This window comes from Haliotis rufescens, unplaced genomic scaffold, assembly GCF_023055435.1.
Source record: "Haliotis rufescens isolate VD_foot unplaced genomic scaffold, xgHalRufe1.0.p SCAF_11, whole genome shotgun sequence".
In the NCBI taxonomy this organism is placed as follows: domain Eukaryota; kingdom Metazoa; phylum Mollusca; class Gastropoda; order Lepetellida; family Haliotidae; genus Haliotis; species Haliotis rufescens.
In genome coordinates, this window is record NW_025963791.1 from 37,830,272 (window position 1) to 37,902,360 (window position 72,089).

Below are 72,089 nucleotides of genomic sequence, written 5' to 3' on the forward strand. Positions count from 1 at the left end.
TAGATCGTTTATCATTATATTGAAGAGGGTGGATTATGAAATATTATGTCCGTCGTTATATACATGCTTCACTAATAGTGTTCACTCACTTTATTCTTATTAATTTTGATTAAACACTTTATATTAAACATTTTGACACGTGAACTCATATCACTAACATTCACCTTAAGTTACGTGAACATGGTTCATATCAGCTAATTAGTAAACGCCTGTCTCTAGCAATGCGTGACTGCTTATCTGCCGTAATCCGGCTAATGCGGATTAGATTTAATTAGACTTACTTAATCCATATAATCTGCCGGCAAAGTGAGAAGCCACTAAGTCTACGCAGGGAACAGCTAAGCTTAAATTTCTGGGCCGCACCCTAATCAAACCCTCTGATCCAAAACCTAATAAACCAAAATATCAGACCCAAAAACCAAGCTCTAGCTCGTAAACACCCCTTACTTACCCCAATATCTCAAAGAATAACAAACTACCTAAATGAACACCAAATTAAAAATCTTAAACAAAACTGCAAACAATCAAATATCTTCACCCCTAAACTTAAAATACCCAAAATAGACACAACACTAGCTAGCCAAATAATTAAACAAACCGACCCAAACATAGCTAAAACCACCACACTAGCATACATACACGAAAATTGGCCAAATTGGTGTCACATTTACACGGACGGATCTTCAGATCCGACCTCCAAACACACAGGTTTCGGAGTCCATACCACACAACCAACTAAAACTACACAATCCTTCCGACTCCCAAACAACCAATCAATATTCACGGCAGAACTAATGGGCATGGCCTCAGCCCTCCATAGTCAAGAATCCAAAAACCACAAAAAAATCCTAATACTTACCGACTCCCAAAGTGGACTGCAAGCCCTCCAAAACAAAAATACCAAAAACCGACCTAAATTAATAAATCTAATACTTAAAAGCTCCAACGACCTAACTAAGGCAGGCAAACAAATAACTTTCTTGTGGATACCCGCCCACGTAGGAATATACGGTAATGAAAACGCCGATAAGGCAGCTAAACTATCCCTCAAAATCCCAGAAATAAGCTTAAAATTACCCATCTCAAAATCAGAAATTAAAAGTGTAAATAAGCAAAAAATCACCAAAAAATGGCATAACCTATATCTAAACTCAAATAGCCAAATCAAAAAAGTACTCAGCAAACCACTAACCAAACCAAAAATTCACCATCCATCCAAAAAAATCGACAGAGTAATCACTAAACTCCAAACAGGACACACCAACCTAAATAACCACCTAAAAAAAATAAAAAAACATACTACAGGTAACTGCCCACACTGCAAACAACTAGAAACCCCAGAACACGCACTCATCCACTGCACACACTACCTAACACATCGAACCGCATTACAAACCACCCTCAATCTAAACCAGGCTCTCACTCTAGAAGCAATACTAAACCCACAAAATAAACTAGAAAACTTCAAGGCCTTAGGCGTATTCTTAATCAAAACGGAACTAATAAAACGCATCTAAAAACACTATAATCCACCAAATCAAAATTACATAAACACACAAAAATCCACCATACCCAGCTCCCTTAGTTCTCCTCCCCTACCCCATCGACATCTATTCCAAATCTCAAAATTCCCAAATTCTATATAAGCAACCCCTAAAGCCCCCTCTTGGGTTGCACACACCACTTTCGCCCCTTTCGGAAACACATTAAATGGCCTGGCCGGGCCCGTGTGCGAAATACGCACCAGTCGGAAAGCGCACGTTAAATCTCCAAAGTAAGTAAGTAAGTAAGAGAACAAGAACAAGGGTTCTTGTTCTCGGCGTAGATCCAGGGGTATTTCGCCTGTTGGTGCCTGTAGTGATATGACAATCAAATCATTGCATCTGGTTATTGCGGTACAGACGTAACAGCTTGCTTTAAAGATGCAAATGCAGAAATTGAATACCGGGGTTAAAACAGTTTTCATCACTACCACTTCCTGTGTGCTCGTGACGTGGTAACTCTCTCGTTAAACGTTTTATAGTGACATTTTCGAACATAACACATCAGACATACTCATTGACTGACTACATCGCCACCACGTCATCATGTCGAAGCTGGAACGGGTCCGTTCGGGGATAGCGAACTATGACTACATCAGATTTGCTATTTGTGATATCAATGGAAGAAGTCGTGGCCATGTAGTACCAAGCCGCAACGCTGCTAAGTATTTGGAAGGAGGGCTTGACACATTTGAGGGTAAGCTGTATGTATGGAATCATTTTCGCATGCGTGTCTATACATGCCGAATGCCAATGCAACTTCGACAGAGAAAACCCTTCTATACATGGAAGAGACTTTCACCTTTTCACAGAGGTATTAGTGATATAAGATTATAGCACTTACATTGCGACGTGCTTGCATGCATGCATGTGGGTGTCCTTGTGTACGTGTGCGCGTGTGTGTGTGTTTGGATGTGTGTGTGTGTGTGTGTGTGTGTGTGTGTGTGTGTGTGTGTAGCTGCTTGTAACAGTCCGCACTAATGCCAGTTTTATAGTACTGGCCCACAGAGATACTGGTTTAACAAAACTACCCTACTCGGACTTACTATACTGTCTATCCACCAGACCACAAGGGCGCTCTTACACGTGCTATGAATAAAATACAATTACAGCTAGTTCAGTTGAACCTGATGTAGTGCAAGTATATGCGGTTTTAAGTTTGAGAGGGGCGGTCGGGTAACCTCGTGATTAAAGCGTTCGCTCATCACTCCGATCATTTAAGGTGAATTGAAGGTGAACTACATACATATTCATATCTAGGAAGTTGAAAGTGCATTATACACAGATTAAAGCGTATGATGATCCCCAAATGTTTTTTATGTACAAACTGTTTACACGTTCTATCAGTGAGTTTCATTTTCTCTTGGAATGTCCTTATTTTCAGTCGAGTAGAGAAATATTGTTGCCGCCCTATTACTATACTGATCCTTCCATTGAACCCTGCAGTTAATAAAAGTGTATCTTGGGATATTGGGATATTGCACTAGGTTAGGGATACTACACTATATTCACTGTGAACATATTACGACATGTACTGGCGTAATGTCTTACCGTAAAAAGATAATGGGATTACAACTTGTTATAATAGTTTAAAATATTAAGCATTAAAAGTTTTAATCAGACTACATTTAAATATAATTTGTTATGTACGAAACTTGACCATCACTGAAAAAATGAAATCCGATATGAGTTCTCTATTTAGACTTGTACCATGTGTTCCCGTGGTTTTGATTAACAATTGACTTGCCTTTGCATGTGTTTGACCCGGTGAGGCAGGGTACGCTCACCATTTCGCGAAACCTGGTATCATCACTATTTGATAGTGATTCATAAACACATGCTTATGATGTAGTCGGAATCGTACAGTGGACTCTGCTTTTAACTGTGTAATAAAAAGTTATACCGGTAAGCTATAGCGAAGCTATAAACAATAAGCCAAGGACAAAGGCAAAGGACTAAAGTGTACTGCATAAGACAACACTTAGGGATAAAAGGTTAATATTTGTAGATACTGATCAGGTCAACCGTCACCCGATAATGCGAAGGAATAAACATTGCATTTGGCGAGCTAAATACGAAGTGTTTATTCCTAAAAAAGATATCCCCAAACACACAAACGTGATAACCTCTTTGTCATAAATGTCATTCCCGATGGTTAATTCTGCCTCGATCGCCGAATGATTTGCTTATAAACACTGAACGTGGTCTCTACATGACCTTTGAAATTTGTTTCTCTATCCCAAACGGATATCGTTTTTATCCGCTGGCTTTATCCTGCGGAGAAACGTACCCATTATATGATAGGTGAGGTGAGTTGAAGTGGGGTTTAACGTCGAATCCCAGATTATTGCACTTATATAGCGACGTGCATGCACGTGTCTGTGGCTGCTTGTACTTGTCAAGCCTTATGCCGATTTATAGTGCTAGCACACTGAGATACCATGCCGCAGTTTAACATGGATACAAACTCAGACACAGTACACTGACATTATATGATATATTGAACTATGATAATTGAATTATGTGCAACAAAGTGGGCTAACGTCCTTACGGATCACATTACACATTACATTAGAACATCTGGTGTATGCCATAAGTATACAGATTCTATCTATCTGGTTGTATTGTTATAGCTGTTTATGTATTCGTATTAACAGATGCCTACCTACTTTGAACAACATAAGGATTTGATGATAAAACTTTTAGGACCTGTGACGTGTTTAGCTAAATATCTGTGTTTAGATCTTACTAGAAACAAAATAAGGCAAGCAGAATCTATTACCCTTAACCATTTCACTTAACCATGAAGGCCAGACAAACTACCATACCGTCCACGAAAGTGATTACAACTGTGAAACAAACGTAGCTATAATCTTAAACATTTCCGTTTCGATGTGCCACAACAGAAGGTACATGTATTTGTTTTCTGAATCTTAGTGCGTAAATACTAGCTAAGTGAGCTAAATCGATGCAGAACATTAGTTCAGTGAAGTCAACAGTGAAGGTAACTGTTAATCATAGTACATCTTCTTTCAGGTTTGCTGATGTTCGGCCATGAAACTGAAGTGGTTGCTTTACCGCATAAGAAAGGTTATCACTATGGAAACATGACCCTTGTGCCCGACCTTGATACATTTAGACCGATTCCGTGGGGAGGAGATGGCAAAGCCAAGGTCGCTGAAATTTTGTGTGAATCCCAATGGAAGACCGACAACTCTCCCCAGGAAGCCTGTCCTAGGTACGTTCTGAGGCAACAGATCAAACGTCTAGATGAACTCGGCCTAGATTTATATTCTGGATTTGAAATAGAATATTTTCTGCTCCATGCTGATACAATGAAACCAATATTTGATGGAAAGGCCATCATGTGTCACAGAAATCAAAACAAAAATGGGCCACTGCTGTTCAAGTTTGACGGAGATTTGTTCAAAGCAGGCGTTGATATGGATAAAATCCATTCTGAATACGCGTCAGGTATGTTTGAAGCTGTGATGAAACCGCAATATGGCATAGAAGGAGCTGATTTAACATTCAAGCTAAAACAAGGCCTACTGGAGATGGCTGATTTGAATGGCCTGAAGGCCACTTTTATGTCCAAGCTAGATCTGGAGGAAACTGGATGTGGGGCCCATTACAACTTTTCATTGCTCTCCAAAGATACAGGGGAAAATACCTTCTATGACCAAAAGGCCAGTGATGGGTTATCAACAACTGCAAAACAGTGGATTGCAGGGATCCTGAAACACAGCAAGGCACTGACTGCGTTGACTTCACCCACAATCAACTGCTACAGGAGACTTCACCAGCCTTGGTCTCCAGGAAGTATCTTCTGGGGTATTGAAGACCGCGAGGCCTCTCTCCGTGTGAAGAACCACGGACCTTCAGGAACCTACCTAGAGAACAGGATGCCGAGCGGAAGAAGCAACCCGTACATTGTCATGGCGGCCACAATTGCTGCCGGATTGGATGGGGTCAAGAACAAGCTGGTATGCCCACCTACGGCGAGTTTGAAAGAGGGCAAAGCTCTTCCCTATACCCTCGACGAGGCTTTAAAGGATCTCGAAGCTGATACAGACCTGGTGAAAGCATTGGGAGAGGAGTTTGTTAGCTGGTTTGTCAAGTGCAAAGAGTTAGATTTGAAGAGGTTTGCCGGACTGGTGGATGACATGGAGAGAATGGCGCTAGAAAAGAAAATCTACTTTTGAACGTTTTCATGGAGAATGAGTCTTTCCTAAAGCTGGGCATAACTTGCTAATACCTACTCCAGATCCAGCTAGTTATCATAATTATTTACAATCTACACTCCAGACTTCATAATATAGTGACACTAACAGAATGAGTTTCTCTCATAGCATAACCTCATGTGCTAATATTTATCTACTTTTGAACTTTTCTGTGAAGAAAGACTCTTTCTCAAAACATATGTCAATTTGGCAATACTGAAGATCCAGCGAGTTATCATATTCATAATCTGCACTCAAGGCCATGATGAAAAAAATGACATTTTAGTAAAGGGACACTAACAGTATTAGGTATGAAGTGTTTGGCAATTTTACACACGAGGAAGAAACTTTATGGATGTCAAGTTCATTATTATGAGGAACAACGCTTCAGAGCATATACTTGATCATGATGTAGCAAGTGTAATGCACAATACGAAGACCGAGACAAACAGAGGGAAAATGAAAACTTGCACTTAAAATTCGTTTAATTAAAAGTTGATATTTTAACGTCTATATTTGTAACACCCCCAAAGAATCTTAAAAGCGCTAACGCGGATGGCATGGTTTCATTAAAGGGGCACTGATCTAACGCAATTCCCCGGGACTGGTTGTTGCCTTTGTTATTGTTTTTTCCCAGTGAGTACCCGGATGTATAGCAGAAATCTAGACTAGTTCGCAACCTCTGCTGCGCCATTCGTAAGCGCATTAGTCACTTTTATGGGAAGTAATAAGGGCGTATGGTCACATTGATCAACAAAATGAAATACAGTTTTCGAGATAATAAGGAAATGTAGGTATCTTTGTGGGTAGCATCGGTAATGGTGACGAAGTTTTGATAAGTCACTTGCTTGGTAATTTTGCGATTTTCGTTTACACTATTTTGACTTGCAACACAAAGTAAATATTTCACCTGAGCATTGCTTTTTTTATAGTGTGTATATTTTTTTTTTTAATGTCAAATGTGTAACAAATTTATTAAACGTCTAAATATTCAGTTATTTTAAAAAGTGACTGAAAAACATTTCCATCTGTATTATTATGATAACGAATGTTACGTTGAAAAGTACATTTCTATGTTGTTTGGCTTCTAATCCTACGTAATAATCTGTTGTGATGTTTGTAGGCCCTTTTGATCGTCTTAATCAACCTGGGCAGATTTTTTAGTCAAAATGACTGAAATATTTACACATTTTATAAATTGCCTGAGAGAATCACATTTTACAAATTGACGGTAATATATACACGCTTACAAAGGAAAAGACCTGTGAAAACAACGTCTATCACGCATTGAAGAATGTCGCAACCAAGACGTAGAGAAACAAGAACGAATCCGTTCAAATGAAGGAAAACAAAATGCAAATTTCATAAATACAACCTACCAAATTTATGTGTATTAGATTGCCTGTAGATTATGTTAAAATTCACATGGATCACAGAAATTGGTGTACATCTATTACTTAACAAGTCACTATTTGGACTTACAAGACACGTGTTATGGCCAGTATCAGCGCGTTGTTTGATATGTCCAGCCACTGGGCTGCTACTTAAACATGAGGTAGTTCTGGATGATGGTGAAGTTTATTCTTTGTTTTTATCAGATGATGGGAGGGAAGGTGGAAATAAGAGACCTGCCTCCATGAGAGTTCATGTAGAATCATGAGGAGGGCAGGTGAGAAAGGAAGTTAAAGAAGTGGACCAATCAGAAGAAAGGTAGCCTCTGACAGGTGTCATAAGAATGCCCGAGGGCAGGTGAGAAAGGAAGTTTAAAGAAGTAGACCAAAGGGCTAATCAGAAGAAAGGTAGCCTCTGACAGGTGTCATAAGAATGCATGAACGCAGGTGAGAAAGGAAGTTTAAAGAAGTGGACCAAAGGGCCAATCAGAAGAAAGGTAGCATCTTACAGGTGTCAAAAGAAGTCAATATGCTACACAATGATATGAAGTGGTGGACATATCTAAAATATATAGGGAACGTCTAGGTGAAGCTGGAGAAATCACAGAGGCTGTAAATGGGTATCCAGGTTGATGCTAGTTGGCTGACATTCAACTGCCATATATATAATGAATCGCTAGGGGATACGAAGGGCACTACTTATGTGGCTAACTTAGTCAGAGTTAGCACCACCACCTGGCTACATGCACTCCCCTATTGGGAAAAGGCGACCTCGCTATTCAATAGTGGCAGTGTATAATTACATGCTCACACCCAGACACTTTGTACTACAACAAACTTTCATCCACTTCAGCTTTGTGAGGGTTCATCCTACTTGCCGAAGTAGTGGCTATGGAGTTGACGGTCCTGTGCCAGGGATAGAACTGGTTGGTCCTGTTGGTACTGGTGTGGATGGTGTAGCTGCGGGTGACCAACTTGCAAGCGGCGGGGTGATTGGTGGCAGTGCCCACACTGGGGATAGTGCTGACACTGGAGAAGGAGACTGCAGTAGTAGTAGTAGTAGTTTTTGCTTCCCACGTATGTTGACGTTACGCACCAATGCAACGTCATCAACCTTGCTTGTAGCTCTTCATGCCTAATAGGTTTTGCACTGTTTAGTCTGAGCCCATACAGTGTTTGCAGCACATGATGTGATGAGTTGCCCATTACAATGAGCAGACACAGTTTGTATGGACTCTGGCTTCTTACTGTTGAGAGCTTTGGTTAGAGTCCTCAGTTTGCTCCAGAATTGGGCCTCTTAGACGTTAAAAGCTGGTGACCCATATTAATCCCGTGACTTCCACAATCTAAACAGAAAACTGATGATTGTTATGGAGGAGGGGGCTTGTGGAGATGGAGAATTCCTGAGACTTCGATCTTTGATAACAAGTCGCAAAGTCTACAACTGCAATCTGCAATAGACTAGTTTATTTCCTGGCGAGCTGTGTAAAAGCGCTATATGAGCGTCTCGCCAGGCATCACATTGCCAAATACAATGTCCAACTGCTCTAATGCAGAATCAAGGGGTGCATCAGCAGGGAAGCCACTGAGAATATCTGCAGCAGAACCCTTGAATGGGTGACAGTAGCAGTGACGATAGCCAAGGTGTTTTTGGAGGGGCAACAATCCGTTGGTTATCCACTGGAGGTGGAGGCACGTGCGGCCGAAGCAAAGTTTCTCCAGACCCAACATCAGCTACATATGTGGTCTGAGGTGGATGTGGAATGGCGTTACCTGCTAGACGGGAGAGTATACAAGTGCGAACTGAGGGATCAAGCTGATGGATGAAAACAACAACCTGATCAACCTGTAATCTAAAATCACTGTCTGGTTGAGCCATGAAGATGTTTTATAATATAAAAGTATGATTAACCTCCACAATGGCAACAAGGATCCTAAAGGTTGTGACCCAACAAGTATACTATGAACTGAGGGCAATATGGAAGGCGATCGCAACGTATTGTATTATGATACAACGTGCAGGGCTCCTACAAAATAAAGGATACAAGATGGACTATGTTTTGATATTGTCAACGCGCCTGTCGACGGGGAATTAGCTCTTGCGGGAACAAAGGACAAAATCGACATCACTGTCCAGGAACGCTTTATGCACAACATGTAAACAATAAACTACAATTGCACTATGAGCGGAATACCTGCTCTGACAACACAAACACAGCGATGAGCGGACCTTCCAGCTCAGGCGTACAAGAGGTGAGCGGACGTTTCCTACGAGCGGCACATCCTGCTCGAGGTCGTCCCTACACCAGCACTCGGAATACCAAGCTTGACTAACACCGTAGTAACAGTGTAATGGTAGCACATATATAGTAATGAACAACAATGGAAAGACAATGACGTTGCTCTGGACATGGGACTTCTGGGGGTGAACAATTAAGGCAAAAAATGTCATACTATAAATAACAGTAATTAACGGGAAGTGATAAAGTAGCCCAGGTTGGCTGTCAGTCAATATACAATGAAATGTTGGTGAGGATTAACAACGGGGATTAGCGCCTAAAACTTAATGACAATTAAGTTATGGAGACATGGCTACAGGGTAATTTGCCTTTGGTCAAATGTACTTCAGACAATGGTAGTCATAAATCAGTCGCTATGACAATATGAATATACTTACAACTGAGGGGAACTAACAACTACCCAAGGCAAGCAACAAAGTTCAATAGCAACGCAAGTAGCTGAACACAAGGGTCAGGATTGGGTCACCTGATGAACAACAACTGCATGTACTGAGGTCAGGTAAAATGAAACACAAGCCAGATGATGCCAATGAAAATGAAATCATCCAGGAAGCAAAAGGTTATAGGGTGAGCCTAACCTGGCGACAACTATAGAGTCATCCAAGATACAAGTAGTAACTGCAAGTACTGCAGCTCAGACACCTTTTAGAAATGCGCCAAGATGCAGCAATAACTGATTTGTACATACAGAAAGTAAATGTAACAGTAGATACTGACTGAACTCCACTGTCACATGTGTAACTGATGTGGGGAAACTGTACAGACATCTCCCATCACAGCGGTACTGTTACTTGAGATGATAGATATGAGATATGCAATTGAGGGAGATATTAGGTTGGTTGGTTGGTTGGTTTGTTGTTTAACGCCGCACTCAGCAATATTCCAGCTATATGACGGCGGTCTGTAAATAATCGAGTCTGGACCAGACAATCCAATGATTGATATCATGAGCATCTACTCACCCAATTGAGATCGATGACATGCATCAACCAAGTCAGCGAGCCTGACCACCCGATCCCGTTAATCGCCTTTTACGACAAGCATAGTCACCTTTTACGGCAAGCGTGGGTTGATATATTAGGATATCAGTATACGTCACTGATGGTGTTGATATATTGCAAGCAGATAAAGATCAGGTATGACTGATGAGAGTGATGCAAACTATAACGGGATATGGTATATGATGAAATGAAGAAACAAACATGGTAAACATATTTTGATGAAGAGAGATACATCCACAATGAAGGACGACAGGAACAGCACGGAAAAAGAAGTACTGAGGAGAGAGTTTGGTACCTCTTTAGGTTAAATGTTAGATAATTTGAAAGATTAATTTGCAATCAAAGTCAAATAATTACCAGCTACACTTAATATTAAACTGGAATTGTGATCAGTGGTGAAATTTTGAAAAGAAATAAACTCCATTTAATATTTGCAGAATAAAATTGTTTTCAGTGAGATGAATATAAATCTATACTATATATACAAAATAAATACTGTAGACATAGAAATGTGGTAGAATTAGCATTTTTACTGTAATACTTATCAATAATGTAATCAATATGATTATAAAGTTCAAAGAAACGTAAACATGGTAAACATGTAATATATATCACAGAATAATATTGCAAATGAGTTATTGCACATATGACTATATATTATGCATAAATAGAAATATACAATATTGAATGTGGATCACAGATGATGTCTGATGTTCAGTTTGTTAATAATTTAAGAGCATATCTTATTAATTAATGTTCTGATTTAAATGTACACATTATGAATGACCACTGTGGAAGTGGTTCCGGGAAAGATAACTTTACATTTGTTGTCAAAGTGTAGGCAAGTGTTGTTGATTACATTATAAAGACCATAGATACATTTGATCTGTGTGAACATTTTGATATTGCGTCACGCAGATGCTGAATCACAGAATCCGCCTATCACGATGCCTTTACGAGCGCTTCATTCATGTGGAAAACCATCATGTGGAAAAATATTAGCCAAAAGAAGGAAACAAAAAGAAATTCCTGAGTAGTTCAAGTGTTTAAACAATCTTTTTAGTGGTGACGATTCCCCAGACAACTTGCATTTGGACTCCTTTAACAAGGATGAAACCAATTTTGCAACGTAAATATTAGATTCCCCAATCTCAAAAAAAAGAAACAAAACCCCCTTTTTAAAATCTGAAAATTTTAAAAAGTCCTGGAATTGATGGGCTAATAGCAGAATTATTTAAATACTCTCTTGATAACATAATGAGATCAGGGCAGGTTGGGTCCTCCAACCACAGCATGAGGATAGGGGATCTGGTGATGGATACTTACCGCCAGTCTGGGTAACCCAACTCTCCCCTGGGTTCACGCTTACTGGCACTTCACAGAAGCTCCCGGCACACAGCACGTAACACATCAGATATACTCATTGACTAACTACACCACCACAACCAAACTGGAGAGGGTCCGGTCGGAGATAGCGAACTATGACTTCATCAGGCTGGCTGTTTGTGACATCAATGGAACAAGTCGTGGCCAAGTAGTACCAAGCCGCAATGCTGCTAAGTATTTGGAAGGAGGAGTTGACATGTTTGAGGGTAAGCTATAAATTATGGAATCTGTTCATTTGCGTGTCTGCACATGCCAGATGTCAACGCAACTTCGACACAGAATACCCTTCTATACATAAAAGAATGTCATGACGATAAATGTCTGTAAAATAAATTTCGGGCCCGTAGATCAATATCTGGTGTGTCCACCATGTTGGGGATACATGCACGACACTTCGATGACATGCTGTTGATTAACTTGCGTATGGTTGCTCTCAGCATTGCCCGCCATTCCGCAAGAACAGCTTCCCCACGCTTGGCCACGTAGCGGACTCTCGCCCCACCCACAGATGTGCTATTGGGGACATCCCAGTGTGTATGTGCCTTGTCGCCAGAGACATGGTCTGGCATTGACATCTTGCTGTTCAAAAGTTTCGGCCGATAATTCTAGTAAATGGAACAACGACAGGACGCTGGCCAGTCAAATGACCATTGACAATAACCAAATCAGTTTGCCTGTCATGTGTCATAACGCCCCTTAACATGACACAACCGCCTCCAATACCGATCATGGTCACGAATTGTTGCAATTCCATACCGCTCTCCGCTACGTCGCCAGCAATATTTTCGGCCATCTGCGAATCGGAGAGGCAAAACCATGATGTCTGTGAACATGGTGTAACGCCACTGATGCACAGCCCGTCTCTGGAGTTGCTTGGCCCAGCAAATCTTTGCCGCCTGTGTTGAGCTGTTAGGGTCACACCCTTCACAGGACGCCTCACTTTCAGGCGGGCTGTACAGATCCAGTTTTTATCGGTCGATGTTGAAATTCGCCTTCCTGTTATTGTACGAAATACTCTTTTGATATGAGGAACAGATTTGAATCTATTGCGTTGTGCAATTAATGTAATGAGACCATCATGCCAGGCCTGCCACGCCCACGTCTCATTGTAACCCCCTATAGTGACGGTACTTTTACACAGTCGTGAAATTACACATTTTGATTTGCCAAACATTCAGGCAACTTGGGATATTGCCGAAGCCCCATCTGTCGTTTCCACAATTCGCCATTTTGTCTGTTCATTGAGATGTATTGGCGAAATCTTTAGGCGAAGATACCTTGTCGTAGTTTAACACGATACCCCATTCTAATACAGATGCTTCGAGTGACATTAAGGACCTAGGAAGAAATTAACAATTTTATATTGAAATCAACCTACATATTCGCGATGCGTTTCTTTTTACATTTGATGCTTAGTTATAGATATGCGTGATCACTATTGATTTCGGTGGTCGATAAGTTAAACATTAACTGCTCATATTAAATGACAACATGCCGCAGTTTAACATGGCTACCCCACTTTGCTGACTCCGACCAGTCATTTTTTATCCTCTTAATGCCTCTTATTGCAAGTACCATCGTTTAATGTTTTGTATGACACAGCCATGGGAACCATCGATCTTCATCACTGAGGGGAAGACCCCCTATCCAATTTACCAAGGGATACTCTTATATGTGCTTTGAATAAAATACCATTACGATCCTAATGTAGTCCATAGATTAACTACCATGTGCTACACTGGGTAACATTACAGAACTGAGCAGAAATTTAAAAAGTTTATATTGAAACCAACCCATATATTCGCAATGGAATTCTTCTTACATTTAAGGCTAAGTTGGCATGATATGCGTGATCACGAGTGATTTCAATGGTCGATCAGTTAAATATAAACTGCTCATAATTAAATTAAAACATGGTATCAGATTCGGGAAACGTGTGTTTACTGAAGATGACTGTTTACGTAGCGTTATCTCGGCAGTTACAGGCCATTCTTTTCTCGTGACGTACCCATGTTAATGAGTTTGAGATGACCCGACTCCAGGTCTCTACATTCAGGAACAACGATCCGGAACTAGAGCATTGGTAACGGACTGATTATGTGACATACGAACGTGACGTCATTTGAGATCGATTACTTCAGCGAGACGACTGTTCTTATTTTATGTTGCTATTTGTGGCGAAACGGGTATTTTAACGTATCCCATCTCTTATCATCAGATGCTTGGGTATTAGATATCGACAGATAAACGTCTTTACTTGGGTAGTATACAATTACCCGGGGCACATGTGACATCACCAAGAGTGAATTCTTTCTCCTCCACACGCCCTTCGTTTCACTGTGGAACATGCAGTGGTTTGTTATAATTCTGAATGAGCCTACAAGTATCGAGTTATATGTTCATGTTAAGCTACATTGACTCATATTGTGTTTTGTTGTGTCATGACGCACATTATACTCAAACAACCAATTGTTTGTCAAGCTACATATATATGTCTATTGTCTGTTGTCGTTATAGTCCATTACACTCACCGCTGAAAGGGTTAGGACATTGCACCAGGTTAAAAATACGACACTACATTCACTGTGCACGTGTACTGGACGTAATGTCATTCAGTTAAAAAAGATAATGGAAATGAAACATGTTTTAATTGCTTATAATATTAAGCACTAAAAGTTTTAATTAAACTACATATAAATATTACTTATTACACAGGAACTTCGATTGTAGCATTGCAAGAATAAATTTAGATTATCGTCAGAACGTCATACAGAAATTATTGCACACAGCGTGTGGCATATACTCTTACGCAAAGGTTTTCGATCAAGGTTACAATGTAGTTTACTGTACATGTTCACAAATGAAGAAACACGATTCACATGTCTCGGGACTAAATATTGATGATTCAAAATACAGTAAACTACGTTTATAACGAACACGCTTATAAAGAACTGACCGATACAACGAACTTATTTTTCAGTCCCGGTCATTTGTTGTATGTATGCTGTATATATGCTTATAACGAACTACGGTTATTACGAACTAAAATTAGTGGTCCCTTTGAGTTCGTTATAACCGTGTTTAAAATGTTTTCTGTTAATGTAGACTGTAAATATTTTGTGCATGCAAAACGACCAGACGTATATGTCTCAAGACTTTGGGCTAAAAGTTAGAAAATACATAGCTTACCCTATTAAACCCTATAACTAACCATTCAATAGCTGTAAAATCAATCACGTCATTATCTCATCTCTTTTTTTGGACGTCTTACAGAAAAAAGGGTTTGAAAACGGTTATTCTCTGAACTTATCCATAATAATACTAATAATAATAATAATACTTTTTTCCAAAACATCTCTGCATACCCGACATATCTCAATTGATGCTTAATTTTCCGGATTCCTTGTGATAGCGATATAAAGGATACTTCATGTGTAGAGTGAAATAAACCGGAAAATTAAATATTTCTTTACAGATGTAAAACCTTGAAACGTAAATTCTTCCTACCTGACACACCGGGACGGTTCACAACCCCTTGTATTTGCGACTTAAAAAGTACTTTATTGTTTGTAAAATCTTTAAAAATATAAACAAAATAATGAAAAAATAATTAGGGTCACGAACATTCTGTATCATACATTACGATATGATTATATACAAAATCAACTTTAACAAAAAATATTCTTGACTGCAAAAGACGCGAAAGAATAAACCCTGGTCAAGTAACAAAATGGCGCTTTGCGAAACAAACGGCCTCGATTGACGAGTTAAATGAGAAGTTTACACTTAATAACGAACGCCAAGAAGTGATATTAACTCCATAAATGACCATCTGTCATTATTTTGCCTTGTCAATGAGGAAGTAACGTAAAAATGACGTAAACAGTTTGTGTACAGACGAGACACTTACGATAAAGGGAGACAATTTAGAGGGAGGTAACTCTTTTATGACAATAGTTCCATCAAAGTGTTATGTTCACGCAGTGAAATATCAAGTGTTATGGTCACTGCAGTAAAATATCAAGAGTTATGGTCACTGCAGTAAAATATCAAGTGTTAAGGTCACTGCAGTGAAATATAACTTTTCTCAACTTCAGAAAATTCAGTCTTTCACACTGACGTATGTAATAACACCCAGTAGCTATTGATGTGATTTTGGTCAAGGGTTTTCTATTTATTAAGATTGTCGAGTGCAAGATACCTGAAACCATCCAAGGCCACAATGCAAACGACCGAGGGCAGGTAATTAAAAGCGGAAGTGACAACACATAAATAAGAAGTACCATAAACCTTCTAGGAGACATTACCAATCTTGCTCATTGTGCGTGAAAGATTTAACATTTTTGTTTGAGTCTCTACAAACATAAGCGTTATTTTTATGAAACATTAAGGGAAGTACTAAAAACCCGGGAGATGCAATCACATTTTTACGATAAAACATATTGCGCAGTTATAACAGTAATGGGACTTTCAGTTTAAATGTTTATGCAGTAAGCCTCTTTTACAAAAACGCGTGTGACATAGTTAAAAGTTCTGATGCAGGAGGAACTTTTTTTCTGAAACCGGAAGTGACATAATTTGAGCTGAAACAATGTGATTACCTAGTTCGAGGTTTAATGTAAAAAATGTGTTTTCTGAAAACGGGCATTAGCTGATCAAGACCAGAAGTATTAATAACATTATAGCAGACTGAGCTCGAAACAATGAAAACTAGATTGTCTGGTTTAAAGGTCCGACAAATTGAAGTCGTTTTCTGAAAAAGGAAGTGGCATATTGGGACAGAAAATGATTACGATTGTGAATCAAACTGAGCTGTAATCTAATGGATTTCTGTTTCGAAGCACAATAGCAAGGGTATTGTTTCTGAATCTTAATGCTTAAATGCTAGCTAAGTGAGCTAAAAGGATGAAGAACTTTGGTTCAATGAAGTCAACAGTCAAGGTAACTGTTAATCCTGATGCATGTTCTTTCAGGTTTTCTGATATTCAGCCTTGAATCTGAAGTGGTTGCAATACCCCATAAGAAAGGGTATCACTATGGAAACATGACCCTTGTGCCCGACCTTGATACACTTAGACCGATTCCGTGGGGAGGAGATGGCAAAGCCAAGGTCGCTGAAATGTTGTGTGAATCCCACTGGAAGACCGACAACTCTCCCCAGGAAGCCTGTCCTACGTACGTTCTGAGGCAACAGATCAAACGTCTAGATGAACTCGGCCTAGATTTATATTCAGGATTTGAAATAGAATATATTCTGCTCCATGCTGATACAATGAAACCAATATTTAATTGAAAGGACTTCATGTGTCACAGAAATACAAATAAAAATGGGCCACTCCTGAAGACTGCGAGGCCTCTCTCCGTGTCAAGAACCACGGACCTTCAGGAACCTACCTAGAGAACAGGATGCCGAGCGGAAGAAGCAACCCATACATTGTCATGGCGGCCACAATTGTTGCCGGCTTGGATGGGGTCAAGAACAAGCTGGTATGCCCACCTGCGGCGAGTTTGAAAGAGGGCAAAGCTCTTCCCTATACCCTCGACGAGGCTTTAAAGGATCTCGAAGCTGATACAGACCTGGTGAAAGCATTGGGAGAGGAGTTTGTTAGCTGGTTTGTCAAGTGCAAAGAGTTTGATTTGTAGAGGTTTGCCGGACTGGTGGATGACATGGAGAGAATGGCGCTAGAAAAGAAAATCTACTTTTGAACGTTTTCATGGAGAATGAGTCTCTCCTAAAGCTGGGCATAACTTGCTAAGACCTACTCCAGATCCAGCTAGTTATCATTATTATTTACAATCTACACTCGAGGCGAGGATGAAAATAAAACAGTGACTTCATAAGAAAGAGACACTAATAGAGTGAGTCTCTCTCAAAGCATAACCTCATGTGCTAATACTTATCTACTTTTGAACTCAAAACATAAGTCGATTTGGCAATACTGAAGATCCAGCGAGTTATCATATTCATAATCTGCACTCAAGGCCATGATGAAAAAAAAGATATTATAGTAAAAGGGACACTAACAGTATTAGGTAGATGTATAACCTTTAGAACATTAGTAAGGAAGGCATTGTGACTTTTGTTCACAACCCGGAGGGACATATGTTCCGAAATCCGTTATAAAATAAGAATTCTCCTTCAAAATTGTAATTTTGTGAGTCAGTTCTACAACCTCAAACATGGTCAAAAATGATGTCCGATGCAATTCCCTATTTACACTTGTACCATAAGTTCCCGTGTTTTTTCAGGTGATCGGTGACTTGCCTTTGCATGTGTTTGTGACGGGTGCCACCTTTGGGGCAGGATACGCTCACCTTTTCGCGAACACCTGGTATCATTACTTTTGATACTCATTCATAAACACATGCTCATGATATAGTCTGAATCGTACAATCGACTCTGCTTTATGCAGAGATTTCTATTGGATATGGAAAGGGTTTTGTCGGTTTATATAATTAAGTACTTGACCTTACAATATATTTATTTTCTTTGTTCATAAAAATAAATTAAATTGCATTAACAGTTTTGACGGGATAGGCTTCACCAAGCAATGGAACGGAAATTGCATTTGTATTACACGCAAGCTTGACAGGCTATAGACAGAAGTCCGTTGAGTAAATAAACACGAACAATAAGCAAGAGACATATTGGAAGAAAAGAAGAGACCGGTAGGGACTCCAGGACAGAGTAAGTACTCACGGAAATGAAAAAACCCTGTTTTTCTCAATTTAAAAATCGACACAAAGTGTAACGTAGCTGTAAATACGAAATAACAAAACAACTCGAAAAGTACTCGTCTGGATTTGCTAGTTTGATCTCAGTGAACAATACAAAATGTACTTTACAGGAGGTAATTTGTCGGCACTTTCAACATTCAAAAATAAAACTAAGTCCAAATTGACATAGCAGAAACAGACTATAGGCATTATGCACCTGTTCTCACCTGTCGTCAAGGTGTTATAGGTCACCTTGATCTACTTACACCTGGTTATGCCCTGTTTCACAATAGTCTGTTTTATTCACATTTTTACACACTTTTACGTGTAAAAAGGCATAAAAACATTTGATACGCTGTATTTGTGCCACGGCCCAATTAGTACCAATATAGTTGTTTGAATATTTACATATTTTGTATATTAACTACATTTATTTAAGATCTGAGGTCGAAAAAACATTTTCTTTTCATTTCCGTGAATACTTTAGTTCCCCAGTACCAATGTAGGTGGCCGACCATAACGAGTATATTGTGAATGTATAACGTGGCTAATGTACAGGTTGCCGTCGTGTGGCAGGAGTACTGTCATGAAACAAACACAAACTTGTTTCATCAAATTGTGCTTGCGGTAGAGCGGGGCATGTTTACCCTTTTAGCGATGCCATCATTTAGCGGTGCCATCACTGATTTTCAGGGATCCATTCATAAAATGTTCACCATTTTGCCTTTTACGGCCAATGGAATCTGTTTCGGCTGATAATCGAGACTGATATTCTCTGGCTTTTTTTTATATTTACCCCGTTTCATCGTACCCCGACGGTTTTGCTCGTTGACCGTCAAAGCGAACACTTTTATTCCTGATTATTTACAGGCAGCCATTACATAGAAGGGATATTACGTACTGGCTTCAAAACAAGAACAGTATAGACAGCAGTGTACATTTGTCTGTTCTGCTACACGTGTTATTGGTAAATGGTTTGGGGAAAATGTAAAGTGGAAGGCTAGTAGCGTAACGTAACGATTTACGTGGAATCAGATTCCTTTAAGGAACGAAAAAGTACTTTTAATGCAAATTGTTTAAGTGGCGGCTGCTACTGGTAGGGCCTCACATGCTTTCCCTTATCTAAGACACCTGGTGTTATTACTGATTGTCAGTGAGCCATTCATATAAGTATCACCCCTATATTGCTTTTTACGCCAAATGGAATCTTCTTGTGGTATAATCGAGACTGGCCTTCCCTGGCCTTGACGTTTAATATTTATGCAGTGACTGACATGATCTGCTTTAATATGTTCAGTTACTTAATAAAATATCATATATAAAGCAATGACCTTGGTGACTACTGACCTGGATGCTTCCATTATTCTACGAAGTATCATGTTTACAAGTTATGAAAAAAGAAAATGCTTATGTAACACCTATCGCAGCAGTCCGTTTATCACAACATATGCGTCACATAAAAACATTACAATGAGATATCTAGTGTCTCCTTATTTCATTTCGTGAGATAATTTTCTCAAAGACAACATTCACGACAGTAAGTGTCCAAAGACAAATAGGTGTAAATATAGGTTAAAAGATTCCTGAACACTCAACAGCAACTCATTTCCATGTATGACTATATATATTCTGATACAACCAACATGTATCATAGGCACATCGTTATAAAGTATTCACACCAGTAGATTAATTGTATTGTGATTAAAAGAAAAAACTTTACATTAGAAAATGAAATTAGGCATTGTCGTTTCCTCACAATTATATTTACTGTGTCTGATCCGTCGATCTGTTTTTTACAACCTCGTTATGACCACACATAACATTAATATAAACTGACATTTCCCTTTTTGTCGAGCGATATTCAGATGTACAATTGACTTGCCTTTGCATGTGGTTTTGACGTGTACCAACCGTGGGGCAGGATACGCCCACCTTTTCGCGAACACCTGCTATCATTACTATTGTGTAGTGATTCATAGAAACATACTTATGATATAGTCGGCATCGACATGTTTCGTGGGTAAATAATGTTTTTCTTAAACTTCATATAATTAATGTTTGGTATTGGGATATTCATAATCACAACGATTTTATGTTCATATACCAGTATAACTAGTATAGCGCCACAGCTCCTTATTGTAATGTCCTAGTAACTGAACTGCACGATGTAAGTGTGTCCTAAGGTATACGAGCAATGTTGTGGTGATAGTACAAGGCGTCCGAGAGCAAGGATGTTCATCTGTACTTGTCGGTGTTCCAAATAGAACATTGTTTTCTGAATAATTTCTCGAATTTCCACGACATCTTATGAAAATCAAAGATACGCTGACAAATACTGGTCTAAGTTTAACATCTTCTTCTCTACGGTTCTGGTTATGTCAAGGAGTTTTATGTCAATGTTATGTACATAAAAGCGATAAACCCTTCCCATATTCATAAGAAATATCTACTGAAAGCAGTCCCTTGTACGATTCCGACTGTATCAGGATGTGTTTATGAATTTATGTCAAGTTTTGGGGATGCTAGGCGTACGCGAAAAGGTGAGCGAATGCTGTCCCACCAAATAGCATGGTATTGTTGTAACGATTATGCTTTGTGGTTATACGAAGTAACATAGGATCATTTCTCTTATGCTATAGCATGTAAATAATATTTGACTGTTAGAGTATTCGCTGTTTTCCGGATATTTAACAATTTTTTTAATTGGTTATAATTTAATATATAGAATGATCGATCCTGTTTTACTTCTATTGTGTTTGTTGTGATTGTATTTTAACATATCAGACCTGGCCTTGTGTTAACTCCATCCGAGTTGTGGACAGCTCTTGTCCCCAGGCGGAGGATGTTATAACGTAAAAATGCATCCAAAAACCTTAGAGAATTATGACAAAATCAACCTTTAAATTGATGGTTATAGCTTTAAAAACGATGGAGACGGAAAGACGAAGTGTCGGCGCAAACAAGCAGGAAATCAATAGAGCGATGACAGTGGCAGGATATTTCGGGATAGCTTCGGTGGTGTTTCCGCTAATTAATCAATAGACATCTTTTAATTGGTCACTAGGTTCCGGTAATTTTCAAATCACGACACAAACACGAGCTCATGGTCTGATACTGTTTTTAACCAATTAAAATGATATTCGAGGACATGTGACAAAGACAGGCCACGCCCCAACACTATAAAATGATACCGTCATTATTAGGAGAGGAGAGCGCGGTTTGTTATCGATCGAGTCGAATCCCGATCGTTCTAAGATCTCCCCATTTGGTGACGAGTCTGGTCGGTCTGATCCTATCCTGTATTGATAGATGGCTGAGTGTAAGTAAAACTAATGTGAGTATAAAGCTGGTGTTGCGTTTCTTTATTGTGCGAGTATAAATGCTGATGGAGACAATTCGGAGTAAGCGTCGTTAGACCAATCACTCCTTGACTGAGATGAGCCGATGCTGACAAGGCGAGTTGCAAAGTCATGGCTTAACTGACCATGATGACAAGGAACGGCAATACATTTCCCACTTGACACCCGAAAGCAGTTACGACAGTATAATATTAGTTCTATCAGGATCATGATGGGTACATGGGGTTTTTATGCGTCCACGTGGTAAAAAACCTAACACCGGACGCATTAAACCCCATGTACCACGAGTGATCTTGTGACAACGAATTTATCTTACTGACATGTTTTAATATGGCATTGTAAAAGAATTAACACAAATTCAAAACTGAAAGAAAACAGCTGTTGGTAGCAATATTATTTTTAAATCAAACTTACTCGCTGTTTCAAATATTTTCTCGAAATTACGAGTTCTTTCTCGTAAATTCGATTATTTTCCAGTTATTTCAAGTATTTTCTCGAAATAACAAGTTTTTTCTCGTTACTTCGAATATTTTTTCTCGTTATTTCAAGTACATCTCATACTACTCGAAATTTCGATATTTTTCTCGCTATTTCGATTATTTCATCGTTATTTCGATTATTTTTCGTAATTTCTCGTTATTTGAAGTTTATTTCAAAATCTCGAAATTTCGATTTCTGTTCTCTTTATTCGAATTATTTTCTTGAAATCACAAGGTGGTTTTTTTAAAAGTTTTTGAAATAAACTAATAACTATCAACAACATTAGTCAATTAGAAGCGACATAGTTACAATTGTGATGAGGATTAATTCAGCAGGTATTTGCATCTTATAAGAAATGACAATAAAGTGATTCTTACCGAATATTACATGGCATGGATATATGGTAATTCGCCTTTGGAATTAAATATGAATGTTCACTGAGACAAGGGTTGTCCTGAAACGGTCGATATGACAAAATATACTAAATGTCATTGCCCTCTTGGGCGGACAAGCACTTAACCAGTATACTCGGTCCTTGAACTTCGGTTGAACCTTTGCGCGACTATAGTCACGGCTGACCTATTCTTGCCTGAACAGCTATATTACATTTTTTCTTGTTCAAGTCTGTCGGAGTCGATAGTCGGTTAGTTTTCACGGCTTATGGATTTCGTCAGAAAATAAAGGCAAAAAACTAATTGTCGGTCTTGTCTTGGTGTTCTTCTACTTTGGCTATTTTTCATACCAAAATGAATCAAACTGAGAATAAAAAGAAAAAGACTGATATACTTTATTGTTTTTAAATTCTAAGAACGAGATATCCATAGCTTAAGAAAAAAAGAGGAAACTTAAAAAACAATTTGAACGTTATGAGATGTGTTCATATGAATTAAATTAAAACTTTGTTAATTTTCTCACGTGCATGCTTTGTAGACATAACAATACTAAATATATAGGTAATGCTAAAATGCGTCCAAAAGATGGATGTTGAAGGTTTTCGAGAGACTGATTTACACAAAGGTAAAACTATTTCCATAATCATTAAGAAATACAGTCAACTGTACGATGTCGACTATATCATAAGCATGTGTTTATGAATACCTTTTAAATAGTGATGATGTCATATGTTTGCGGAGTGTATCCTGACCCACCGGTGGCACCCGTCACAAACACAAGCAACCACGGCGCCGTGTTAGTACAGCGAACTTTAAGCAGAGATGTCTTATGATTATAGAAATGGTTTTGTCGCTTCCATCTACAAGGTGGATGAAATAAGCAATTTGTGTACAAGTTACTGCATAGTGGACCTTGTCCAGTTCTGTCTATCGCCTGTTACGTTTAATCCACTAGACATGTACAACTGTAGGTTTTTACGACCTAACTCCCGGTCAGTGAAACATGATGGATGTATAATGTCTTTAAACGAGCAGCCAGGTAGCAGCTCTGTGTACTTCAGTAAATCGTCTGTCCAGAAGATGATATCCCAAAAATACCATTTGTCTCTGTCCATCCACTGCCCGTGTGGAAAAACAAGGTATTTAGTGGACTAAGCCTTCCTCGTCCCTTTGGATCCACGGATCCATAAACAAATTAAATAAATAAAACTCGTTTTGGTAAACAGAAAAAATGCTGTATGAATTACGGGCTGCAACTGTTTATAGTGTCAGTAACCAGATCCCATGGAGTATGTCATGTGAGCACAACATAAATTGCCCAGGCTCCAGGCATCAGAGCACAAAGCGGAAGGAGGTTTGCCGTCTACTTCAGGTAAAATCCACCGACCATGTCAGACATTGACAAGTACGACTATGTTCGCTTTTCTGTGGGAGACATACATGGACGATCCCGAGGAAGAGTGATTCCTGCAAGACACGTAAAGAAGTTTCTGGAGACAGGCATAACTCTATATGGAGGTAAGTTTACATATGTTTCATATTTCTCAACTTTCTGTGGCTCTGTCGTTCTGTGGGTAATACTATGGTGTTTGGTGTTTTTGCAAGTGCATGATTGACTTGATTTTGCATGTGTTTGTGACGGGTGCCATCGGTGGGGCTGGATACACTTACCTTTTCGCGAACACCTGGTGTCATCACTATTTGTGATTCATAAAGACATGCTCATGATATAATCGGAATCGTACAATGGACTCAGCTTTTAGAAGAAATTTCTTATCACTATGGAAAGGGTTTTGTCACTTTTATTTCCATATACAGCTAATTTAGTCTACAATATATTGCGGTACTTACAAGTATGTTCTTAACAAAAGTGAATCAAGTAATCATCTGCAAATGTACATTGAATTCTATAACTGTTTCCTTCTTTTTAGCAATGGTTGAAACATTACTTTAAATTAAACATTTCATTTCATCAAACACATATGATATTCATTTCAAACGGCTTCTTAATAGATATCGGAATAGTATAAGAAAAATGTCAGTCTTCCGGGTAGTCGTATCTTAATACATTAAAACATTTTTCATTAAACTGAACAAACGATATATATATTCCTAAATAATCCGTTTTTTGACATGGTTATAATCTATTATTTTATGTACATGTAAATCTTTTCCACGCAAATAGAAATGGAAGCTAGCAATCTACAAGGCGTTGGCGACTAGATCGCCGGAGTAAGGGACTAGTAAATAATAGCAGTCATGTTTTATTACGATGGACCTTCGTGTTGGTTATTCTGTAAATATTATGGTGTCTACGATCCCAGGTGTTTCTGTACATCAAAGCATGTACATATTATTTAAATTTAATGGAAAGAAACATTTTACTAAGTCTTGCATTTCTTTGAGAGGCATTTAGCTGGAGTACAAAGTAAGGATAAGATATATGGATGAACAACTTCTTTATTACAATTAGGAGCGACGTTTCGGTGTAGGTTCTAACACCGTTGTCAAGCAAGCACGTGTTCATCCATATATCTTAAGCTTATGCTTGCTTACATTTTACTTGCAGTTGAGCTTTTCAATTAAGGCCAGGTATGACACTATGACACGCTGAAGCGCGATTCTCCCCCATACCCTGGCCATTAAAAAGACCTTGCACACGTCGTGGCGTCAACCACAACGTCGTGGATCATTGTTCCTGGTACTGATAACTGGATTGTCTGGTCTAGACGCGATTGTTTACAAGCCGCCGTCGTATGATTTGTATGTTTGTTGTTTAACGCCGCACTCAGCAATATTGTCGAGTCTGGACCAGACAATCCAGTGTTTGATATCATGAGCATTGACTTTCAGTGATCTATTAATACAGCTTCCATTACTATTTCCATTTTACACCCAATGGACTCTGTTTCAGCAGATAATCGAGACTGGTTATTCTCTGGCATTCCGAATTTACAGTTGACTGATGTTTATTTTACAACCGAATGCAAAATGAAAAAATGTCGACCCCTTAACAAAGTATTAATGTGCAATCTGCTGATATGAAAAGAATATAACATTCAAGTTTTCAACAGTTATGATAAGCATATTTATTTTAAGTTTTTTTGCTAATAAATAGTAAATTTTGCCTATAATGGTCATTAAAGTCCATCTAGTTATTGTAATAATAAGTGACAAAAAAACAGTTTAAATGTACATAATAATGTGAACAATACTAACACCTTCGTTACAAGGATGAATGCTTGAAGAAAGACGTGCGTGTGTGTTATAGTCTACAAAAATATGCCTAAAACAAGAGTGTATCAAACTCACTGTACATAATAATGTACCCACAGGTGGCACTTGCCACAAACACAAGCAAAGGCAAGTCAATCGTTCACCTGAAATAACACAGCAACATGTGGTACAAGTCAAAATAGGGATTTGCATCGGACATCATTTTTGTCAAATTAGGACATGTCCTCCACATGTCCTCCATAAAACTAATCATAGGTTTTGCATATGTTGTATGTATGTTAACCAAATCCTATGAATGAGTTAAAATTTAACGTCACATCGACAATATTTTAGCCATGTCATGACGTCAGTTTTGTTGTTGCGTGTATAAGAGTATCGGATGTCAAAGTTTTGGTATGGTATCTTACCACAGTAGCCAGTAGTCAGAATGATACTGCAGTCGTCGGGCCCCTAAGTCTCTTCTTTCAGTAGAGATGTTTTCATGATTCTGGAATCGTGTTTTGTCGCTTAATGTTAACGTACACGTATGTTCAGTAAAAAAAACCTTTTGTTTCCGATTAAACGAGCGATGTACTCAGGCATATAGCCATACTACAGAACGGCGTAATGACATCACAGTCACAGTGTGACGTCAGTGTCATGAAAAACGTTTGACCAGGTAGCGTCAATTTATACATGCTATTATGAACAAGGTAGCGTTTTTAGATCATCAAGTGACGTCAATTTAGACATGCTATTATGAACCCTTCTGTTGAAGACACATATCGCGTTACATATTTTCTTGCGGGTGACGACTGCGGCAGGTAAAGGATGCTCCTGGCGGTGTATCTCGGGCTGCTGTGCTCCGTGCTACATGATTTAGGCTGTGTGTCGTGTATTGTTACCGGTTACCTTGAGTTGTTTATCAAATACGAGGGGCGTTCAATAAGTTTTGCAACTTCAGTATAAGACCAAGTCGCAGAATATCTTTTGCACTTTTATTTTTCAATATAATCTCCATTCACCTCAATACACTTATTCCATTTGTGCTTCAAGCTTTTAATACCACTTTTATAGAAATCCGCATATTGGCCCTCTAACCACGCCTCAGTGGTTGCCTTTATGTCCTCGTCATCCTGGAAGCGTCTTCCACGTAGGGCAGATTTCATTTGCCGGAACAGGAAATAGTCACTGGGGGCTAAGTCTGGGCTGTAGGGTAGGTGATTTAACTGTTCGAATCCACATTCACATATGGTGGCCTGTGCAATTCTCGACTTGTGAACTGGAGCGTTGTCATGCAAAAGTAGAATACCACGTGTTAACATCCCACGGCGTTTCTGGCGATTAGATTTTCGCAATTCTTTCATTACATTAGCATTATACTGTCCATTGATTGTAGTTTTTGGTGACATGTAATCAATCAGTAATATGCCTCTTGCATCCCAAAATATGGTGTCCATTACCTTGCCAGCCGATGGTTGAGTGCGAAACTTCATCGGAGACGGAGAATTGGGGTGCTTCCATTGCATGGCTTCCAATTTAGTTTCAGGGTCCCAGGGGTGGATCCATGTTTCATCACCTGTCACGAGACGAGAAAGAAATCCGGCTTCATCAGCCGTGCAGAGATCCAGGAGGTCTCGACAACTTTCAGTTCTCTGATGGCGATCTTGAGCTCTGAGGTTTCTAGGTACCCATCTTGCAGATACCTTGGACATACCAAGATGCTCATGAATAATGGTTCCAACTTGGAACACGTGTCAACCTGATGTTATGACTAGTGTCACACCTGCCACAAGTTGACATTGTTTGTGTAAACACAAATGCCCAAGTTGCATAACTTATTGAACGCCCCTCGTATATATATGTAGGTCTATGTTTGCGTCATGTATGTTTTTTATATGTTTGTTTTAGGCACGAAACGTTAACATAATGCGACGTTACCTTATAAACACATTATAGTGCTAACAGTGGTGGGGTGTAATGTATTCATTCCAGAAATAATACGCTGAACAGACACTGGACACACAGAGTCTGGACCAGACAATCCGGTGATTGACAACTTGAGCATCGATCCATACAATCGGGATACGATGACATGCATCAACCAAGTCAGAGAGCCTGACCACCCGATCACGTTAGTCGCCTCTGACGTAAAGCATAGTCGCCTTTTACGGCAAGCATGGGTTGCTGAAGACCTATTCTACCCCGGATCTTCACGGGCTGAGTGAATGAGTGAGTGAGTGAGTGAGTAGAGTTTATAACACCATGACATAATTATCGAGGATAAACTTCCGCTTTATCGTTACAGGTTTCTTGTCATTTGATCTAAAGAATGAAGACGTCCCCATATCCATAGACGACCCAGACTCCAAACGAATTCCTAAAGCGTTTGCCGTAGCTGATCTTAGTACTCTCTATGCCGTACCATGGGCCAGCGAGAACGGGGTGAAGGTTGCTGACGTCATCTGTGAAAGTTACTGGCTGAAGGATAGGACAAAACAACTGGCATGTCCGCGATACGTTGCTACACAACAACTACAGAAGCTAGCAGACCACGGATTCAGCTTCTTCTCTGGTTTTGAATTGGAATTTCTGCTGATGAAACCAGGTCAAAAATCGTCTCGGCGATGTGATCTGATGAATCAACGCCTTGTAACGAAGCACAGCGATTTTCTGTTTGACCTTGAGAAACAGATGTACCTTGCGGGCGTTGACATTGAAAATATTCATGCTGAATTTGAAGCGAGCACCTTTGAAGCTGTCCTGAGGCCATCATACGGGATTACAAGCGCAGAATCCTGCTTCAAGTTCAAGACCGGAATTTTGGAAATAGCTGATAAGAAAGATCGCATAGTCAGCTTTCAGTCCAAACATAGCGAGGGAGAGATAGGAATGCATTTTAACCATTCACTCTGGTCAGTCACCGAGGGTATCAACGTCTTCCATGACCCTGGTAGTCGGAATGGTCTCAGTCCGTTAGGTCACCATTGGTTGGCTGGAATTTTGAAACATTCAAAAGCACTGTCTGCTCTATGGTGTCCAACAAGCAACTGCTTTGATCGTTTGCACAAACCGAACCTACCAGGGCTTATCTTCTGGAGCACTGATGATCGAGCGGCTTGTGTCAAACTAAAGTCTTCGGAAACTGGCACTTATCTGGAACATCGCATTCCCAGTGGTATGAGCAACCCCTACCTCACTCTGGCGGCAACCATAGCTGCAGGTCTTGATGGGATTGTGAAGAAGCTGGAATGTCCACCTGTGGACGAATTCTCGACACCAAATGCTCTTCCTCACACTCTGTCAGAGGCGATAGATGACCTTGAAACGGATGCGGATATGGTGCACAGTTTGGGTGAGGAGTTTGTTGAATGGTTTGTCCGCACACTCAAGAGCGACATCAACCCATTTAATTTGAAGAACGGATACAATTAGACGTAATGACGGAATCTGAGTTACCCAATTAATGAAATATCTAGATACTACTTAACCTCTACATACGTGTATGTATCAGTAATCATTGTACTACGTGGGTATGAAACGATGGGACATTTAACACATTTACCTCACGTCATCCCATCTTCCCGACGCAAGGGTGTTAACTGACTTTATAGGTCCAGTTTCCACCCTTGCCGAACAGGCACAGGCAAGAGATTGTTATTATATTCGTTTGCAATGAAACCTGAAAGGTCCCTGCGTGTGGTCTCTCTCTATATATTTTCAGCCAGCTACTCCTCACTTCTTTTTCCGACAAATGAGATTTATAAAAAGTCAATTTTGAAAAGAGCCTTTCAAATTTGTTTTCAATTGTCACAAAACCGTAAACCACATGGTCATGAGTAGAAAATAAAAAAAATCTGCATTGGACAGATATTGAATTACAGGTTCTTTTGTGGTAGTCCCTATCCTTTGGGGAAAACATGTTTTTTTAACGTAATAAATCCATTATCCCATCAACAGACATGCAGTGTGCAGACACTCAAAGTGTATAATCTTCAGGAAATCACTATTTGTGGCTCATGGAAACAGATACTGAAACAAGATAGTCAAGCAAAGGACAATGCCTTCAACACAGTTTCCTTGAAGAGTATTGAAAAAGTCCTTGAAGCTATTTTGTCAGAGTGACATTTCACGATTAAAATATGTCGCTAATCAGGTTTTCGCTGTTAACATATAGTTAACATTGACTGGCCAGGGTTACCCCTTAGGGGTTTCGAGTATTCACCTGTCTGAAAGAGACGACTAAAACGGGGAATCGAAGATGTTGTGACTGGGATGATTGTGTGTCATCGTGCTCCGGTGGCGTGTGTCCTTGTTCATTATCTTGCTGGAAGACTGTTGACTTCGGCTTAAAACAACATTCACTCAGACACTGGCACAGAGCAACTTGACTAAACCTACACTTGTCCATCCCCACATCCTCACCCACTTCACACCTTCCGAGATTCCTAATATTGTATTTATTTACGAGTTATTTCTTTTTCGTTTTGCTTGGTTGGTTATAAGAGACCCATGAGGTGACAATCTCTATTACATGATTACCTCGCATTTTTGCTTGTCGGGACTGGTAAATAGCGCAGGAAAACATGTGCGTCGATTGCAGCTCATGTTACGCTGTGAAACTTCTGAGGTTATTATTGCTGACACCTTATGCTCGTGACATGGGCCGCAGCGCTTTGACGTCAGAGGGTATTGCCTTATCTAAGAAAAGAAACAAGATGTGTTTTCACATTTTAGGGATTGAGAAAAATTGAGACTTCAATTTGAAACCGTCTTGAAACACATGGAACTGATACTTTAAACACGTGTTACTATGGAGCCAGTCAAAACTCAATTTGGGGCTCGTTTTATGAGAAAATTTAAGGTATTTACTGTCTCTCATTTCGTGCACGGTCTTGTTCTCAATTACTGCAACTATACATACTTATTCCTAATTAAATAAACAGTGCACTTGATCGAGATGAAATGAAATAAAAAATAATGCAATTATATAATATTAATATGCAGCATGATGATTTGCATAATTGTTTTTTGGCATATGCGAACACCTGGTGTCAGCACTAGCGATAGTCACTCAGAAACACATGCTCATGATAAAGTCGGAATCGTACAATCGACTTATATTAATCTGATGTAATAAACGGTTCCCAAATATAAAAACGATGTAGAATAGTGTGAATCTGTCGTTCTGGAGTGTCGTAAATGTATCCGGATATTTATAGTAACATATTAACACCCCTCACTATTCCCTTGTATTTGGTACGTTTATAGACATAATTGTTGATCTGTGAGGACTGCTGAGTTGTTTTAAACAAACTGTGTCGATGCACTGTCGATACGTGACATCAAGGGCCTTCTACGTATCTACGACTACCCCGCTCACAAGCGTTCGAGGCGGTGAGGTTGCCATGGTTACAGCAGTCGCCCGTCACACCTTAGGTTCATTGACCACGTGTGAGAAATTCATTACTTATGTCCCCCGTTGTGATACTGCTCGAACATTGCTGACAGCGGCGTACTCACTCCATCACAAGATTTAGGCTTCAATTAGTCGTAGCGATACGTCGTGATTTTGCAACCAAGGTCGTCTGGTAAAATGGCGTTACAACGCGAGTAGTCAAGGTCACACTTCCGGTAGATGGCGCATTTGGCATGCCACGGAGCATTTTTTGGCCAGACTTATTTCAGCTGTGTATCACAGTGAGCGCAGTGGTCATCTCCACGTAACCTATATACTATACAATGCTTTATACTATACCTTTTATGTCACTTGTAATCAATATGGATTTCATGATGGCGCATATTTTCTGAAAAGGTAACGTCAATATTTCACTCGAGTAAAATACTACTTCAAATCGCCACTATTCAATTTGTTTTCAGACTAAGATCAGTTAGAAAATGCATGACGTTTTTCCTTTTTTATTGTGCACCCATAAAAGCAGCATGTTGAAATTCGGAAATACCCTTGACCGTGACCGGCCACAGCGAAGAGTTTCGAGACAACGTGTTCAATACAAATACATTTCTTTCTTCTGTGTTAAATAACGCGTTTGTTTCATCTTGTATCTGACTCAAAAAGGTCACTATATTATGTGACTACAAACATCCTCTATCTGTAGTCAGTACACCATGACAAATGCCATGACATGAAATGACAAATACTTCATACTCTGTGCAAATTTTAACGAGTTCTTTCAGCTTTGTTATTGTGTTTTCTGAATTTTGCAAAACGTCTGTTACCTCTTTTATGTACATATATCCCTAAGCCTGAGATGAAGGTACGTATATTACCTGAAAGAAATATTTACTGTATGTTATAGGGTAGCAGGTAGATGACGATCTGAAATGACATCGACCGTCGTCACTGCTTTAGTGTATGCGGTATGTCTCAGTCATGCATTGATGATGATGAAACATATTACACTCACTCGATTAATCGAGTCTTCATGTTTATATCCTTGTAAAATGAAAACTAGGTGCTAGGAAAAATAAACTATAATCATTAACTGTACCAACTTGTGTTTTTTGTTGTTGGAGGTATACGTGTATGCGTATCTCTCTCTCTCTCTCTCTCTCTCTCTCTCTCTCTCTCTCTCTCTCTCTCTCTCTCTCTCTCTCTCTCTCTCTCTCTCTCTCTCTCTCTCTCTCTCTCTCTCTCTCTCTCTCTCTCTCTCTCTCTCTCTCTCTCTCTCAGACACCGTGACATAGTTGATGCCATGCCAGCGTGTGGCGCGGACCGTTGATTAAGATATCAATCACTGGTTTGTCTCATCCAGACTTGATTGACGTGATGCGGTTACACTGGACTCTAAGGTTTCTAGTTCAGGTGGGTAAATCAGTGGAAGGGAATTGGCTAGAGACAATAATGAAGCAGACTGATCAGTCAATTCTTCCTTCAACCCCCGAAAATGTTTCCACTTCAACATTACGCTATGGTAGATGACCGCCTCTGTGGTCTAGTGGTAGAGCGTCCGCCCGGAGAGCGGCCGCGTCACACCAAAAGACGTCAATAGATACTTGTTATCCTGTCTGGCGCTCGGCATTCAGGGGATCAAACCCCTTTTCACATCACCTAAAAAACATGACAATTCACGTGTATTGCTCTTTATAAGGGTTTAACAAGGGGTAGGGTGCAATGGGTAATATGTTTTCCTAATTAATCAGTGAGATGGTTCATTTACCATCCAAGATAGACCATTAAAATTTATATTTGAGGAATATATTCTATTCGTAGAGTATTAAAAGAAAGTCAAGAAATAATATCCCGGACGGTGTATGAGTCAACAAGGACCCTTTCCTAGTCGTAAGGCGATCGTAAGGCGTGGGCAGGCTCAGAGGCTTGCTTAAATGCGTGTCATCGTTCACCGATGGCGTGGATAGTTGCTATGGTATTGATCCCTGGATTGTCTGGTCCGGGCTCGATTATTTAAAGGCCATCGTCATTTATGAACGGCTAAGTGCGACGTTAAACAAACAAACAACCCACACAACATATTATGAATGCAAAACCTGTGCCATAGAAGATGCCTTTAAACTTCAAGTTGTAAAGTTTGCACGAGTTTATGTTGTAGGAGAAGACGGATATTATAACATTTTGTATGATAAATGTACAAAGAGTCAATTCATTTTCTTTTCTCAAAATACAAATATTTAACCAATGCAGTAAGCACCATCAGCAATCTTCAAATTCCCAGGTTACCCCAACTTCATAAGTGAACAGAAACATGCCGGTATCTAAAACTTCCGTGCTATAAAGAAATTCAGCAGCTAGAGTGCTACCAAATTATGGAATATGTACACAGTTTAAATAGAAATAGCCACACAAATCGCAAACGAAGACACAATCACCATCTGTGTGATTTACTGTTTGGGTCCATTGAAAATGTACCGGGTTCTTGTCACTACGATGGGGATTGTGTCTTTGTTTGTAGCTTGTGTGGCTGTTTCTGTTTAAAGTGTGTACGTATTCAATATTATGCTAGCTCTCTGCTTTGGTAGGCATGGTTTTGTTTTCGACTAAATATATCTGTTTGAACGGAAATGAAAATGCAATGAATAGACCCCATTCGTCACCACTCGCCCCTTTCCGTAACCTGCAAGAGGATATTCGGCTTCATTCGTCAGCACTCGCCCCTTTCCGTAACCTGCAAGAAGACTCGTCCCCCTCTCGATGAATGTTATGTGCGAAAATACGACAAACCAATCAGAGTGCGCGTATGATTTCAAGTACTTCGTCAAAGAATCCCTCAGAAATAATTTTTGATTTTACATATGTCTTGCATCTAAAAATATACCAAAGACACAGTTAAATGTGTTCAATCATATTGTATAATTCCGCACGTCCCGATGTGCTTTAAAAGGCATCTGAAATATATATAATATATGGGGAAATATATGTGAACCATTACGCAACGAATTGACAATTGTTTTAGTTATGCCCGTTTGCGCTAAGACGGAACCCGGTCGCAAAAATGGCCACGAGAGGGGCACGAGTCGCTATTCGGCTTGTCCCGGAATAACACGAGTTGGTCACGAATGATTTGGCTTGTCCCGGAATAACACGAGTTGGTCACGAATGGAATAGACCCAAGTACTATAAGGGACCGTATAATACATACTCTCTTCTTTTGATAGAAGATACGTGTTATGTTATTGTTATACATTTTTGTATTACTTACCTTTGACTACTGATTATATCTAATAACTACTGCCATACAACTGTCATTAAATGGTGTTGACAATATCCTGTGTGAAACAGAATTTAAAGGTCCCTTCTTAACATGAAACTACCCCTTTAGTATTGGATAATCGCCTCCATTGTCGCGAGATCGGTTGAAGGGAAGTAACTCCAATCAAACCACCTTTCACCAACATGGCATCGGTCTGCAAAGTCGTCACTCGGCAACTGTCTACATCAGTGGGACGCCAGGGTCCTGTTAAATATCTGACCGTTATTGGCAGTGGTTTAATGGGCTCAGGTATTGCTCAGGTACGTGTGTGAGAGAATAACTCCAAATCAGCGATTTGCAAACCTGCACACCGGCGACAGCAAACTGCAGCTGAACTGAAATGTACTTTGAACCCTGATGGGATGTTGACCTGGCAGGTAGCCCACACAAGTAGACTATGCATTCATATAACAGTGGTATCCTTTCTTTAGTCTAGAACTATTTGTTGAAAGAAAGAAAACAAAACGATTCACTATTTAGCCCGAGGTGATAGATCATACGTTCATAAGTGAATTGTCCGGTACTCACTGTGAATTAATAAAAGAGAAAGATTTAGGGATTTTGTATGGAGATTAAATATTTTTCAGCTATAGCTGCAAAACCAGGTTTTTTTAAAATCTATAAGCCTCGATATGCATTAAATACAAACACCTTGCAACAATGTCATTTTTTGTTGCAAACAATTTCATTCATTTTCAAGTGTGAAGTGTAGATTCTCAGTACTTTTTTAAAGAATTTTCTGGGACAATTAATTTTTCTACAAGATCCCCTAAGGCATGCATATTCTATGATAATTGGTTTCAATCCAAGATTAGCCAGTGATATTCATATGATTATAAGCACCATACACAAGGTATAGGAGAAATATTGTTCAAAGTGACATGAGACACAACGGAATAAATCACTCAAGCCTCTGTGATATGATTCAGTAGCTCAGTCTGCCACACTTAGGGTTACGATGTCGAGACTAGGCATTCAGTGTAGCAACACTCCCACCACCTGTCTGTGTGTCTGTCACTGTCTGTGTGTGTGTGTGTGTGTGTGTGTGTTTATGTGCGCGTGCATGTGATTCTTTAAGGCCATTCTCCTCTCTGTAACTAATTGACAAGCCAGCAATTAAGGATCCACAGCATCTGGGTACATTGACATTATCTCCCAAATCACTTCATCGCCTCATCAATCTCATTAAAATCAGATCTAAGTTCTTGCTGCCGCTAAACAAAGATCTGAGGACATCCCATTACAGGTCACGTCAGAACGACCTTTCGCGAACTCTGATGGATCACTGAAATCACTAACAAGAATTTGACATCAGCCAATTAGAAAGCAGCTTTCTCAAGCTTTACGGCACTCATTTCAACCTGGCAACTTCCATTTCAGGCTATGAAAAATATGTTTACACAGTTCTCGATTAAAAGTTTGAAAACTGAACAAACGAACATTCCGGAATGTCTAATATATGGTTGAGATTGTATAGCAGTGTTTCCTACATACTGTGCAACGCCTCCTCCGTTCAAATGTTTATCCCATTGAAGCGAGAGACAGACAAAGATTGACAGAATCAGTCATACGGGCTGTAACTGTCATTCGGAATACCCTGTGTTAACGTTTTCGAGGCTGCATGATTAGAAAACACATTCCAACTGTCACTTTCATGATCTGGTAAGCGACGCTCTCATTGGTCGGATGAAAGGTCGTTTTGACGTGACTCGCAATGGGATGTCCTTAGATCTTTGTTTGGCGATAGTGAGAACTAAGATCTGATTTTAATGAGATTGATCGCCTCATATGACCAGCATAGTTCTGGCCAACTACTAACCTGATACTTGACTCATAGAGATGAGATGTGACTGGATGTTAATTGTTTTGGTGTCATTATCTGTGAATTTATTTCTTAAAATGAGGCATACAAACTCCAGTAGTATCAGGGTGAAGCTGATGACATTCCATAAATTGGAAGAGCAGAGCTCCAGATAAGCTTTTGGTGTTGTGGGTATTTTACCCATGCATTTTAAAATCATTGGGTATCAGTTATTCTTTCTGGGTATTCAAATTTCTGTTACCCACTAGTTTTTACACATGTGGGTATTTAAGTTAAATATTTAAAAACACGATTCATTTAGCCCCTGCAAACTGGTGTCATGTGGGTTCGAGAGCTTTATAGGACTCAAAAATACCACGATGCTTCCACAAGAAAGTGTGATGGCAAATGATCATGATGTAACTGTCATCGTGGAGTTTGGCAAGGTTGACGGAATGCCCGTTTATGATTTCAAAATAAGTTGCTGATTTGCTAATCGAATACGCAGGGTTACTTCACAATATTTTGATGATACACACAAATTTTATTTTTGTAGCGTATCTGTAATGTTTGTTGCGTATTTGATATGCATGGATTTTATTATACTGGGTATTTCTGCATTTCTGATGCATATTTTACGCAGATACGCAGCTTATCTGGAGCTCTGGTAGAGTTTACATCAATGTCATGTCGGCCTGCAGTGGAGTGGTTGTGTGTTGTAGGTAGCAGCTGCAACTGGACACAATGTCACGCTGGTGGACCAGACGGACGACATCCTCAACAAGTCCATGGGAAGCATGAAGAAGAGTCTGGAGAGAGTTGCCAAGAAAAAGTATGCAGACAACCCCAAGGTATGAGCAATAATAAGGATTATGGACTTGATGACGTTACAGAAAATAGCTGCGCAATAAATCACATAGAACAATAAGGAATGAAGTGTGGTTTATTTCACTAGAAACATTGTTCTATCATGATGTAATGTCTGGAGATTTGAACATGCTCGCAACTTGATGACGTTGTATATTGGACGACGTTTTTGAGAGGGAAGTGTCTAGAGTGAGTTGTTACTTATAGACTTAGCTGGACAATGCAGATGAAAATAAACGCTGAACAGTTGCACCCATAATTGGGAGAGCTATGACAATCAAGAAAATGTGCAGGTGATCGACATGAAAATTGTGAGAATACCAAACAGAACTTCCTGTACATAAAACTGACTTGTCCAACATTGCCGAGGTCGGATTCAATTCAGGGAGTCATGATTATATAAATACCGGTAAATGTTTTAAATGCTTGTACAACTTATTGTCATCCCTAAAAGGTCTGTACAAAATGCTTCGCCCATCATGGTTTATTCTCCCTGCAGTGTTTTATTTTACAATAAACAACTCCCACTCGTCGTTTATTTCTTAAATAATGTTTGATGTGACATAACTTGTCACGTCACAAATGACCCAGTTTGCACATTATGTTCAGACAGCGGCACAATGCACACAACTATATTCCACCGAAAATTGGCCTTTGGACATGTTGAAACTTGTGAAAATAAATTTGTTACATCGTCACTAGCAGGGTGTACAGGATTTTACAAGATGAGTGGTATTGTTTGTTTGTTGTTTAACGCAGCACTCAGCAATATTCAAGCTTTCTGACGGCAGTCTGTAAATAATCAAGTCTTGACCACATGATCCAGTGATTGACATCATGAGCATCGATCCACTCAATTGGGATCAATGACATGCAACAACAAAGTCAGCGAGCCTGACCACCCGATCCCGGTAGTTGCTTCTTACGACAAGCGCTGTCGCCCTTTTATGCCAAGAATGGGTTGCTGAAGACCAATTCTACCCCGGATCTTCAGGACTTGTACTCATCAAGACTGATGGTTGAGGTGTTAACATAAACGTTAGCCTTGTAAAACACTGCAACCCCCTGTTAGTAACACATTTAACAAATTTATCATTTTATCTGTTCACAAGTGATGAAATAGGAATGTGAGACAATATCAGATCTGCCTTATAATCACAACTGCCAGTGGGTAATATAATAATGCAAACAGGGTAAATGGCGACGCGACAAGCAGAAGATGTTGGTCCAACTTGTATGGGATTTTTGTGACAGCGACAGCTGAATCAGGGAGCTGGATTTATAAAGAGTAATGAAAATGGATTTTACGAGTTGAAAGTTTGTGTACACACCTCAACCTTTGGTCACCCAACAAGACAGTCGGGCAGGTGATCTATAAATGTTGTCTGCCCATTTTCAAAGTTACCTGCCTGCATTTAGACATTATAAATATTGAAAAATCGTGAAAAATTAAGAGGCAAATAGGGCCTTGATTCGGTTGAAATAATGCTAACAGGTACTTAATCTATGAGGAGTTATAATAAAAGTGAGGGTGGTGGGGTAGCCTAGTGGTTAAAGCGTACGCTCATCACGTCAAAGACACAGGTTCAATTCCCTACATTGGTACAATTCGTGAAGCCCATTTCTGGTGTCCCCCACCGTGATAATGCTGGAATATTGCTAAAAGCTAAAAGCAGCGTAAAACAATACTCACTCACTATAATATAAGTGAATACGTAAGTTGGCTGAAAATTATCTGCCAGACAGTCGAGCAGGTAGAAGAAAATTTCATGCAGCCTGACAGAAAAGTTACCAGCCACGGGCAGGCGGGCAGGCAGTTATTTCGAACACAGGGTGAGATGATGTATAGGAGCAAACAGCTTGTAAAATCCCATACACCCGACTGCTGACACATGTCACTCATGGCCTTCTTGTTTGTTTAGGACGGGGAAGAATTCATCTCAGGCGTAATGGGCCGCATCTCCACAAACACAGACTCCTCCAAGGCTGTGGAGAAGGCTGACCTCGTCATCGAGGCCATTGTGGAGAACCTCGGGGTCAAGAAACAACTGTTCTCAGCTCTGGATAAAGCTGCACCACAGTAAGGCCACTCGAAGACTTCACTCAAATACTTGTTGTGGCAGATATTGAAAGATACAGTCGTGCCTCGTTTATACGGACACTTGCGTCATTTCACAATTCGTACGTATAAACGAATTTCCGTATAACTGAAACCAGCTTCTTACTGGAAGAGTTACTTCCCTTCAGTTATGCAACTTATGACAGATGACAGAGCAAACAGATATATCCACTCAATCTTTATTCATACACGTTTCAAAAAGTCTGTCATGGAAGTTTGAACTGTCACCAATTGTCGATTTTCCTATGGTATGTCCAAATGCAGTGCCATAATGCTTACTGATGGTTTCTAAACTTGCTGACGGGTGTTTTTCTTTAAACAGACAAATTTCCCTTTTTTTCACGTGCTGTAACTGCGTGTTGCTTACGTTTCGCTGGTTGACAGGCCATACTTACACAACACTGACCTCTGACCTCCACAGACGCCATATTTATCGAAGGGGATTACATGTACAATGTACAAGCTCGTCTCAAACGTAGCTCAGTGTCACTTGGTTAATTGACTTCTCATGAATCAAAGGATTACCACCAGCGGAAGTGTATTGTCCGGATAAGTGAGACATTTTCGTGTGCATTTCAGTGTTTTGTGTATGAAAATGACCGTCCGGTTCCGGAAACTGAATTTCCGGATATACGGGTAAATTTATATAGTAATTATTTCGTTTTGAATGAAAATCGTCCGGGAACCGAGATTTCCGGATATCTGAAGTCCGTATGAGCGGGGCATGACTGTATTGATATTGTTATTTTTCTCAGCAGCTATTGTATTGTAGAGGACAGGATTGTGTTTTAGGATTCATTTTGGCAAGTTCAGCATTTGTTCATTTGGAGGACAAAAAGAGTGAGTGAGTGAGTTGGGTTTAACGCCGCTTTTAACAGTATTCCAGTTATATCACGGCGTGTCAGCTTAATGTGGGAGGAAAGCCCGAAGTGATGCAGGTCTGAGACGTTTACCACGTTTACCCACGAGCACGGGTATGGTGCTCACCAACCTAGAAACATAATCGGGGCGAACCGAGATTTGAACCCACAATCATAGGTTTCTGCCGTGGCTAAGGGACGCAACTCTGCACAGCAAATCGCAGCGCCTTAGACGACTGGGCCACCCATGCCCCCCGAGGACAAAAAGAAATAGTTATCCATCAGGCACCGACTTTACATCATTTGTATATGCCTCACTACATTACCTAAACACTCCCATCATTTTCTTTCGTGGTGTAGTGGGTAGAATGTCTGCCTAGAACACAGAAGGCTGGTGGTTCAATTATTGGTTTCGTCATACCAAAATATGATAAAATATGGTACTCTCTTTACCGAGGCTAACGCTTGGTTATTATTTTGATAGAAACAAACAACTACATTTAAATTGAGAAGGAGCCCTGAGGTGGGATCTGAACCTATGGAAAATCTAGACTTGCTCCATTTTTGACTGTAGCATTACAGAAGGGCTGGTGGAAAGGAAAATAATGACTCAGTGACTGGGAGACACCCTACTGTTACCCTGCCTTGTGCCTGGCATTCAGGGAATGAAGCAAGGACTGGCCGGTTTGGATATTATGTCAAGTAGCAAATGTTATATTTGGGATCACACTTTCTGTGTAAAGTACCGATTCTCGAACTTTTTATTAGTTAAGTCCTGACCAGGAATCGAACCCACACTGCCAGAGTGAGGCACCTAATCGCCAGCACACAAAGTCAGCGATCTAACCCACTCTGCCACCGAGGCTTCCACAAAATGAAAGTCCAACAGCTGGCAGTCAAGATTACGTACATTGTGTACCCCTCTGACAAGTGTAAATTGGCACAGCTCCCATGGCCAAAAGCTATGAACACACAAAGCCATTTAGAAAGTGGTCAAATGTAACAATTTTATATTTAGGATAACACTTTCTGAGTACTTTACTCAGAAAGTGTTATCCCAAATTTAACATTTGTTACATTTGACAACTTTCTAAAAGGCATTTTGTGTTCATATGTCAAGTTGGTATCCATGCTAGTCTGCAGCATGGTACCTCAGTGGGCTAGAACTATAAAACCGGCATAAGTCTGGACTAGCAAAAGCTCCCCACACACATGTGTATAAATGTGCTATATAAGGGAAATAGTATTGACTGTGACGTTCACCCCCATTTCACCTCTTTCAGACACACCATCTTTACCAGCAACACCTCATCCATCCCCATCACCGATATCGCTGCATCAACGCAGAGGAGGGACCGGTTCGGAGGACTCCACTACTTCAACCCAGTTCCCATGATGAAGCTCCTGGAGGTGGGATGTGCTTGTCTTCATACTGGAGCTCTTGATTTTCAGTCTTATTCCATTGTACAAAAGTATTGCTTTTCATGGCTCTCTTACAGGGCTGTAAATTGGCAGCAAAAATTGTATTGTAATATATTGTGATACAGTTCAATCTCATTAAAATCAGATCTTAGTTCTTGCTGTCGCTAAACAAAGATCTGAGGACATCCCATTAAGGGTCACGTCAGAACGACCTTTAATCCAACCAATCAGAGCGTTGCTTACCAGATCATGAAAGTGACAGTCGAAATGTGTTTTCTAATCATGCAACCACGAAATAATTAACATGGAATATCCCGAACGACAGTTATGGGTTTTATGATTATATCCATACAATCTAGGCCATCTATAAGCCATTCCAGAATATTCTTATCAGTTTAAACATTTTTTTATTGAGAATACGTCAAAATATGTTTCGAAGCATAGTCACCAGTTTGAAACTAGTGCCGTAAAGCTCAAGAAAGCTGCCTTCTGATTGGCTAATGTCGATTTCTTGTCGGTCATTTCATTGGTCGGTCAAAATTCGTGAAAGATTGTTTTGACGTGACCCGTAATGGGATGTCCTCAGATCTTTGTTTTGCGGTAGCAAAAACTAAGATCTGATTTTAATGAGATTGGATACAGTTATGTGTTGTGGTCCGATTTTTCTGCCTTCTAAGTGACAAGTTTATTTGCATTTGACACCACATGGCCCATAGTGCTGCAAAAATGCAGACAGTACACTATTTCTAAATATAGAGGACCAGGGTCAGGACATCTCAAACTGATTACAAAGTGGTAAGTCACAATTAGAGAATGTCCTGTAACTTCCTAGACTCGTGACAAGTCTCAAGTTTTACTTGCATTTGAGGCCAAATAGCCCATAGTGCTGCATATACAAAAATGCATCCAGGACTCTGTTTCTAAACACATATATCAATAAGGTGCCTATCTGGGTAGGTTTCTTTTCAGATATAAAGATACACTTTTAATTACTGCAGGGTTCGCTGATGACAGAAGCTGGGATAATTTTTCAATGGAAGGATTAGTATAATAATAGGGCGGCAAAAACTTTACTTTTTACTTTACTCTGAAGACGATCTGAGATCTTTACTGTAATATAAAAGGGTCTTACTTCGTGAAGTGCATCAAATCACATGAGCACCTTGATTAAAAATATGAAAAGATTTGGACTTTTTTTGTTGATGCTAAACTGGCGGTACACATGCTTTGCAAATCCATCAATTGCCCGAAATCTGCAATGTCAACCAGATGTCGATTTCGTAACGCAATTTTGATTTGACTATGCATACACTTGTTAGTCCAGCCAAAAGATAAACTCCATAAATCCAGCCTAGTTCGGCAAGGGTAGAAACTGGACTTTTATAGTCAGTTAACTCCCTTGCCTTAGGAAGATGATGATCTTGGGTCAGAATCCTAGATTCACCTTGCTCGTGTTCTCATGGGTTTCAACAGAGTGGTAAACAACTAAGATCTGACTCACTTCAGGTATTCCTTCAACATCAAGCTGACATGCCGTGATTTAATCCCATTCAAAGATGTATTAAAAAAACAACTAACTCTTGCATATGGAACTGGTGACTAACTTGAGGAATTTGTATTTTTGTTTGCAGGTTGTCAGGACATCAGAGACAAATGACGAGACATTCAACTCATTGATGGAGTTTGGAAAGGCCATGGGCAAGGTCACGGTACCTTGCAAGGTAGGGTGCTCATTTGGACATTAAATAATGATGCAAACATAATACAAGGTAATTAAATGCATGAAATATCAAAACAATTAACAGCAGATGATTGCTTGAAGAAAGTTAGACGATCTTTAGAACATGACATATCACTCACTGTAAGAAAATTAATATGTGTGTGTTCAGTTTATTGATAGTGAGTGAGTGAGTATGGTTTTACGCTGCTTTTAGCAATATCACGGCGGGGGACACAAGAAATGGGCTTCACACATTGTACCCATGTCGGGAATCGAACCCGGGTCTTCGGCGTGACGAGCGAATGCTTTAACCACTAGGCTACCCCACCGCCCAAGTTTATTGATAACACATTGGCCATTGATGTCTGTAGTAAATGGGGATACTTTAAAAGTGCTGCCCCACTTTGTGCTTGGACATCGCAGGGATATATCAGGTATATCCCCTTTAGAGTCCTTAGACTTATTTGTGGACACATTGCTCGGTCATGTCAAGGGACAAGGTTATTCTCAAGGTCATAACCTGAACGAAATTTGGTACATGTCAACCTTGGATGGGGAGGGCATGAGAGACTTAAGAATATAGGTCACAGTGATGGTCATATGGAAAGTAAGTTTGCCATTATCACTAGGATGCCTTTTCTAAAGAATAATTCTTTTTGACAAGTTATGAAATTCTTACAATATTAGAAGGTCAAGTTCATGGTTCTCTCAGAAATACATTTTGAGGGCGTTAGTCTGAACACTTGATTTTCCAAGATTTTATTGATATAATTGCCCCTGCTGGAGGGCCTAGAGCCTATTATGGATGGGATGCAATGTTTTGTGTTCGGCAAAAGCTTGCACTCTACTATTGATAATATGTTCCATTTCAGGACACAGCTGGATTCATTGTGAATCGTCTCCTGGTGCCCTACATGTTGGAAGCAGTTCGCCTCGTGGAGAGAGGTAAATCACGGAAATCTTAACATGATTCATTCATATAACGAATCACCAGTATAAAATTAAACTTGTCCTAAAAACAGGCAAAATCGAGTCTTGTGGCCAAGCAAAATGTTGAGTGTGTCACATGGAGACGAATCACCCTTTTACTGTCAACCACTGATTTGGCTGGTCCAGTCTTCATTTCATTCATACTCTCATGAAATACTTGTGATCCTGCAATCTATGTCTTCAAAAACATTCAGTTACTCATTTCAACATCTCAGGGCCTATCACAGAGTTTGTTACTGGTTGAATGTGTCTAATTTCCGAATGTATTCATATACCCTGACTGTTGTTGTTCTTCATCACACACCTCCCATGATTCTGGTTAGAATTGACCTTTAGCAGCCCAGGGCGTTGGGGTAGCCTCGTGGTTAAAGAACTTGCTCGTCATGCTGAAGTCCCGGGTTCGATTACCCACAGGGGTAGAATGTGTGAAGCCCATTTCTGGTGTCCCCCGTTGTGAATTTGCTGGAATATTGCTAAAAGCAACATAAAACAACACTCACTCACTCTAGGAGTCAATGCTGGGATCAGGTGGTCCAATTGCTGAGATGCTCAGTCACTGGATTGTGTGGTCCAGATTTAATTAATTACAGACTGCGGCCACATAACTGGAATATTGCTGAGTACGGCAGTTAACAACAAACAAACATCACATACCTGGAAGGGGAAGCCACCTTGTGTCCACTCGTCACACACAATGCACAGGTTCAGTTCTCCACATGGGTACAAAGTGGGAAGCTGCTCCTTGGTGTGCCCTACAGTGATGTGGGAAGAATAGCTATGAACAATGATAATCAGAGTCCCCCCCCCCCCCCCCCATTTTACTCTCTCTCTCTCTCACTCACTCACTCACTCACTCACTCACTCACTCACTCACCCTCCACCCCACCCTACCCAAGTGTGATGCGGCCCCGATGGATATTGATGTGGCAAGAATAGCTATGAAAATTGATAATCTGAGGCCGCCCCTGTTCAATCAATCAATCAATCAATCAATCAATCCCCCAATCAATCCCCCAGGTGATGCGGCCCCAAGGGATATTGATGTGGCCATGAAGCTAGGAGCTGGCTATCCCATGGGACCTTTCGAGTTGAGCGACTATGTTGGACTTGACACCATGAAGTTTATTTTAGATGGTCAGTATCTGTGTAGTGAATATGCTATATTTTTTATGTTGTGAGGGTCTCAATTTTTTGGTTCCAAGGGAAGTCATTCTAGATGGAATGTTGTGGGCACATTGTCCAAATCCATGTAGTTCCATGTTTTCCTATTAACATTCATGGTAGATAGAGAGTTTCAAATAATGATATTTACTATTGTGAGTTACAAATGGTGAAATTTCAATACCTAGAACAGGTATGACTGTCGATAAAATTAGGCAGACTACATGATGAAAATTGACGATACAGAAAATTTTACAATGTTTTCGGACACAAGTGGCTGGAAAGTTTCTGTCTTGTATTTTAATATCACATTTATTGTATCTAAAAAGTTTCCACTTTTTATCTTGGTAGGATTGAGATTAACATAATGTTTTCTTCTTAGTGTTATGTTGCCTGTAGATTTGATGGTCGAGAATTGAATGAGTGACATGCTAAATTAACATCTGAAACTTCATGGCGCGCTGTAGGGTCCAATATAAATTCAGCCCCATGAAATCTACAGAACACATGTCTTATTTGGTGCTGATTTTCTTAAGAAAAACACAATTTGTTCCTGGAAAGACTTGATTACGTTTTGCCTCATCAACCGTTCAACCTTTGCTTTGACCAATGCTGTAACAATGTCCACAGGTTGGCATGAGAGGGAGCCTGACCATCCGTTGTTCAAACCCAGCGCCCTTTTGAACAAGCTGGTGGGAGAGGGCAAACTGGGCATGAAGACCGGGGAAGGCTTCTACAAACATAAGAAGTAGACTGACTGGACCTGTCTGAAGATGTTGGACATAATATAAAACCTTCATAGTATACACTATTGGACTATGCATCATGTTGTCATTGTCTTTGATTCTGTTTGCTGATCACTTCTGACAATCATTATGATGATTACTGGTGTCAATGGCGAGTGCTCCGTGACATGGAGGGTTGTGTGAATGATTTATCCAATGTGGTTGTTTATTCTGTCAGTGAGTTGCTGTTTTGTATATAGCAGTTTAGATTTGATATTAAAATCGGAATATACGCTACATAGAATTTGTTCTGATATACACACAAGACGAAACATGCCACACTATGTTGTAGACCTTCAGTGTCATTTAACAATACTTTTTATTTTTGTTCTAAAGGCAATGAGAAAGATGTTTGCATTACATCTCCCTCAGGCAAGGGAGTAAGTAACCAGACTCTAAAAGTCAAGTTTCCACCCTTGCCAAACTAGGCTGGATTATCTTGGCTCGTAGCGCCACCAGTGGCTATTACAAGTTACATGTGCCTCTATGCCCCTCCTATTGACCAATCTGATTCCACCTCTCATATCACTTGCATTTGCTTCAAACAAAATGTCAGCACCCAGTCAAGACGATCTGATCTATGATCAAGAAAAATATTGTACATTTTTGAAGTTATCCTATCTCAAACTATGAACTTCTTCTTCTACTTTCGATCCTTGTGTGGAAACGTCCCAAACCAAAGTTTCCAGCTTCTAAAACCTTTTCGCCCAAACACCCCTGGCATCACTAGAGTCACCACCCAAACAATTGGGTCATGCACTGCAATCCCCTGCATCGCGAGGTAAGCGGTTTAATCACCAGACACCCAATGCAACATCATTCTCCATTCGCTGGAGACGTGATATCAAGTAGAGAATACAATTTTACAATGACTACCCCAGAACACCTGTTTGACCTACTGACAACACACTCACCATCTTGAGCCTACCGATTAGCTGACCAACATCTTACTGACCCAAGGTAAAACCTGAAATCTTTTGATCGAAGATCCTTTAGCTATGGAGCTGCAGTTCTCTGGAAGCATTTGCAACTCAACTGAGACTATCTACTTGTCCGGACTCTTTCAAGAGCAAGTTACAGACCTTTCTCTACAGAAAATACTTCTGCCTGTAATTTAATTGCAGTAGCTTTGTCGATATATTTGTATATACTCTGACAAAAAAGTAGGGGATCATGAACGTCAATACCAAGTATTAGGAGTGAGTGAGTGAGTATGGTTTTACGCCTCTTTTAGCAATGTTCCACCAATATCACGGCGGGGACACATGGGCTCCACAAAGTATTAGGACAAAGAAGTGTTGGAAGACAAACATCCCATTCAAGAACGTTAATGTCTGTATAACTTTACACCAAAACACATCCTATAGTTTGCACGTATCGCACGCAGAAGACAAACACACGTGCGTAGGGTGTCATTCCTGATTTTGACTCTTTCAAAATTCCTTGGTTTTAGATCGTCCGAACCAATGGTTATCTTTCTTAAGTTGCCTGTATTTAACACTGGATACTCCGAATGTTGCTCGTGCAGCGAAATCAAATCTGTTTACACTCGGCGGGTCGCCGTGACCTGATCGTGACCTGATCGTGTCTTCAAGATTCTATTATCTGTTCAACATTTATATTCTTTACGTATATATCCGATTTATAAAGGTTGTAACTTTTAGGTTTGTTATCGGCATTTATACGCCTTTACATGGATTACTTACAAGAGGTATAACAGCGCTAAATGTAAAGATGAGTGGGCACGTATGAGTAGAGGGGTGGGTGGGTGGGTGCTCAATATCATTTAAATCAGAAAAGAGCGGAAGGCACATTTGCGAAACAATAACATAATCGAGAACCCTTTTAGCTTTACATGCTGTTTTACCTATCATTTTATTATTTCCTAGACTGACATTACCGATAAACAGATTTAAAATTTTACAGATTTCAATAAGTTTAAAGTCAAAGTTATATATTCTTGTTTTGTCCCGTATTGCTCACACACGTGGCAACCAAAGTTCATCGAGCACAGATTCAGGATTAAGTTTTGATCTCATTTCATCAATATCCAAATAAAATTCTTCAGTTACTAGTATGTGTTCGTCAAGAATTGTAATCACATAGGTTATTTGTCTTTGTATTAAACTCCCCAATTAAAATGACATGCAAATTGTTTGACATAATGTTAAATATTGGTTGCTTATATTCAAGGTCATGGGGAGGGTCAACAAAAAATATGCCAAGCAATGGGGAGGGTCAGTATTTTCAGTACATTAGTGCATCAAAAACATCTGTGTATCTCACAAACGACAGGCGGAATTGGAACCGATACAATCGCGTTTACCGTGAAGCATTATTTATTTCTGGGAGTATTTTGAACTAAACGTGAAAATAACAACAATGTCGTTGCGTATCGCTCCGTCCATCTTTAAACGTTAGCTCGCCCCCGATAGTTTTGTTTTGTTTGTTGTTTAACGCCGCACTCAGCAATACCCATATTTGTACTGGTTAGTGTTGACATAGTAATTTAATTTCTTATGTGGTACCGGCCATTAGAAATTGTTTTAGGCTAAACATCTTGCGACTCGGGGCAGACAAATTCTTCTTTTCAACAGCCTGAAGCATTTTTATTCAAGCATTTTCTGGTATAATACATGTTTTTCGATAGCACCTCATCCACCCCTATCTCCATTATCAAATGGTCGACACTGATGCAAAGACTTACCTTAGAATCGGTTGATACTTCCCATATTAATCGAGGATGCAGGTTCAATTCCTTTTGATTGAATTCCTTATGCAGGCGCACACCGTTTAAAAAGCAAAAATAAATCAAAACCTATTATATGCAAATTCCTCTCTTACAAAGACAAATTCAGAGTGTTTTCAAGTGCTAGAGATAAGTTCAAGAAGAATGAGACCCTACGAGTGGGAGAAGCCTGCACATTGAAGACACGACAGACTAGAGCCGGACTCACCCACCCCATGCTGGACGCTAGAGGTGACGACAAGACAGCCTACTTATCTTATGACAAGCTCATCATAGGCGATGATATTTATATTAGACAGTAATGGGGGATTACAACGGGTGATCAGTAAACGAGATAAAAACTCATCGACCCGTAGCAGACCCCGTCACCATTCTCCAGCGGACAGGGCGGATAGCCCACCCGGCCCGTAGCAGACCCCGTCACCATTCTCCAGCGGACAGGGCGGATAGCCCACCCGGCCCCCAGGGGAGGGGAGAAGGGAGACGCGCCGAAGACTCTTCTTCTCGCCCTTCTCCTTCAGACTAAGAAGACGGCCGTGGCCCACTGAAGTACCAGCCCGAGTCACGTCAACTGCCCCGTCAACAGACAACGCCTCTCAGCTCGACATTTAACATAAATGTCTGCGCTTGGAATGTGCAAGGCATTCATTCACACATTCAAGACACAGACTTTTTTAACTTTTGTCAGAAATATGAAATATTTTGACTGATAGAGACCATGCAACCTGTCACTGACAGGATTAGAAATATTTCCCCAGACTTCATTTGTTCTGTATCACCTGCCAGGAGATTGAAAAACTCTGGAAGATTTTCCGGCGGAGTGGCTGTGTACGTGAGGAACGCACTGTTATATTATGTTGAATAAATTCATTGCACTCAGCAATACCCATATTTGTACTGGTAAGTGTTGACATAGTATTCTAATTTCTTATGTGGGACCGCCCATTTGATATTGTTTTAGGCTAAACATCTTGCGACTCTGTATTCTTCTTTTTTTCAACAGCCTGAAGCATTTTTATTCCAGCATTTTCTGGTATAATACATGTTTTTCGATAGCACCTCATCCACCCCTATCTCCATTATCAAATGGTCGACACTGATGCAAAGACTTACCTTAGAATCGGTTGATACTTCCCATATTAATCGAGGATGCAGGTTCAATTCCTTTTGATGGAATTCCTTATGCAGGCGCACACCGTTTAAAAAGCAAAAATAAATCAAAACCTATTATATGCAAATTCCTCTCTTACAAAGACAAATTCAGAGTGTTTTCAAGTGCTAGAGATAAGTTCAAGAAGAATGAGACCCTACGAGTGGGAGAAGCCTGCACATTGAAGACACGACAGACTAGAGCCGGACTCACCCACCCCATGCTGGACGCTAGAGGTGACGACAAGACAGCCTACTTATCTTATGACAAGCTCATCATAGGCGATGATATTTATATTAGACAGTAATGGGGGATTACAACGGGTGATCAGTAAACGAGATAAAAACTCATCGACCCGTAGCAGACCCCGTCACCATTCTCCAGCGGACAGGGCGGATAGCCCACCCGGCCCGTAGCAGACCCCGTCACCATTCTCCAGCGGACAGGGCGGATAGCCCACCCGGCCCCCAGGGGAGGGGAGAAGGGAGACGCGCCGAAGACTCTTCTTCTCGCCCTTCTCCTTCAGACTAAGAAGACGGCCGTGGCCCACTGAAGTACCAGCCCGAGTCACGTCAACTGCCCCGTCAACAGACAACGCCTCTCAGCTCGACATTTAACATAAATGTCTGCGCTTGGAATGTGCAAGGCATTCATTCACACATTCAAGACACAGACTTTTTTAACTTTTGTCAGAAATATGAAATATTTTGACTGATAGAGACCATGCAACCTGTCACTGACAGGATTAGAAATATTTCCCCAGACTTCATTTGTTCTGTATCACCTGCCAGGAGATTGAAAAACTCTGGAAGATTTTCCGGCGGAGTGGCTGTGTACGTGAGGAACGCACTGTTATATTATGTTGAATAAATTCATTGCACTCAGCAATACCCATATTTGTACTGGTAAGTGTTGACATAGTATTCTAATTTCTTATGTGGGACCGCCCATTTGATATTGTTTTAGGCTAAACATCTTGCGACTCTGTATTCTTCTTTTTTTCAACAGCCTGAAGCATTTTTATTCCAGCATTTTCTGGTATAATACATGTTTTTCGATAGCACCTCATCCACCCCTATCTCCATTATCAAATGGTCGACACTGATGCAAAGACTTACCTTAGAATCGGTTGATACTTCCCATATTAATCGAGGATGCAGGTTCAATTCCTTTTGATGGAATTCCTTATGCAGGCGCACACCGTTTAAAAAGCAAAAATAAATCAAAACCTATTATATGCAAATTCCTCTCTTACAAAGACAAATTCAGAGTGTTTTCAAGTGCTAGAGATAAGTTAAAGAATACTCTGTATTCTTCTTTTTTTCAACAGCCTGAAGCATTTTTATTCAAGCATTTTCTGGTATAATACATGTTTTTCGATAGCACCTCATCCACCCCTATCCATATTATCAAATGGTCGACACTGATGCAAAAACGTTCCTTAGAATCGGTTGATATTTCAAATATTCATAAACTATATTAATAAACCACTCGTAATGAATCCACCATATACATAAGGTACATAAGTAATATTAATTTTGAGACTTGATATTATAGTACTTCATTTGTGCTACATGCAATAATTATCAGTTGCTTTGTTATTGAGTGCTGAAATATATTATATTATTCCCCTTGCATTTTCATTGAAGTAATAAATATAAGTTATCTCGTACAGATGAATTGAATAGAATACACAACGAACCCGTTCTTATTTCGTTTTGGCATTTAAAGTTTGGGTAAAATGATTAATACTCTTTATGTAGACGAACGAACACCCTTAAGCTGTATATTACTGACACAAATAAACGCACATGACATAAACAGGTGAAAACCTTAACATTGGGTATTTATTAAGTTCCAGATGGTATGTGTACAAACACTTGTACATGTACTCGAAAATGGGCAAAGTAACATTTTCATCTTGACTTTTATGACAAGTGGTTTGAAATGATTTACTCATACAACAAGAAAAATTATATAATGAGCTTAATGTCCCGAAATGATATCCAGGGAGAACGCCTCAATGAACTTGTTCTTCTCTAAATATCTCAACATGCTATAGTCTGTTAAACCGGAAACAGTTTATGCAATAGAAAGATTTGTTGCAGGACAGCACATTATCATCGGTCGAAACATTTTTCAAATATGTCCATGAATTTAGTGAAAATGAAAGGCCATATTATCCGTCCCCGGACTACATGTACGTTTGCAGTATCTTGATATGCAGTAAGGCACAAGACCATCGTTGATAAATTTCCAACATACAAACAAGCTGTCCAATAGGTCCTGCTACAATGCATGTTCCCGAAGAGGAGGTCTAGTTTGGATCATGTTCAACATAGATGCTCGTCTCTGACGCCTGTAGTACGCTTTGCAGAATAGGCGCGTCAGTGCCACCTTGAAAGGTTTATAGGTTCCCACATAGATGAATACGTTCCACAGGCTATTACTAACCAAAGAAAAAATTGAAAATCTGAAGACATTCACATTTTCATGACCATATATTAACTTCCAGAATATGGTCACTATCACTGGGATATAGGATAGACAGTATGCCGCAGCGCACAGAAGCACCATGAGTGGAAATCTGAGGACATCCTTGCTGGATGCTGACTGTTCGCCTTGCGACGTGATCCGTTTACTGGCGTGTTTGATGTTTTTATACACCGGCACAGAACATCCTATCACAGTACCAAACGGAATGATGAGAACACAACCAGTTATAAATGTAACCGCAGCAGATTTTTGATCAGCATATGGGAGCCAGATTAGAGTGTTCAAGTAGAACTTTGTCACCGTGAACACCATAATGAGGAGGTGAGAGACGTTGAGCATCAAAGAAAGAATAACTAATAGAAGATAATTCCGTGTAACGGCAATTCTTGGATACTTCATTGGAAAACGGATCGCTAGGTAACGATCCACAACAACCATACAGATATTGAAGCCGTTCTGACACCCTATAAACACCAGCATACACGCAGCTACTGGAATAAGGCTATCCGGGTATGGGAAATAGCTCAGAAATGTTGATGGTGCTGCAAACACAAGACAGAAGACACCCAAGGCCAAGTCCCAGCTGGCCATGAATGCAATCATCCACAGTGTTGGCATATGTAGTTCCCTTGACTTGAAAATGACGATGACGACCACACTATTTGACGTTATTACTAAAACGGACACAATGAGGTATGACACTCCCAGAAATAAGTTGTCTCCTGACGATGTGTCATTGCTTGAAGAATTCATATTCATAATAACCGGTAACGGCCACGGAAAAGGAACCTTGATATCAGACGTTTTCACAAGAGTCGATGTAGCGTTGAAGAAACGTAAACGCTATCTCCGCGTTCATACACATTGCTTGATCCTTATGGGTGATTAGTTATATACTGTCATTATATTATCATATGTTGCCAAGAAACCGACAAATTTACACATTTGTTTCTTACATCATTATTTAGCCAGTACGATGTACAATACGAAGACCGAGGGAAATCAGTGTGAACATGTAAACATAGCGCTGTTGCGCTTAATTAAAAACTCGGACTTAATGGTATGTATTTGTCACAACGCAAACTAATCATAAAAACGTCATTATATTAACGAGGAGCCTAAATATTCACGGCCGGAAAGCTGATTGGATATTATCACCAGCCGGGTACGGTATATATGCGATCGTTAGATTAGTTGTGGGGAGATCTGTCTTGTAATTATTATACCGGTATGGATTCTATGTATGTCATGTGTATGGCAAGTGGGGAGGGTCCCACCTCCACCCTCAATCCCACATCGATTGATCTTTTGTAGCTTATAAGTGCTAATTAACCAGAACAGTATTTGTTTCACCCACCGTCACTCATCTAACAACAATTGCATGCACCTGCCGTAGATTATTTCATAATGTTTGCTAGCTAGTCAGTCTAGGTGTCATAAATTACTCATGGTTACTGATGGTTGAGGTGTTTACATAAACGTTAGCCTTGTAAAACCCTGCAACACCCTGTTAGTAACACATGTAACAAATTTATCAATTTACCTGTTCACAAGTGATGAAATAGGAATGTGAGACAATATCAGATCTGCCTTTTAATTACAACCGCCAGTGGTTTCGGTAAGGTAACTCAACATGCAAACAGGGTAAATGACGACACAACAAGCAGACGATGTTGGTCCAACTTGTATGGGATTTTTGTGACAGCGACTGGTGAATCAGGTAGCTGGATTTATTAAGAGTGATGAAAATGGATTTTACGAGTTGAATGTTTGTGTACACACATCAACCTTTGGTCACATCAGTGTTTGAAATGATTTTAAAACCAACAAGACAGTCGGGCAGGTGATCTATAAATGTTGTCTGCCCATCTTCAAAGTTACCTGCCCGCATTTAGACATTATAAATATTGAAAAATCGCGAAAAATTAAGAGGCAAATAGTGTCTTGATTCAGTTGAAATAATGCTAACTAGTACTTAATCTGTGAGGAGTTATAATAAAAGTAGGGTGGTGGGGTAGCCTAGTGGTTAAAGCTTTCGCTCATCACGTCGCTACTCTGCAGCATGGTACCTCAGTGAGCTAGAACTATAAAACCGGCATAAGTCTGGACTAGTAAAAGCTCCCCGCACACATGTGTATAAATTGCTATATGAGGGAAATAGTATTGACTGTGACGTTAACCCCCATTTCACCTCTTTCAGACACACCATCTTTACCAGCAACACCTCATCCATCCCCATCACCGATATCGCTGCATCAACGCAGAGGAGGGACCGGTTCGGAGGACTCCACTACTTCAACCCAGTTCCCATGATGAAGCTCCTGGAGGTGGGATGTGCTTGTCTTCATACTGGATCTTCTTGTACTGGAGCTCTTGATTTTCAGTCCATTGTACAAAAGTATTGCTTTTCATGGCTCTCTTACGGGGCTGTGTATTGGCAGCAAAAATTGTATTGTAATATATTGTGATACAGTTCAATCTCATTAAAATCAGATCTTAGTTCTCGCTGTCGCTAAACAAAGATCTGAGGACATCCCATTAAGGGTTACGTCAGAACGACCTTTCATCCAACCAATCAGAGCGTCGCTTACCAGATCATGAAAGTGACAGTTGAAATGTGTTTTCTAATCATGCAACCATGAAATAATTAACACGGAGTATTCCGAACGACAGTTAAGGGTTTTATGATTATATCCATACAATCTAGGCCATCTAAAAGCCATTCTAGAATATTCTTCATATCAGTTTTAATTATTTTTTTTATTCGAGAATACTTCAAAATATGTTTCAAAGCGTAGTCACCAGTTTGAAACTAGTGTCGTAAAACTCGAGAAAGCTGCCTTCTGATTGGCTAATGTCGATTTCTTGTCGGTCATTTCATTGGTGGGTCAAAATTCGCGAAAGGTTGTTCTGACGTGACCCGTAATGGGATGTCCTCAGATCTTTATTTAGCGGTAGCGAAAACTAAGATCTGATTTTAATGAGATTGGATACAGTTATGTGTTGTGGTCCGATTTTCTGCCTTCTTAAGTGAAAAGTTTATTTGCATTTGACACCACATAGTACACTATTTCTAAATATAGAGGACTAGGGACAGGACATCTCAAACTGATTACAAATTGGTAAGTCACGAGTAGAGAATGTCCTGTAACTTCCTAGTGACAAGTCTCATGTTTTATTTGCATTTGAGGCCAAATAGCCCATAGTGCTGCATATACAAAAATGCATCCAGGACTCTATTTCTAAACATATAAGGTGCTTATCTGGGTAGGTTTCTTTTCAGATATAAAGATACACTTGGGTTCGCTGATGACAGAAGCTGTGATAATTTTTCAATGGAAGGATTAGTATAATAATAGGGGAGCGAAAACATTTCTCTACTCGACTGAAAATAGGACATTCCAAGAAATAATGAAACTCATCAAAGTGAAAATATTGCAACACATATTTGAAAAGTGTATTTTAGTATACTGTTAATAGCATGCAGTCGTACTCTCTTTAGAGGTGATGGATGTGCTTATAACTGTGGCTTTTCACATGACAGTATTTGCACACACTGAAATCTGTCCAGATTAAAACATTTCTGATAAACAAATCACAGCAATTGTATCAGGAGCCTATGATCTTGCTTCTTCCTGAGTCAAGGGAGGTAACTGACTGTAAAAAGTCCAGTTTCCACCCTTGCCAAACTAGGCTAGAATTTCTGGGCTTGATTTTAGCGCCACCAGTAGTGATTACGAGTTATGCCCGTATATGTCTCTCCTATTGACCAGTCAGATTCCACCTCTCATATCACTTGCATTTGCTTCAAACAATATGGCGGCACCAGATCTTTACTTTAATATAAAGGGTCTTACTTCGTGAAGTGCATCAAATCACGTGAGCACCTTGATTAAAAATATGAAAGGATTTGGACTTTTTTTGTTGATGCTAAACTGGCGGTACACATGCTTTGCAAATCCATCAATTGCCCAAAATCTGCAATGTCAACCAGATGTCGATTTCGTAACGCAATTTTGATTTGACTATGCATACACTTGTTAGTCCAGCCAAAAGATCAACTCCATAATTCCAGCCTAGTTCGGCAAGGGTGGAAACTGGACTTTTATAGTTAGTGAACTCCCTTACCTTAGGAAGATGATGATCTTGGGTCAGAATCCTAGATTCACCTTGCTCGTGTTCTCATGGGTTTCAACAAAAATGGTAAACACCTAAGATCTGACTCACTTCAGGTATTCCTTCAACATCAAGCTGACATGCCGTGATTTAACGGAAATCCCATTCAAAGATGTATTAAAAAACCAACTAACTCATGCATATGGAACTGGTGACTAACTTGAGGAATTTGTATTTTTGTTTGCAGGTTGTCAGGACATCAGAGACAAATGACGAGACATTCAACTCATTGATGGAGTTTGGCAAGGCCATGGGCAAGGTCACGGTACCTTGCAAGGTAGGGTGCTCATTTGGACATTAAATAATGATGGACACATAATAATTAAATACATGAAATATCAAAACAATTAACAGCAGATGATTGCTTGAAGAAAGTTAGACGATCTTCAGAACATGACAAATCACTCACTGTAAGAACATTAATATGTGTGTGTTCAGTTTATTGATAACACATTGGCCATTGATGTCTCTAGTAAATGGGGATCTTTCAAAAGTGCTGCCCAACTTTGTGCTTGGACATCTCAGGGATATATCAGGTATATCCCCTTTAGAATCCTCAGACTTATTTGTGGACACATTGCTTGGTCATGTCAAGGGACAAGGTTATTCTCAAGGTCATAACCTCAATGAAATTTGGTACATGTCAACCTTGGATGGGAAGATCATGAGAGACTTAAGAATATAGGTCACAGTGATCGTGATTTGGAAAGTAAGTTTGCCCTTATCACGAGAATGCCTTTTCTAAAGAATAGTTCTTTTTGACAAGTTATGAAATTCTTACAGTATTAGAAGGTCACTGTGACCTGTGGTCTAGAGCCTGTTATGGATGGGATGCAATGTTTTGTGTCCGGCAAAAGCTTGCACTCTACTATTGATAATATGTTCTATTTCAGGACACAGCTGGATTCATTGTGAATCGTCTCCTGGTGCCCTACATGTTGGAAGCAGTTCGCCTCGTGGAGAGAGGTAAATCACGGAGATCACATGATTTATTCATATATTCAACGAATCACCAGTATCAAAATAAACTTGTCCTAAAAAACAGGCAAAATTGAGTCTTGTGGCCAAGCAAACTGTTGAGTGTGTCACATGGAGACGAATCACCCTTTTACTGTCAACCACTGATTTGGCTGGTCCAGTCTTCATTTCATTCATACTCTCATGAAATGCTTTTGATCCTGCAATCTATGTCTTCAAAAACATTCAGTTACTCATTTCAACATCTCAGTGCCCATCACAGAGTTTGTTACTGGTTGAATGTGTCTAATTTCCGAATGTATTCATATACCCTGACTGTTGTTGTTCTTCATCACATACCTCCCATGATTCTGGTTAGAATTGACCTTTAGCAGCCCAGGGCGTTGGGGTAGCCTCGTGGTTAAAGCATTTGCTCGTCATGCTGAAGTCCCGGGTTTGATTCCCCATGGGTAGAATGTGTGAAGCCCATTTCTGGTGTCCCCCGTTGTGATATTGCTGGAATATTGCTAAAAGCGACATAAAACAACACTCACTCACTCTAGGAGTCAATGTTGGGATCAGGCGGTCCAATTGCTGAGATGCTCAGTCACTGGATTGTGTGGTCCAGATTTAATTAATTACAGACTGCGGCCACATAGCTGGAATATTGCTGAGTGCAGCATTTAACAACAAACGAACATCACATACCTGGAGCCGGGAAGCCACCTTGTGTCCACTCGTCACACACAATGCACAGGTTCAGTTCTCCACATGGGTACAAAGTGGGAAGCTGCTCCTTGGTGTGCCCTACAGTGATGTGGCAAGAATAGCTATGAACAATGATAAACTAAGTCTGCCCCTGTTCACTCACTCACTCGCTCATGCAACCCCCATCCCACCCAGATGATGTGGCCCGAGGGATATTGATGTGGCAAGAATAGCTATGAACAATGATAAACTGAGTCCATCCAGTTCACTCACTCACTCACTCACTCACTCACTCACTCACTCACTCACTCACTCACTCACTCACTCACTCACTCACTCACTCACTCACTCACTCACTCACTCACTCACTCACTCACTCACTCACTCACTCACTCACTCACTCACTCACTCACTCACTCACTCACTCACTCACTCACTCACTCACTCACTCACTCACTCACTCACTCACTCACTCACTCACTCACTCACTCACTCACTCACTCACTCACTCACTCACTCACTCACTCACTCACTCACTCACTCACTCACTCACTCACTCACTCACTCACTCACTCACTCACTCACTCACTCACTCACTCACTCACTCACTCACTCACTCACTCACTCACTCACTCACTCACTCACTCACTCACTCACTCACTCACTCACTCACTCACTCCAACCCATCCTACCCAAGTGTGATGTGGCCCCAATGGATATTGATGTTGCAAGAATAGCTATGAAAATTGATAAGTCCACCCCTGTTCAATCAATCAATCATGTCCCCAGGTGATGCGGCCCCAAGGGATATTGATGTGGCCATGAAGCTAGGAGCTGGCTATCCCATGGGACCTTTCGAGTTGAGCGACTATGTTGGACTTGACACCATGAAGTTTATTTTGGATGGTCAGTATCTGTGTAGTGAATATGCTATATTTTCTATGTTGTGAGGGTCTCAATTTTTTGGTTCCAAGGGAAGTCATTCTAGATGGAATGTTGTGGGCACATTGTCCAAATCCATGTAGTTCCATGTTTTCCTATTAACATTCATGGTAGATAGAGAGTTTCAAATAATGATATTAACTATTGTGAGTTACAAATGGTGAAATTTCAATACCTAGAACAGGTATGACTGTCGATAAAATTAGGCAGACAACATGATGAAAATTGACGATAAAGAAAATTTTACAATGTTTTCGGACACAAGTGGCTGGAAAGTTTCTGTCTTGTAATTTAATATCACATTTATTGTATCTAAAAAGTTTCCATTTTTTATCTTGGTAGGATTGAGATTAACATAATGTTTTCTTCTTAGTGTTATGTTGCCTGTAGATTTGATGGTCGAGAATTGAATGAGTGACATGCTAAATTTACATCTGAAACTTCATGGCGCGCTGTTCAGCCCAATGAAACTACAGAACACATAAGTCTAATTGGGTGCTGTTTTTCTTAAGAAAAACACAATTTGTTCCCAGAAAGACTTGATTTCGTTTTGCCTCATCAACCTTTCAACCATTGCTTTGACCAATGCTGTAACAATGTCCACAGGTTGGCATGAGAGGGAGCCTGACCATCCGTTGTTCAAACCCAGCGCCCTTTTGAACAAGCTGGTGGGAGAGGGCAAACTGGGCATGAAGACCGGGGAAGGCTTCTACAAACATAAGAAGTAGACTGACTGGACCTGTCTGAAGATGTTGGACATAATATAAAACCTTCATAGTATACACTATTGGACTATGCATCATGTTGTCATTGTCTTTGATTCCGTTAGCTGATCACTTCTGACAATCATTATGATGATTACTGGTGTCAATGGCGAGTGCTCCGGGACATGGAGAGGTTGTGTGAATGATTTATCCAATGTGGTTGTTTATTCTGTCAGTGAGTTGCTGTTTTGTATAAAGCAGTTTAGATTTGATATTAAAATCGGAATATACGCTACATAGAATTTGTTCTGATATACACACAAGACAAAACATGCCACACTATGTTGTAGACCTTCAGTGTCATTTAACAATACTTTTTATCTTTGTTCTAAAGGCAATGAGAAAGATGTTTGCATTACATCTTCCTGAGACTCTAAAAGTCAAGTTTCCACCCTTGCCAAACTAGGCTGGATTATCTTGGCTCGTAGCGCCATCAGTGGCTATTACAAGTTACATGTGCCTCTATGCCCCTCCTATTGACCAATCTGATTCCACCTCTCATATCACTTGCATTTGCTTCAAACAAAATGTCGGCACCCAGTCAAGACGATCTGATCTATGATCAAGAAAAATATTGTTCATTTTTGAAGTTATCCTATCTCAAACTATGAACTTCTTCTTCTTTCGATCCTTGTGTGGAAACGTCCCAGACCAAAGTTTCCCGCTTCTAAAATCATTTCGCCCAAACACCCCTGGCATCACAAGAGTCACCACCCAAACAATTGGGTCATGCACTGCAATCCCCTGCACCGTGAGGTAAGCGGTTTAATCACCAGACACCCAATGCAACATCATTCTCCATTCTCTGGAGACGTGATATCAAGTAGAGAATACAATTTTTGTTTTTTCATCGCTTTTGATAAGTTTCCTCTTATATATTATCAACATTTACGCCATGGGGACTGATGAGAATTAAGCGTCTGGCCTGTAAATGCATAGTGTGAGATAGGATAAGTATAAGATGTCTTACCTCGTGCCTGAAATCACGTAAGCACATTGATTAAAAACATTTTAAAAAATGGAAAATATCTGTTGAGGGTACATATTTTTGGCAAATCCTGCAGTCGGATGTCGATTTCGTTATGTGATTTTGATTGGACTGTATAGATTCGTTAATCCATAATTGCAGCCTAGTTCGGCAAGGGTGGAAACTGGACTTTTACAGTCAGTTAACTCCCTTGCCTCGGGAAGATGTCCATATACAAAGGCAGCAGCACATCGATTTGTCCCTCCGAAACATGACTACCCCAGAACACCTGTTTGACCTACTGACAACACACTCACCATCTTGAGCCCTACGATCAGCTGACCAACATCTTACTGACCCAAGGTAAAACCTGAAATCTTTTGGTCGAAGATCCTTTAGCTATGGAGCTGCAGTTCTCTGGAAGCATTTGCAACTCAACTGAGACTATCTACTTGTCTGGACTCTTTCAAGAGCAAGTTACAGACCTTTCTCTACAGAAAATACTTCTGCCTGTAATTTAATTGCAGTAGCTTTGTCGATATATTTGTATATACTCTTACAAAAAAGAAGGGGATCATGAATGTCAATACCAAGTATTAGGAGTGAGTGAGTGAGTATGGTTTTACGCCACTTTTAGCAATGTTCCACCAATATCACGGCGGGGACACATGGGCTTCACAAAGTATTAGGACAAAGACGTGTTGGAAGACAAACATCCCATTCAAGAACGTTAATGTCTGTATAACTTTACACTTAAACACATCCTATAGTTTGCACGTATCGCACGCAGAAGACAAACACACGTGCGTAGGGTGTCATTCCTGATTTTGACTCTTTCAAAACTCCTTGGTTTTAGATCGTCCGAACCAATGGGTATTCTTTCTTAAGTTGCCTGTATTTAACACTGGATACTCCGAATGTTGCTCGTGCAGCGAAAACAAATCTGTTTACACTCGGCGGGTCGCCGTGACCTGATCGTGACCTGATCGTGTCTTCAAGATTCTATTATCTGTTCAACATTTATATTTTTTACGTATATATCCGATTTATCAAGGTTGTAACTTTTAGGTTTGTTATCGGCATTTATACGCCTTTACATGGATTACTTACAAGAGGTATAACAGCGCTAAATGTAAAGATGAGTGGGCACGTGTGAGTAGAGGGATGGGTGGGTGGGTGCTCAATATCATTTAAATCAGAAAAGAGCGGAAGGCACATTTGCGAAACAATAACATAATCGAGAACACTTTTAGCTTTACATGCTGTTTTACCTATCATTTTATTATTTCCTAGACTGACATTACCGATAAACAGATCTAAAATTTTACAGATTTCAATAAGTTTAAAGTCAAAGTTATATATTCTTGTTTTGTCCCGTATTGCTGTCACACGTGGCAACCCAAGTTCATCGAGCACAGATTCAGGATTAAGTTTTGATCTCCTTTCTTCAATATCCAAATAAAATTCTTCAATTACTAGTATGTGTTCGTCAAGAATTTCGTAATCACATAGGTTATTTGTCTTTGTATTAAAATCCCCAATTAAAATGACATGCAAATTGTTTGACAATGTTAAATATTGGTTGCTTATATTCATTTCAAGGTCATGGGGAGGGTCAACAAAAAATATGCCAAGCAATGGGGTGGGTCAGTATTTTCAGTACATTAGTGCATCAAAAACATCTGTGTATCTCACAAACGACAGGCGGAATTGGAACCGATACAATCGCGTTTACCGTGAACCATTATTTATTTCTGGGAGTATTTTGAACTAAACGTGAAAATAACAACAATGTCGTTGCGTATCGCTCCGTCCATCTTTAAACGTTAGCTCGCCCCCGATAGTTTTGTTTTGTTTGTTGTTTAACGCCGCACTCAGCAGCAATACCCATATTTGTACTGGTTAGTGTTGACATAGTAATCTAATTTCTTATGTGGTACCGGCCATTTGAAATTGTTTTAGGCTAAACATCTTGCGACTCGGGGCAGACAAATTCTTCTTTTTTTCAACAGCCTGAAGCATTTTTATTCAAGCATTTTCTGGTATAATACATGTTTTTCGATAGCACCTCATCCACCCCTATCTCCATTATCAAATGGTCGACACTGAGGCAAAGACTTACCTTAGAATCGGTTGATACTTCCCATATTAATCGAGGATGCAGGTTCAATTCCTTTTGATGGAATTCCTTATGCAGGCGCACACCGTTTAAAAAGCAAAAATAAATCAAAACCTATTATATGCAAATTCCTCTCTTACAAAGACAAATTCAGAGTGTTTTCAAGTGCTAGAGATAAGTTCAAGAAGAATGAGACCCTACGAGTGGGAGAAGCCTGCACATTGAAGACACGACAGACTAGAGCCGGACTCACCCACCCCATGCTGGACGCTAGAGGTGACGACAAGACAGCCTACTTATCTTATGACAAGCTCATCATAGGCGATGATATTTATATTAGACAGTAATGGGGGATTACAACGGGTGATCAGTAAACGAGATAAAAACTCATCGACCCGTAGCAGACCCCGTCACCATTCTCCAGCGGACAGGGCGGATAGCCCACCCGGCCCGTAGCAGACCCCGTCACCATTCTCCAGCGGACAGGGCGGATAGCCCACCCGGCCCCCAGGGGAGGGGTGAAGGGAGACGCGCCGAAGACTCTTCTTCTCGCCCTTCTCCTTCAGACTAAGAAGACGGCCGTGGCCCACTGAAGTACCAGCCCGAGTCACGTCAATTGCCCCGTCAACAGACAACGCCTCTCAGCTCGACATTTAACATAAATGTCTGCGCTTGGAATGTGCAAGGCATTCATTCACACATTCAAGACACAGACTTTTTTAACTTTTGTCAGAAATATGAAATATTTTGACTGATAGAGACCATGCAACCTGTCACTGACAGGATTAGAAATATTTCCCCAGACTTCATTTGTTCTGTATCACCTGCCAGGAGATTGAAAAACTCTGGAAGATTTTCCGGCGGAGTGGCTGTGTACGTGAGGAACGCACTGTTATATTATGTTGAATAAATTCATTGCACTCAGCAATACCCATATTTGTACTGGTTAGTGTTGACATAGTATTCTAATTTCTTATGTGGGACCGCCCATTTGATATTGTTTTAGGCTAAACATCTTGCGACTCTGTATTCTTCTTTTTTTCAACAGCCTGAAGCATTTTTATTCCAGCATTTTCTGGTATAATACATGTTTTTCGATAGCACCTCATCCACCCCTATCTCCATTATCAAATGGTCGACACTGATGCAAAGACTTACCTTAGAATCGGTTGATACTTCCCATATTAATCGAGGATGCAGGTTCAATTCCTTTTGATGGAATTCCTTATGCAGGCGCACACCGTTTAAAAAGCAAAAATAAATCAAAACCTATTATATGCAAATTCCTCTCTTACAAAGACAAATTCAGAGTGTTTTCAAGTGCTAGAGATAAGTTAAAGAATACTCTGTATTCTTCTTTTTTTCAACAGCCTGAAGCATTTTTATTCAAGCATTTTCTGGTATAATACATGTTTTTCGATAGCACCTCATCCACCCCTATCCATATTATCAAATGGTCGACACTGATGCAAAAACGTTCCTTAGAATCGGTTGATATTTCAAATATTCATAAACTATATTAATAAACCACTCGTAATGAATCCACCATATACATAAGGTACATAAGTAATATTAATTTTGAGACTTGATATTATAGTACTTCATTTGTGCTACATGCAATAATTATCAGTTGCTTTGTTATTGAGTGCTGAAATATATTATATTATTCCCCTTGCATTTTCATTGAAGTAATAAATATAAGTTATCTCGTACAGATGAATTGAATAGAATACACAACGAACCCGTTCTTATTTCGTTTTGGCATTTAAAGTTTGGGTAAAATGATTAATACTCTTTATGTAGACGAACGAACACCCTTAAGCTGTATATTACTGACACAAATAAACGCACATGACATAAACAGGTGAAAACCTTAACATTGGGTATTTATTAAGTTCCAGATGGTATGTGTACAAACACTTGTACATGTACTCGAAAATGGGCAAAGTAACATTTTCATCTTGACTTTTATGACAAGTGGTTTGAAATGATTTACTCATACAACAAGAAAAATTATATAATGAGCTCAATGTCCCGAAATGATATCCAGGGAGAACGCCTCAATGAACTTGTTCTTCTCTAAATATCTCAACATGCTATAGTCTGTTAAACCGGAAACAGTTTATGCAATAGAAAGATTTGTTGCAGGACAGCACATTATCATCGGTCGAAACATTTTTCAAATATGTCCATGAATTTAGTGAAAATGAAAGGCCATATTATCCGTCCCCGGACTACATGTACGTTTGCAGTATCTTGATATGCAGTAAGGCACAAGACCATCGTTGATAAATTTCCAACATACAAACATGCTGTCCAATAGGTCCTGCTACAATGCAGGTTCCCGAAGAGGAGGTCTAGTTTGGATCATGTTGAACATAGATGCTCGTCTCTGACGCCTGTAGTACGCTTTGCAGAATAGGCGCGTCAGTGCCACCTTGAAAGGTTTATAGGTTCCCACATAGATGAATACGTTCCACAGGCTATTACTAACCAAAGAAAAAATTGAAAATCTGAAGACATTCACATTTTCATGACCATATATTAACTTCCAGAATATGTTCACTATCACTGGGATATAGGATAGACAGTATGCGGCAGCGCACAGAAGCACCATGAGTGGAAATCTGAGGACATCCTTGCTGGATGCCGACTGTGCGCCTTGCGACGTGATCCGTTTACTGGCGTGTTTGATGCTTTTATACACCGGCACAGAACATCCTATCACAGTACCAAACGGAATGATGAGAACACAACCAGTTATAAATGTAACCGCAGCAGATTTTTGATCAGCATATGGGAGCCAGATTAGAGTGTTCAAGTAGAACTTTGTCACCGTGAACACCATAATGAGGAGGTGAGAGACGTTGAGCATCAAAGAAAGAATAACTAATAGAAGATAATTCCGTGTAACGGCAATTCTTGGATACTTCATTGGAAAACGGATCGCTAGGTAACGATCCACAACAACCATACAGATATTGAAGCCGTTCTGACACCCTATAAACACCAGCACACACGCAGCTACTGGAATAAGGCTATCCGGGTATGGGAAATAGCTCAGAAATGTTGATGGTGCTACAAACACAAGACAGAAGACACCCAAGGCCAAGTCCCAGCTGGCCATGAATGCAATCATCCACAGTGTTGGCATATGTAGTTCCCTTGACTTGAAAATGACGATGACGACCACACTATTTGACGTTATTACTAAAACGGACACAATGAGGTATGACACTCCCAGAAATAAGTTGTCTCCTGACGATGTGTCATTGCTTGAAGAATTCATATTCGTAATAACCGGTAACGGCCACGGAAAAGGAACCTTGATATCAGACGTTTTCACAAGAGTCGATGTAGCGTTGAAGAAACGTAAACGCTATCTCCGCGTTCATACACATTGCTTGATCCTTATGGGTGATTAGTTATATACTGTCATTATATTATCATATGTTGCCAAGAAACCGACAAATTTACACATTTGTTTCTTACATCATTATTTAGCCAGTACGATGTACAATACGAAGACCGAGGGAAATCAGTGTGAACATGTAAACATAGCGCTGTTGCGCTTAATTAAAAACTCGGACTTAATGGTATGTATTTGTCACAACGCAAACTAATCATAAAAACGTCATTATATTAACGAGGAGCCTAAATATTCACGGCCGGAAAGCTGATTGGATATTATCACCAGCCGGGTACGGTATATATGCGATCGTTAGATTAGTTGTGGGGAGATCTGTCTTGTAATTATTATACCGGTATGGATTCTATGTATGTCATGTGTATGGCAAGTGGGGAGGGTCCCACCTCCACCCTCAATCCCACATCGATTGATCTTTTGTAGCTTATAAGTGCTAATTAACCAGAACAGTATTTGTTTCACCCACCGTCACTCATCTAACAACAATTGCATGCACCTGCCGTAGATTATTTCATAATGTTTGCTAGCTAGTCAGTCTAGGTGTCATAAATTACTCATGGTTACTGATGGTTGAGGTGTTTACATAAACGTTAGCCTTGTAAAACCCTGCAACACCCTGTTAGTAACACATGTAACAAATTTATCATTTTACCTGTTCACAAGTGATGAAATAGGAATGTGAGACAATATCAGATCTGCCTTTTAATTACAACCGCCAGTGGTTTCGGTAAGGTAACTCAACATGCAAACAGGGTAAATGACGACACAACAAGCAGACGATGTTGGTCCAACTTGTATGGGATTTTTGTGACAGCGACTGGTGAATCAGGTAGCTGGATTTATTAAGAGTGATGAAAATGGATTTTACGAGTTGAATGTTTGTGTACACACATCAACCTTTGGTCACATCAGTGTTTGAAATGATTTTAAAACCAACAAGACAGTCGGGCAGGTGATCTATAAATGTTGTCTGCCCATCTTCAAAGTTACCTGCCCGCATTTAGACATTATAAATATTGAAAAATCGCGAAAAATTAAGAGGCAAATAGTGTCTTGATTCAGTTGAAATAATGCTAACTAGTACTTAATCTGTGAGGAGTTATAATAAAAGTAGGGTGGTGGGGTAGCCTAGTGGTTAAAGCTTTCGCTCATCACGTCGCTACTCTGCAGCATGGTACCTCAGTGGGCTAGAACTATAAAACCGGCATAAGTCTGGACTAGTAAAAGCTCCCCGCACACATTTGTATAAATTGCTATATGAGGGAAATAGTATTGACTGTGACGTTAACCCCCATTTCACCTCTTTCAGACACACCATCTTTACAAGCAACACCTCATCCATCCCCATCACCGATATCGCTGCATCAACGCAGAGGAGGGACCGGTTCGGAGGACTCCACTACTTCAACCCAGTTCCCATGATGAAGCTCCTGGAGGTGGGATGTGCTTGTCTTCATACTGGATCATCTTGTACTGGAGCTCTTGATTTTCAGTCCATTGTACAAAAGTATTGCTTTTCATGGCTCTCTTACAGGGCTGTGTATTGGCAGCAAAAATTGTATTGTAATATATTGTGATACAGTTCAATCTCATTAAAATCAGATCTTAGTTCTCGCTGTCGCTAAACAAAGATCTGAGGACATCCCATTAAGGGTTACGTCAGAACGACCTTTCATCCAACCAATCAGAGCGTCGCTTACCAGATCATGAAAGTGACAGTCGAAATGTGTTTTCTAATCATGCAACCATGAAATAATTAACACGGAGTATTCCGAACGACAGTTAAGGGTTTTATGATTATATCCATACAATCTAGGCCATCTAAAAGCCATTCTAGAATATTCTTCTTATCAGTTTTAATTATTTTTTTTATTCGAGAATACTTCAAAATATGTTTCAAAGCGTAGTCACCAGTTTGAAACTAGTGTCGTAAAACTCGAGAAAGCTGCCTTCTGATTGGCTAATGTCGATTTCTTGTCGGTCATTTCATTGGTGGGTCAAAATTCGCGAAAGGTTGTTCTGACGTGACCCGTAATGGGATGTCCTCAGATCTTTATTTAGCGGTAGCGAAAACTAAGATCTGATTTTAATGAGATTGGATACAGTTATGTGTTGTGGTCCGATTTTCTGCCTTCTTAAGTGAAAAGTTTATTTGCATTTGACACCACATAGTACACTATTTCTAAATATAGAGGACTAGGGACAGGACATCTCAAACTGATTACAAATTGGTAAGTCACGAGTAGAGAATGTCCTGTAACTTCCTAGTGACAAGTCTCATGTTTTATTTGCATTTGAGGCCAAATAGCCCATAGTGCTGCATATACAAAAATGCATCCAGGACTCTATTTCTAAACATATAAGGTGCTTATCTGGGTAGGTTTCTTTTCAGATATAAAGATACACTTTTAATTACTGCAGGGTTCGCTGATGACAGAAGCTGTGATAATTTTTCAATGGAAGGATTAGTATAATAATAGGGGAGCGAAAACATTTCTCTACTCGACTGAAAATAGGACATTCCAAGAAATAATGAAACTCATCAAAGTGAAAATATTGCAACACATATTTGAAAAGTGTATTTTAGTATACTGTTAATAGCATGCAGTCGTACTCTCTTTAGAGGTGATGGATGTGCTTATAACTGTGGCTTTTCACATGACAGTATTTGCACACACTGAAATCTGTCCAGATTAAAACATTTCTGATAAACAAATCACAGCAATTGTATCAGGAGCCTATGATCTTGCTTCTTCCTGAGTCAAGGGAGGTAACTGACTGTAAAAAGTCCAGTTTCCACCCTTGCCAAACTAGGCTAGAATTTCTGGGCTTGATTTTAGCGCCACCAGTAGTGATTACGAGTTATGCCCGTATATGTCTCTCCTATTGACCAGTCAGATTCCACCTCTCATATCACTTGCATTTGCTTCAAACAATATGGCGGCACCCAGTGAAGACGATCTGAGATCTTTACTTTAATATAAAGGGTCTTACTTCGTGAAGTGCATCAAATCACGTGAGCACCTTGATTAAAAATATGAAAGGATTTGGACTTTTTTTGTTGATGCTAAACTGGCGGTACACATGCTTTGCAAATCCATCAATTGCCCAAAATCTGCAATGTCAACCAGATGTCGATTTCGTAACGCAATTTTGATTTGACTATGCATACACTTGTTAGTCCAGCCAAAAGATCAACTCCATAATTCCAGCCTAGTTCGGCAAGGGTGGAAACTGGACTTTTATAGTTAGTGAACTCCCTTACCTTAGGAAGATGATGATCTTGGGTCAGAATCCTAGATTCACCTTGCTCGTGTTCTCATGGGTTTCAACAAAAATGGTAAACACCTAAGATCTGACTCACTTCAGGTATTCCTTCAACATCAAGCTGACATGCCGTGATTTAACGGAAATCCCATTCAAAGATGTATTAAAAAACCAACTAACTCTTGCATATGGAACTGGTGACTAACTTGAGGAATTTGTATTTTTGTTTGCAGGTTGTCAGGACATCAGAGACAAATGACGAGACATTCAACTCATTGATGGAGTTTGGCAAGGCCATGGGCAAGGTCTCGGTACCTTGCAAGGTAGGGTGCTCATTTGGACATTAAATAATGATGGACACATAATAATTAAATACATGAAATATCAAAACAATTAACAGCAGATGATTGCTTGAAGAAAGTTAGACGATCTTCAGAACATGACATATCACTCACTGTAAGAACATTAATATGTGTGTGTTCAGTTTATTGATAACACATTGGCCATTGATGTCTCTAGTAAATGGGGATCTTTCAAAAGTGCTGCCCAACTTTGTGCTTGGACATCTCAGGGATATATCAGGTATATCCCCTTTAGAATCCTCAGACTTATTTGTGGACACATTGCTTGGTCATGTCAAGGGACAAGGTTATTCTCAAGGTCATAACCTCAATGAAATTTGGTACATGTCAACCTTGGATGGGAAGATCATGAGAGACTTAAGAATATAGGTCACAGTGATCGTGATTTGGAAAGTAAGTTTGCCCTTATCACGAGAATGCCTTTTCTAAAGAATAGTTCTTTTTGACAAGTTATGAAATTCTTACAGTATTAGAAGGTCACTGTGACCTGTGGTCTAGAGCCTGTTATGGATGGGATGCAATGTTTTGTGTCCGGCAAAAGCTTGCACTCTACTATTGATAATATGTTCTATTTCAGGACACAGCTGGATTCATTGTGAATCGTCTCCTGGTGCCCTACATGTTGGAAGCAGTTCGCCTCGTGGAGAGAGGTAAATCACGGAGATCACATGATTTATTCATATATTCAACGAATCACCAGTATCAAAATAAACTTGTCCTAAAAAACAGGCAAAATTGAGTCTTGTGGCCAAGCAAACTGTTGAGTGTGTCACATGGAGACGAATCACCCTTTTACTGTCAACCACTGATTTGGCTGGTCCAGTCTTCATTTCATTCATACTCTCATGAAATACTTTTGATCCTGCAATCTATGTCTTCAAAAACATTCAGTTACTCATTTCAACATCTCAGTGCCCATCACAGAGTTTGTTACTGGTTGAATGTGTCTAATTTCCGAATGTATTCATATACCCTGACTGTTGTTGTTCTTCATCACATACCTCCCATGATTCTGGTTAGAATTGACCTTTAGCAGCCCAGGGCGGTGGGGTAGCCTCGTGGTTAAAGCATTTGCTCGTCATGCTGAAGTCCCGGGTTCGATTCCCCATGGGTAGAATGTGTGAAGCCCATTTCTGGTGTCCCCCGTTGTGATATTGCTGGAATATTGCTAAAAGCGACATAAAACAACACTCACTCACTCTAGGAGTCAATGCTGGGATCAGGTGGTCCAATTGCTGAGATGCTCAGTCACTGGATTGTGTGGTCCAGATTTAATTAATTACAGACTGCGGCCACATAGCTGGAATATTGCTGAGTGCGGCATTTAACAACAAATGAACATCACATACCTGGAGCGGGGAAGCCACCTTGTGTCCACTCGTCACACACAATGCACAGGTTCAGTTCTCCACATGGGTACAAAGTGGGAAGCTGCTCCTTGGTGTGCCCTACAGTGATGTGGCAAGAATAGCTATGAACAATGATGAACTGAGTCCGCCCCTGTACGCTCGCTCGCTCACTCACTCACTCACTCACTCACTCACT

General features: G+C 40.0%; 4 protein-coding genes and 1 long non-coding RNA gene across 5 annotated transcripts; all 5 read left to right on the forward strand.

The window, feature by feature from the left end:
* Positions 1-1,994: 1,994 nt before the first annotated feature.
* LOC124122139 (lengsin-like) lies at positions 1,995-6,373 on the forward strand. The gene is made up of 2 exons (XM_046485257.2): positions 1,995-2,238; positions 4,578-6,373. Exons 1-2 carry the CDS (start codon positions 2,088-2,090, stop codon positions 5,744-5,746), a joined length of 1,320 nt encoding a protein of 439 aa, XP_046341213.2. The 5' UTR covers positions 1,995-2,087; the 3' UTR covers positions 5,747-6,373.
* A 17,705-nt stretch (positions 6,374-24,078) lies between these two features.
* Positions 24,079-29,638, forward strand: LOC124122141 (lengsin-like). The gene is made up of 2 exons (XM_046485258.2): positions 24,079-24,308; positions 28,315-29,638. The coding sequence occupies exons 1-2, from the start codon at positions 24,179-24,181 to the stop codon at positions 29,439-29,441; spliced, it is 1,257 nt and encodes a 418-aa protein (XP_046341214.2). The 5' UTR covers positions 24,079-24,178; the 3' UTR covers positions 29,442-29,638.
* Positions 29,639-34,839: 5,201 nt separating this feature from the next.
* LOC124122131 (hydroxyacyl-coenzyme A dehydrogenase, mitochondrial-like) lies at positions 34,840-46,697 on the forward strand. The gene is made up of 8 exons (XM_046485248.2): positions 34,840-34,995; positions 37,259-37,387; positions 39,326-39,483; positions 41,666-41,792; positions 43,436-43,525; positions 44,397-44,469; positions 45,532-45,648; positions 46,306-46,697. The coding sequence occupies exons 1-8, from the start codon at positions 34,879-34,881 to the stop codon at positions 46,425-46,427; spliced, it is 933 nt and encodes a 310-aa protein (XP_046341204.1). The 5' UTR covers positions 34,840-34,878; the 3' UTR covers positions 46,428-46,697.
* Positions 46,698-53,168: 6,471 nt separating this feature from the next.
* Positions 53,169-60,435, forward strand: LOC125378116 (hydroxyacyl-coenzyme A dehydrogenase, mitochondrial-like). Its single transcript, XM_048392975.1, has 7 exons — positions 53,169-53,176; positions 53,411-53,465; positions 55,009-55,182; positions 57,219-57,308; positions 57,925-57,997; positions 59,486-59,602; positions 60,245-60,435. Exons 1-7 carry the CDS (start codon positions 53,169-53,171, stop codon positions 60,364-60,366), a joined length of 639 nt encoding a protein of 212 aa, XP_048248932.1. The 3' UTR covers positions 60,367-60,435.
* A 7,789-nt stretch (positions 60,436-68,224) lies between these two features.
* Positions 68,225-71,198, forward strand: LOC125378083. Its single transcript, XR_007220011.1, has 3 exons — positions 68,225-68,351; positions 70,416-70,505; positions 71,122-71,198. It is a non-coding gene; the product is annotated as an uncharacterized LOC125378083 (long non-coding RNA).
* Positions 71,199-72,089: the final 891 nt, after the last annotated feature.

Bases quoted from the DNA above. Each gene is read 5' to 3' on its own strand.
- LOC124122131 (XM_046485248.2), top strand. From the start codon at position 34,879: ATGGCATCGGTCTGCAAAGTCGTCACTCGGCAACTGTCTACATCAGTG. The intron at 34,996-37,258 runs GTACGTGTGTGA...TGTGTGTTGTAG, and splicing joins TGGGCTCAGGTATTGCTCAG to GTAGCAGCTGCAACTGGACA. The intron at 37,388-39,325 runs GTATGAGCAATA...TTGTTTGTTTAG, and splicing joins AGTATGCAGACAACCCCAAG to GACGGGGAAGAATTCATCTC.
- LOC124122139 (XM_046485257.2), top strand. From the start codon at position 2,088: ATGTCGAAGCTGGAACGGGTCCGTTCGGGGATAGCGAACTATGACTAC. The intron at 2,239-4,577 runs GTAAGCTGTATG...ATCTTCTTTCAG, and splicing joins AGGGCTTGACACATTTGAGG to GTTTGCTGATGTTCGGCCAT.
- LOC124122141 (XM_046485258.2), top strand. From the start codon at position 24,179: ATGTCAGACATTGACAAGTACGACTATGTTCGCTTTTCTGTGGGAGAC. The intron at 24,309-28,314 runs GTAAGTTTACAT...TTATCGTTACAG, and splicing joins AGGCATAACTCTATATGGAG to GTTTCTTGTCATTTGATCTA.
- LOC125378116 (XM_048392975.1), top strand. The intron at 53,466-55,008 runs GTTGGCATATGT...TTGCTATATGAG, and splicing joins TGAATGCAATCATCCACAGT to GGAAATAGTATTGACTGTGA. The intron at 59,603-60,244 runs GTCAGTATCTGT...CAATGTCCACAG, and splicing joins CATGAAGTTTATTTTGGATG to GTTGGCATGAGAGGGAGCCT.